At 41.2% G+C, this 72,089-nt stretch overlaps 1 long non-coding RNA gene across 1 annotated transcript; it reads right to left on the reverse strand.

Annotated features, from left to right (window-relative positions):
• Window positions 1-23,121: 23,121 nt before the first annotated feature.
• Window positions 23,122-60,505, reverse strand: LOC149126135 (uncharacterized). The gene is made up of 2 exons (XR_016235437.1): window positions 60,131-60,505; window positions 23,122-23,751 (listed from the first exon to the last, which is right to left on the reverse strand). It is a non-coding gene; the product is annotated as an uncharacterized LOC149126135 (long non-coding RNA).
• Window positions 60,506-72,089: the final 11,584 nt, after the last annotated feature.

Below are 72,089 nucleotides of genomic sequence, written 5' to 3' on the forward strand. Positions count from 1 at the left end.
AGGTTGCATGTGTCCAGGAATCTATCCATTTCTGATAGGTTTCCCTGTTTGCTGGCATACAACTCTTTGTAGTAATTTCTGATGACTCTTTTTATTTCTGTGGTGTCTGTTGTTATGTTTCCGTTTTCATCTATGATTTTATTGATTTGGGTCTTTTCTTTTTTGAGTTAGTTGGGCCAATGGGGTGTCAATTTTGTTTATTTTTTCAAAAAACCAGCTCCTCGTTGGCTGATTTTTTGTAATTTTTTTGGATTCCATCCTGTTGATTTCTTCTCTGATTTTAATTATTTCTCTTCTCCCATTAGATTTGGGTCTGGTTTGCTGCAGATTTTCTAGATCCTTGAGATGCATTGAAAGCTCATCTATTTGGTGCTTTCCCAATTTCTTGATGTATGCACCTATTGATATAGACTTTCCTCTTAACACTGCTTTGCTGTATCCCATAAGTTTTGGTATGTTGTGCTGTTATCCTCATTTACTTCTAGAAAATTTTTGATTTATCTTTTAATTTCTTCTATGACCCATTGTTCATTCAGGAGCATTTTGTTCAATCTCCATGTGTTTGCATATGCTCTAGGGATTCCTGAGTTGCTAATTTCCAACTTCATTCCTTTATGGTCTGAGAAGCTGCATGGTATGATTCTAATTCTTTTGAATTTGCTGAGACTTGCTTTATGGCCTAGTATGTGGTCAATCCTAGAGAAGGTTCCATGTACTGCTGAGAAGTATTGTATTCTTCAAGTGTAGGATGAAAAGTTCTGTAGACATCTGTTAGATCCATTTGGGCTATAGTGTCATTTAAATCTACTGTTTCCTTGTTGATCTTCTGTCCTGTTGATCTGTCTTTTTCTGAGAGTGGAGTATTGAAGTCCCCCAGTACTATTGTATTGGGATCTAAGTCTCCCTTCAAGTCCCTTAACAATCTTTTAATTAAACCGGTGTCCTGTAATTAGGTGCATATTCATTGATAATCGTTATATCTTCCTGTTGAATTGATCCCTTAATTATTATATAGTGCCCCTCTTTGTCTCTCCTAACAGTTTTTGTGGTAAAGTTTATGTTGTCCAATATTAAGATGGCTACGCCTGCTCTTTTTTCATTTCTGTTGGCATGGTATATCTTTTTCCAGCTTTTCACTTTCAGTCTGTATGGATCTTTGTTGGAAAGATGTGTTTCTTGTAAGCAGCAAATAGATGGGTTTTGTTCCTTTATCCAATCAGCCAATCGGTGTCTTTTAACTGGACAGTTCAGGCCATTAACGTTCAATGTGACTACTGATAAGTAGTGACTTTGCTCTGCCATTTGCCAAAGATATTTTCTAATATATGTTTTGAACTTCCTTTGATCTTTTGCTGTGAGGTTTCCTTCCTTTACCTTCTTTCATATTGATGACTGTGTTTCTGTGTTTCACACATCTTTAAGCATCTTTTGCAGGGCTGGAGCAGTGGTGACAATTCTTTCAATTTTTTCTTGCTGTGAAAGGTCTTTATTTCACCTTCAGTCACAAATGAGAGCTTGGTAGGATATAATATTCTGGGCTGGCAGTTTTTCTCTCTTAGTACCTGGGCTATATCTTTCCATTCCCTCCTAGCTTGTAGGGTTTCTGATGAGAAGTCAGCTGTGAGTCTGATTGGAGATCCTCTGAGAGTAATCTGACGTTTCTCTCTTGCACATTTTAGGATCTTTTCTTTATGTTTCACTGTGGAGAGTTTAATTACAACGTGTCATGGTGAGGATCTCTTTTGGTCATGTTTACTAGGGGTTCTATGAGCTTCCTGTACTAGGATGTCTCTGTCCTTCTCCAAACCTGGGAAATTTTCTGCTAATATCTCACTAAAAAAGGCCTTCTAATCCTTTTTCCCTCTCCATGCCTTTAGGAACTCCTAGAACCCGACTGTTGGGTTTTAAGTAGTATCCTGTAGATTCCCCACAATATTTTTTAGATTTCTAATTTCCTCTTCTTTTCTTTGGTTTGACTGTATAATTTCCTGTTCTGTCTTCTAAGTCTGATATTCTCTCTTCTGCTTCACCCATTCTGTTTTTAAGGCTCTCTAATGTGTTTGTCATTTGATCTATTGAATTCTTCATTTCATTATGATTTCTCATCACTATCACAGTTCATGTTCTACTAGTTGTTTCATTTCATTTTGATTCCTTCTTAATATTTCATTTTCGCGAGAGAGATTTTCTATCTTGTCCATTAAGGATTTCTGTAGTTCAAGAATTTGTTTTTGAGAACTTCTTTATGTTCTTATCAATTTTTTGAGATCCGCTTCTTGCATTTCTTCTATCTCATCATCTTCATAATCTTGAATTGGGGTGTCTTTTTCATTTGGGGGCGTCATAGTGTCTTCCTTGTTCTTGTTACCTCGGTTTTTGCGTTTGTTGTTTGGCATATTGGAGATATTCTTTGGTTTCTTCACTGTGGTGCTTTTTCTTGTTATACTATGTCTCTAGATTAAGTGTACTGTCTGCTCTTGATGGATCCTTAGAGGCTGTGATGGGTGTGGCCAGAGAGCTCTGTTTGGTTCTTCAGGGTTAAGGGTGTGTCAAATGTGATTCACCCAGGTTGTCCTCTCTCTCGCCCACTCTCTCTCTCTCTCTTTTTTTTTTTTTTTTTTTGACTCAGAAGGGAAGTAATTCCACACAGCTGAGTGGAATTGAGGGTAGTTGATGTATAAAATGTGGCCCCAGTGGGTATTTGTCTGCTCTCTCTACCCCAGGGACCACACAAAGGGTTTATGCAGCCCTCAGTGTGGTCTCAAATTTCTCTTCAGTCTCTCACCAGGTTGCCCAGGTTACGGAGTTTGTGTAGTCGGTGAGTTCTCTTGCCCACCCTCAGATTTTCACAATCTCAGTTCATTAGCTCCACACTTTCACTAGGTCCTAACCTCCTGTTATTTCTCCCCACAAGAGTCAGGTTTTTCTGCTTGGCTGATGGCAGGTGCCGCTTTACGTATATTCAAAATGGCGCCTGCTCTTTGTCTTGCTCGGCTTTGTAAGGTGAGTGGAGAGGCTAGTGTCCGTGCCGGTTCCCCTTACTTATTCGTTTTTTTCTCTCCTCCAGTCAGCCTAGTGAGCTTTCCCCAGTGGGGCTTTCATTCCCTCTAGGCTCTTTCTGCCTTTCCCTGCCAATGTCTCGGGTTACCGAGGTTTTTGTCTCACCTCCCCTTCCAGTGCTGGCACACAGACTCCGCGGCTGTCCTCCGCGCCATGGGTGTCCTTGCTCTCCCCATAGGTCCTCTGTGTCACATCCACTAGTTCCGGGAGAGTTTCCTCTGCAGTTTTTTCCTGAGCCTTTTCCTGAGACTACAGTTATTCCACTTTTATTAAACTATCTTTTCCCGGACTATCAGTGCACGCCCTCACTATTCTGCCATCTTGGCTCCTCCCTCAATAAACAAATATTTTAAAAAAGAAAAGCCCATATAAGCAGAGTATTTTCAATGATTCATTTATTTAAGAATTACCATCTGATTTAGGCTCAGAGAGGCCCCTATGGAAAGTTTGTTATTTGATGGTGAACCCAATAATGCAACATATACTGATGAGGAAAGCTATCAACTCACAAAGTCCACATGCCTTATTCAAAGAAACTGAGGAGCCATTTGGGCCAGATTGGGAAAGGAGCATGCTGAGTCCTGTTGTTTTCTCTCTTGTCCACTTCTCTCTTGCCCTGATTTTTTTTTTCACACCTTCAAATTTTCTCTCTCCTTTCACCTCTACTCCCCATCTCCACCCTTCTCAACTTCTTCTTTCAAAAGCACCTCTTAGTTTTTGCCTTTATGCTTAGGTCTACATGTTGGGAGTAACTGGAGAAGAAGTTAGTTCTGGTATTGCAAATGTACATACACACTAAAGCTGCTAAATTCAGGTGCTTCTAGGAAGTAGGAAGATCATTTAAGGAAATATGGTAGGTTGGGTTTCCCAGGGTCATGCTGGGAGCCACGGTAAACCAGACAAGGCTTGTGTTCCTATATGGGGGGTATTGCTACCCAGGTCCACTCCACTGTGGCTGTGAGGAAATGTGAACACAGCAAACCAGATCTTTCCAGCTAGAAGTATGGGTTTTTGTGGAAAATTTCCTAAGTTTTTAAACCTTTTGTGGGTGGCCAAATTAGTGTTTGACTGGATTCCATTCACAGGTGGCTGCTTGCTACCCCAGTGTGAATAGTCACAAGCTCAGAGTCTTTATCAGTGGTTGAACCCACTCCATCTCCTGAATACTCACCATCCTTTCTTACCCTTACCTTCCCCTGTTGCCCAGATTCTGCCCCATTTTTGTCTTAAGTTCACTTCCTCTCTCTTTTGCTTTCTCAGTGCCCTGTGGCTCTTCCTCCCTTTGCCTCAGATGTTCACAGAGTTGTGTTCCCTGCAAGGCCTACTTAGACTTCCTCAGGGAGGAACTGGTAGAGAGAAGAAAGACAGGACCAGAGGAGATGGAACTCATTCCCCAGGCTCAAGCTCAGTGGGTAAGGTGCAAGGGGTATGCAGAGAGGGGTGGGGAGTGAAGGAATTCAACTTGGTCTTGACCAGGGCCTCTGATGTGAAGAACAAATGTCAAGACAAGAGGTAAGGTACCTCTGTCAAGCCTGCTCCACACCCCCAATCCTGTGCCCATCTCTCGATTTCCCTCCTGCCTTCTCTAGCCCCCTGATAACCACTTGAGGGATCCAGAGTGCTTTTACACATGATTTGAAAGCAGTAAGTGAGTAACCAAGGGAAATCTCTCTAATGCCATCCAAGGAAGAATTCTGGGCAATGCTTGTGAGCCCAGCAGCCACGAGCCCACATCCTGTCTTGGTGTGGAGCTGCTGGTTAGCTGGGCTGGTTTCTGAGATGGCAAACGTCTGAAGGGATTTGGAGCAGCCTCATTTCTATTTCCACATCCAAAGACCTGTCCGCCAGGAATGAAGAAACAAGCTCCAATACTGCAGAGGGCGTAGTCTCCATGGGATGACTCCGAGAGCTTTAGATGTATCACAGCATTTAATCCTAACAACTCTTACAAAGCGTGAATCATTATGAGTTCCGTTTTGTGGATGGGGAAACCCAGGCAGAGAAAGGTTAAGTAACGTATTCAAGGTTACAAATACATGCTTCCCAAGATTACTGAATGGAATTCTGCATGTGTTACATTAATAATATGCAAAGTACTAAAGAATCATGCATTTTAATTTTAAACTAATTTGCACAAAGCTATTAGCAGCAGATAATATGTTAATATATTGCCCTTCCCAAGGGATTCATTCGCTCAGTAAATATTGATTGAGCATCCACTATTGTACCCTGGATGGAAAGAAGTGTATGGGAGGTTCTGGAATCTCCATGACTTGGTCCAAGGTGGTGTCATGCCAGACAGACAAGGAGGGTCCCTGCTCCTATCACATGCCCCTAGACTATCCATACAGTTTATCATTGGTCTTATATTGGAGTGTGCCTTTTGAAGAACACAGGAGCCTGTCATGCAGAGGTCCTCCACGCTTTCACAGGACTATGCTGAGCCCATGGTCTGCCTCTTGAATGGATAATAAATCTGCAGGCCCTTTTTCACTCAGTTTTACTCTTGCTGCCTTTGTCCACCCTGCATCAAAGCCTCCTTCAGTCTGTACTTCCTGTGTCTCAGCTCCAGAGCCTAGTCTGTGGAAATTTACCTTAGTATGAGTTAAGTGTCAAGTTCCATGAGAGACCCTGGAGGAACCTGCTTTCCTACCTTCTTCACAGGACAAAGTAGTCTCTCCTACTTTGGAGCATTTCAAGGGCATCCCAAGAGACTGAATGATGTGGAGGCAGGACAGTGCATAAAGTCTGGGATTCAGGCCAGCTGCTGCTAGTTAGCTTGGAAAGGAATTTCTTAGAGTCAGCATTGTGGTGTGACACCGGCATCCCATATGGGAGCTCCAGTTTAGGTCCCAGCTCCTCCACTTCTGATTCAGCTCCCTGCTAATGCACCTTGGAACACAGGGTAAAAAGCAAGCACTTGGGACCCTGCCACCTGTGTGGGAGATTGGATAGAGTTCCTGGCTTCTGGCTTCAGCCTGGCCCAGACATGGCTGCTGTGGCCATTTGGAGGGTGGACCACTAGATGGAAGATTGCACCCTCTTGTGCGCGCTCTCTCTCTCTGTCTGTCTCTCATGTGTGTGTGTTCTGGCTCTCAAAAAAACAAGTAAATAAATGACTAAATCTTTTTAAGAAAAAAAAAAAAAGGAGGAGTGGGGGTACTTCATTCTGGATGTAGTCTCATTTTATTCATTATCAGACCAGGGAGGTTGGTCAGGATTTTCCCTAGGTTTCCTTATTGCTCTCTCTTCAACATGTTCAAATAATCTTCTTAGATGCTTAGATGGACCAAAGAAGACGTAGATTGCTCTAGACTAAAAGAGGTTTTTCTCACAGCAGAATGGGCATCCACTCCTATGGTGCAATTCCAGGGGTGCAGAGACTCCCACCTTTTCCCTGGCATTATTCTCTCTCAAATACCAGAAACTCCCACACTACCATCACGCTGAGAAACCAAATTCCTGTGAAGATGTAATGTCATTTCAGAACCTTAGCTCTTAGCTCAGGAGGGAATGCACTTTGGAACTGCATAGGAAAACTTTCAGCAAGGTATACAGCTGGCAGTTGCCAGGGGACATAAAAGGAACTAGCAGGGAGAACACTTTAGATTTAGTCCCCTGGGAGAAAGAAACATCAGTTTTCTTTTTCACTTATATATCCCTATCCATGATTCTCTTCTGTCTTTAAGTCCATCTTGTTGATTTGACAAACAGTAAATGAACAAACCTTGGCTTTGAAAGAGGAAAGTGAAGACAAGTTCTGAGAAGGACCTGGTGCTTTCTGGCAGAGTGAACAACCTACCCATGATAAGCAGCGTGAGTACAAACATGAGCATAGACACACAGGAAGCAGGGTAGAACAGAGGCTCCAGCATGCCTGGAGAGGAAGTCTGCCAGCAGCAGGCAGCAGAGCTATTCATCAGTCGTCAGCTTCTATTCTTTAGGTGTTGTTCACATTGGTGGAGCTCCTGATAACAGAATGGGCTTTGGAATCAGTAATATCTGACCTTGAATCCTGACCTTGTTGCTTACCAGCTGTGTTACAGTGACACATGACATCATTTCTCTGGGTTTTAGTCCTCAGAATGTTAAGGCAGAGTGCTGATGGTAGCCCAGGGCACTAGGAAAGTTAGAAGCATACTTTCTTCCAGATGTCTGGCTTAATGCTGATACCAGGTGGTGTTCAATAAGTCAGAGTGGGGACACTGATGATGAAGAGAATTAAGTGTGAATTCTAAGGAATTCTCCATGTCACTTGACTCGTGGGTGAGAGAATCCATCACACATGTGATCTGATCTAAACAGTTTGGACTCTGGGTAAGGTATTGACCCTCTCTGTGCCTCATTTTCCTTTTCTGCAAAAATCTCTGCCTCATGGGATTTGGGGGATGGATTCATTTACTCATCAAATATTTACTAAACAATATTGTGCTATGAATGGCCTTGTGCACTTGAGATGCATCTGTGAACAAAACAAAGGTGCTACCACTAGAAGTTAATATGTAAATCTTTTGGAGCATTGCTTGGCACTCAGTAAGCCCTCAGGAAATGAAAATCTTGAGAGCTTCAGAAACAGAAAAATACCCCTTGCCACCTAACATGGCTATGTAGACTCAGATTCCAGCTTTGTCATTTCCCAGATCTGCGACTTTGCATGACTTCTTAACCTCTCTGACTCTGTCTTTCCCATCTGTAAAATTAGGGTGATACTTCTTTTAGTTTTTTATGTGATAGAAACAAAGCAACTGGTATGCATTAGGCAATATCCACATGTTGGTTCCCATATTAGGTTCCTAGGGATGATGTATCAAACACAGTGCCTTAAACTAGCTGAAATTTCTCTCACAGGTCAGGAGCATAGGAGTCTGAAATCAAGGATTAGTTTCCTCTGGAGGCTCTGGGGAAGTTTTCCCATTCCTTTTCTCTAGCTTCTGGCACTTCTTGGGTTGTAGACACATCTCTGCAATCTCTGCCTCCATGTTCATATTGGCCTGCTCTGTGTGCCCATGTGTCCCCTCCTCTTCTTATAAGGACACTAGTCATTGAATTTAGGGCCTACTCTAATCTAGCATGACTTCATCTTTACTTAACTTTATCTACAAAGACCCTAGTTCCAAATAAGGACCCATTCTTAAGTTCCAGGTGGACATGGATCTGGGGGACATTTTACAACTCACTGTAATCTCTTCCCAACCTTGCCCTCCACTGCAAAGTTTCTAAGCAAAGACCTCTGAGTTTCAGCTATCTTCATGGTCAAAAACTGGGGAGTTTAGGGTCCCTCCCATCCTCCCCATTCCACCCATCTCAGCTATAGGACCAGAAAGCTCATGTTGTCTCTCCATAAATAGCTGCAGAGTTTTTGTGAGGAATAGAGTAAAAGCTCAGAACCACTTGGGAATCATCTCATTGGTGAAGGCAGTAGGTTTAAGAATTTTCTTACATGTGTCTGCTACCAAGAAAGAAGGTATCATACAACTTGGATAATGAGTCTATTCTCTCTAGACTACTTGGGGATTTGACTCCAGTTGTTGAGATAACCCAAGCTATTGATGAGTCTGTAAATATCCCTCGTGGCTATTATATCTATATTTCAGCTGAGATTTTCTGAAAACAAGGTTTAAAATCAAGGCGTAACTTTAATGGTGGTGATTTTAATTTTGTGGATTGCTGTTAAGAATGCATTTGGGGAAAAGTAAACCTTTGGCCATTCAGTTATTTTTTAAATATTTGTTTATTTTATTTGAAAGCCAGAGTTACAGAGAGTCAAAGACACACACAGAGAGAGAGAGAGAGAGAGAGAGAGAGAGAGAGAGATCTTCCATCTATGGTTCACTCCCCAAATGGCCACAACTGCTGGAGCAGAGCAAATCCGAAGCCAGAAGCTTCTTCCGGATCTCCCATATGGGTGCAGGGGCCCATGGACTTGGACCAGGACCATCTTCCACTGCTTTCCTAGGTGCATTAGCAGGGAGCTGGATTGGAAGTGGAGTAGCCAGAACTTGAACCTGCAGCCATATGGGATGTTAACACTGCACGCAGCGGCTTTACCCACTATGGCACTGCACTGGCCCCTGGCCATTTAGTTTGAGTCTACTAACATCCTTTAGTAACTTCACTGACCTAAATGCTCATGTGGGATCCATGAAGAGTAAAGCCCAATTCCTGCCTGTTAGGGATGGATGATGAAGTAACCACACATCAGTATCAGTAAAGCAAGGCAGACTAGAAGATGATGGAAGAGATAGGAAGAACACATGTGGGAGAGGCAGAGCCTGATTTGGGTGGCAAGGAAGTGAGAAAGTGAATTGGAAATCCTCATGAAAAGGCATATTTTAAAAGGTGGGTAAATAAGTAGAGTTGGCTTTCCATGGAGAGAAGCCAGTATAAGTTAGGGTACAGAGGCAAGGAAAGGCAGAGTACACTGGCAACTGAGAATTATCTGGTCTGGTCCAGGAGCCGTAATGTGTTGTTAGGCACTGTGGGTGGTAAAGACTAGGGAACCAACCAAGACTTGATGGTGGAGGGCCTGGACTGGCAGGCTAAGACTTCAGATTTTATTTTGAAGACAAGAGTATGACAGGCAGGAGGGTGATTGCTTAAGAGCCCTGGTCTCTCTGGTCAAGACATTGTCAAGACATTGCTGTAACTTCAGACATCCCATAATTTATTTGACTTCTCTAAGCTCCATTCTCTTCATTTGTAAACAGAAATGACCTGGTCATTCCCATTCCACAGCCTTCTTGTGGAGTTGCAGTACAGTCATGCATGCAACTGCTTACATGATGCTGGGCACACACTAAGCATTTAATAAATGCTCATGATGAACTTTAAAGGTTTTGGCAAGGAATGTGATTAAGGTTGTATCTTTTCTCCAGATGCCAGCTGGGTGACTGATGAGGCAAGCCTGCTGGCTGAGTAGAGGAGACTAAGGGAGTGGCACAGAATTGTTTTGGACTATGTTAGAGACTGGTCTAGCATTTGGGGCTGGCCAAGGAGAGCATAGGGCCAACTTTGCAGCTGCAGTTAGGCCCAGTGTGGCCTCCAGTGAGGAGTTCTGGGCGTGGGCAACCAAGGAAGGAGTTGCTTACTTGGTTCATCCTGGGGGAAGCAGCTTCTCTTCTTAACAGAGGATAGAAAGGACATCAGACTACCCAAGAATATCAGGAGCTACTTGTTCAAAGGGGATAAGGGTAAGGCAACAGCATGGATAAGGCCTTGGAGGTGAGATGGAATGCATGTGGATGCTCAGCAGTTGCACTTATCTTGCAAAGTCCCAGTGTCAATATCAAAGTTGCCCAGTGGGTAAGATTGGGACCTGACATTCTGCACTTGTCCTGTTTACATGAGAGCCTGCCATGCCCACCTCATCTTCTTTGCTTGTGCAGATTCCACTTACTTTCATGGCCCTGCTTAAGTCTCATGGCCTCCTTGGAATTCATTCCAACTACCCCAGCCTATGCTGATCTCTCCCTTCTCTGAACTCCACAAGTACTTAAGAAAGACTCGCCCCTTTTAGTAGTTAGTTGTGCTCTAATCTGCAAGATGGGAGGATGACTACATAGAGACGTCTGGTATAAGTTAAAGAAAACAATTCTTGTAATGCACTCAGTACAGGACCTATGCCTAATCAGTGCATGATAAACATTGACAGTTTTCCTATTATTTCCCTCCTGCTGCTTCACTCAGATCTTATCACATCTTAGACACAGAGAGGTATGGTGAATCGCATTCTTGAGAATAACACACTTCTGGAGATAGGTGCATGGACATTAGCTGTTATGCCAACCCTTTTTATCTCACTCAGGAAAACTTTCTGGAGAACCAAATGAATGAATGTGACATTATTATTTTGATAGCCTTGAATCCACTCTAATTCATGTTTATTTTTTAAATCATCTGCCAACAGTGGTACTTTAGTTTCATGAGTCACAAATTCTTTGTGGCATGCTGCATAATATATTGTGGCTCACTAGTATGCTGTCTAGTTCTGTCCAATTCTTATGAAAATTTCTGTGAAAGGAGAAAAATTTAGGGGGATACGAGGGACAGAAACCTAACTCAAACTTCCTTTAGGAAAAATGGGCGTGTGAACAATTGTCTTACATATTTGGAAAATTAAAAGGTATAGTTAAGCTCAGATAGGCTGGATACACACACTCAGAAATATGTCAACATAAATTTGCCTCTTTCAGTCCCTCAACTCAGGTTTTCCTCTAACATGTCTATTTTCTAGCACATTAATGCTGTGTATGGCAAAGATAGTCACCAACAGCTTGAGGCTCATATTCCATCAACTTGAAAACAACCGGCAGAAGCCTGTCTCTTTCCTCATCATTTTAGCAGAATCCCAGAGTTGATATTCATGGATTCAGAATGAATCACATGTTTATACCTAAATAAATTATTGACTTGATTTGACCATACTCGGCCTGGAGGTAGGGTATAACAAATAGTATTCAAAATAACAAGCAAGGTAGGTCAGAAAGGATAATGTCCCAAAAGATAATCCTGATAACATTCCTAGAGGTAGAAAAAAATGTATATTGGGCAAATATTTTCAATAATTGAGTAGACTGGATGAAGCACAATGGTTATGTACAGAAGCAGGAATAACCATTTCCACATGTACAGTTATCACCGTGGGGAGAAAGGCATTGATCCTTTGAACCACCTGTGGACAGAAGGGGAGTCATTTGCCAAGAACTTTGGACCCTGACTTTGATGCCAGCATTGTAGAGCTGTAGTTTTAAGGTCCCCATAGACAGAATCTGTCCCCATTAGAATGAAGAGTTATTGACAGCATCTGTTGAGTTGCGTGGAGAGGGGCTTTGCGTGTGCATGTCCATGGCTTACATAACCAGCAATGAGGACATCTGGAAACAGCTGCTAGCCAGTTGTGAGAAGGTAAACACTTTTTGTCCTGCTGTGATTTCTTTGTCTCAAGAATTGCATTCTCATGTTGCCCCATAGAAGACAATAACATCCAATCCCACCTCCATGTCTGACCTTCCCTTATCTTTTAGTTTCCATTTGCTGAACAAGAGCCCACCCAGATCAGAATTGCCACTGTCTATGACCATGGAGAAATGTGCTGGCTTGGCCAGGAGTTCTTCACTAGGATGAAGTTCTGCTTAACAAGTGTGCTCTTGTAGACAAAGTATTACAATATTTTAAAGACAAATCATATCTACTATGTGATACCTTTCCTCTTATTGGGTTTTCCTGCTGTAGAACTAGACTGAGTGGTCTCAACTGACATTGTGGTGGCATTACATGTTAATCAAAAAAATTTTAAAATAAAATATAAAAATATGCTTAATTTACATCATTTGTCATTAATAAAATAAAAATTAAAACAATGCTGTGATTCAATTATACATCTATTAGAATAGTTAAAATTAAAAAGACTGGCCCTATCAGTTGCTGGTACGATATGAAACAATGGGAACTCTTGTTCCTTTCTAATGGGAATGCAAAATATTATGGTCACTTCAGAGATAGCTTGTCTTCCAGTTTCAAAAACTATAACAAAATAAATTTCTGTTGTTTAAACAAGCAAATAAAATCTGACATTGTGACTATTTTACAATAGTCCATTAAAAGTGAGAGTGCAGGGGAAAAAAAAACAAGACTATAAAAATTTAGGCCAGCAAAATAAGAAATTATCTTAGTGATCTGTAAGATTTGTGAGTTCATCCACTGAATTTGTCTTGCTTGTTCCCATATTCCCAATTCCCAGCATTTTGTCTATCATACCTCCTTACCATGTTCATTGCAGACATCATTTGTCAATCCCTGTGCTCTTTCAATGAGAAGGTGTGGCCTGAGAATCATTCTCAACACAGAACCCCAAGAATCTAATACTAGATTCTAATAAATTGATATTGATATAAATTCCTGATTAATGGCTCGTCAAAAATTTGCAGGTGTGGGACAGATATGTAGCCTAGTGACTGAGAAACCTGCATCCCACGTTAACGTACCAGGGTGTGATTCTAGGCGGGGAATCCTAACTCCAGCTTCCTGTGAATGCAGGCATTGGTACGTGGCAGGGACAGCTCAAGTGATCTGCTTTCTGCCACCTATGTAAGACACCTTGGCTGTGTTCATGATTCCCAACTTTAGCCCATGGGGAGTCCCAGTAATTGTGGACATTGAGGAGTGAACCAACGAAGAGGAACAATCTCAGTCTCTCTCTCTCTCGTTCTCTCTTTCTCTCTCTTCTCAATTAAATAATTTGAAAAAACTATTTAGAGTCTTAGGAAAGATGTTTTTTCTTTCAACCTTGTTTTCCTTTGAAGTGAAACCAGAGAGATTTAAGCAATTTTCTGTTAGCTTGAGTGTTGGCTTCTATAGTTTTTTGTTTTTGTTTTTTGTTTTGTTTTGTTTTGACAGGCAGAGTGGACAGTGAGAGAGAGACAGAGAGAAAGGTCTTCCTTTTGCCGTTGGTTCACCCTCCAATGGCCGCCACGGCCGGAGCGCTGCGGCTGGCACACCGCGCTGATCCGATGGCAGGAGCCAGGTACTTCTCCTGGTCTCCTATGGGGTGCAGGGCCCAAGTACTTGGGCCATCCTCCACTGCACTCCCTGGCCACAGCAGAGAGCTGGCCTGGAAGAGAGGCAACTGGGATAGAACTGGTGCCCTGACCGTGACTAGAACCCGGTGTGCCGGCGCCCCAAGGCGGAGGATTAGCCTAGTGAGCCGTGGCGCTGGCACTTCTATAGGTTTTGAAGTCAGTACTTAATTACTCTATTCCATACCCTTTGAATCATTTCTCATAACAGATTTTAAAATATATGCTGTAACTGTAGATTAATTTCTGAAGACTGCTCATTCTTTTAAAAAATTTATGTATTTATTTATTTATTTGAAAGCAGAGTTACAGAGAGGCAGAGGCAGTGAAAAAAGTCTTCCTTTGCTGGTTCACTCCCAAAATGGTTGTAACAGCTGGAGCTGGGCCCATTTGAAACCAGGAGCCAGCAGCTTCTTCTGGGTCTCTCACGCAGGTGCAGAGCCCCAAGGACTTGGACCATCTTCTACTGCTTTCCCAAGCCATAGCAGAGAGCTGGATCAGAAGTGGGGCAGCTGGGACTCGAACTGGAGCCCATATAAGATGCCAGCACTGTAGGCAGCAGCTTTACCCACTAGGCCACAGCTGTGGCCCCAAGACTGCTCATTGTTAACAGTGAATTCTAACTCTTTACTAATCTTCAGGGATAAAATTAGCATCCAGGAACAAGTCCATTTCAGTAACAGGTGAGAGGTTTATGTTCAGAAAGGGCATTCCTATATCTTCTTTCCTTCCTTTCTTGCTGGCCACTTAGCACTTCAAATAGTGAAGTAACAGTGCTTGGAATGAACCGTTCACCCAGGCAGACACTCCCTTGCTCACAGATTTCAGTCCAAGTGTCATTAGGAAGTAGTCAATCATAGACAATTTGGGATTCTGAAAACAACTGTAGAAGTTAAATTGACTTTGTTTGTAAAGGGAACATGCCCCTGGAAGACCTCTATTTGAATGAACCTATTGTGCAGTCCCTTCCATGCAGTCTAAAAGATCATTAACAGGCTGGTCAAATTATTGAAGTATTAGGAGTAAGAAAGGGGTCGGATCACTTGGATAATTGGAACTACAAATGATCAGAACCTCTTTTGCTGAATTAGGCAAACAGTCTATCAGATTGCCATCAGTCTCAGGGAATAAAGACAATAGCTACATTTATTAACAGTAAGCTCATGTTTTTGTATCCCCCACAGTTAGTTTCAAGAAAGGAGAAAGGAGATGGCCATTTCAAGCCAGGTTGACTTGGGGGCCATAATGCAAATTCAGCGGACATGTACTAGAGCCTCCTTGTCTCAAGGCTCCCTCGGCATCGCTGGGCCCTGAGGGGCAGTCAGTCATTCCCTGCTACATGTTAGGAGAAGACAAAAGCACTCAATGCCAGTCTTTGTTCTTGTGTGCGATTAGAATGATCTAGTAAGCAGTCAGCAGTAGGGCTCAGCAGCAAGTTTATGACTCAGATTACCAATTGAAGGTTTGTGCATCCTCAACCATCATACAGTATCCAGCCTATCTCTCCATTAACAACAGAAGCAATTGAAAATGAATCTTGATATGAATGGAATGGGAGAGGGAGCGGGAGATGGGAGGGGTGCGAGTGGGAGGGAAATTATTGGGGGGGAAAGCCATTGTAATCCATAAACTGTACTTTGGAAATTTATATTTACTAAATAAAAAAAGAAAAATGAAAAAAAAATAAAATTACAGACTGATATTAACTAAAATGTAAATCAAATCCAAAAATGTTTAAAAAGATTAATGTCATAACCAAGCATATGGCATTGTTCTGGAACTTATCTAAGAAAAAAGTGTGTCATTATCAATGCAGATACAGAAAAGTAATTAGACAAAATACAATATTCATTACTGAAAGGAAAAAGGGAATCACTTAGCAAGTTAGAAATAGAGGGAACTTTCTCAACTCAGTAAAAGACATCTACAAAATGTGTACATTATACTTAATGATAAAATTAAGTGAAAGACTACATTCCCTCTAAGATTAGGAGCAAGAAAGTGATATCCATGCTTATCACTTTCTATTTAATATTGCCCTGATTTTCTAGTGAATGCAGTAAGAAGAAATAAATGATAACTAGATTAGAAAGGATGATATGCTCATCTGTGTAGAACATCCTCCAAAATCTACAAAAATATTACTGAAAGTTATAATAAGATTAGCAAGTTTTCAGGATACAAAATCAATATAAAACATTATGTTTTTCTATAATAGCAATGAAAAGTGATAAGCTAAAATTAAGAAACAATACCATTCACATTTGAAGTAGTTAGGGATTCAACAAAATATTTAAGAGCTGTACACTGAAAACTGCAAAACACTGCTGAATGAAATTAAAGAAGGACTATAAATGAAGATACATAAAATACTCATGAGCCAGAATATGGTCAATTATCCCCAAAGTTTCTCTGTACTTTCAAAGTGAGAGTCTAATCAAAATCCTAGCAGAGTTTACTACACAAATTGACAACCTAATTACAAAATAGATATGGAAAAGCAAAGGATCTAGGAAAGCCAAAGCAACTTTTAAAAGAGCAGAGTTGGAGTGTTAGAATTATCTCATTTCAAGACTGTAGAGTAATCAAGTCAATGTGATTTTGGTGTTAAGACAGATTGATAAATGGAACAGAATAGTCTGGAAACAGACTCAACATATATATGGACAATCAATTTTCAGTAAAAATGCAAAGGGAATTCAGTGGAGGAAGGATGGTCTTAATACATAGAACAGCTATGTATCTAGGTGGAAGAGAAAACAAAAGAGTTTCATCCATCAATTGCACCATATGCAAACATTAACTCAAAATGATTCGTAGACACAAATGTAAAATCTTGATTTATAAAATTCCTAGAATAAAACACAGGAAGGAACTTTTATGATCCTGAGTTAGCTCAAGATTTCTTAAGCTACAATACGAAAGCACAATTCATGAAAGAAGAAAAAAGATAAATTGTATTACTTCAAAATTAAGGACTTTTGAATTTGAATGGTAATAGAATAAAAAAACAAGTCACAGAATGAGAGAAAATATTTGCAAATCACATATCTAACAAAGGAATAGTGTTAAGAATTTATGAGATCTCTCAAATCCAATAATAAGAAATCAGATGACCATGTGTATATGGGATATGAACTAGCATTTCAACCAAAGATGATAGATGGGTGACAAATAATCCCATTAAAATGATGTCCAATCATTATCACTAAGTGAATGTAAATAAGACAAAGACATGTTACTACTCACCTCTTCGAATGGCTAAATTAAAAATACTGACCATATGAAGTATTGTCAAAAACATGAAACAACTGAAACTCTCATACACTGCTTATAAAATCGCACAACCACATTGGAAAAGAGTCTGGCAGTTTCTTTTTTTTTTATAATTTTTTATTTTTTTGACAGGCAGAGTGGACAGTGAGAGAGAGAGAGAGAAAGGTCTTCCTCTGCCATTGGTTCACCCTCCAATGGCAGCCACGGCCAGCGTGCTGCGGCCGGCACACCACGCTGGTTCGATGGCAGGAGCCAGGTACTTATCCTGGTCTCCCATGGGGCGCAGGGCCCAAGGACTTGGGCCATTCTCCACTGCACTCCCTGGCCACAGCAGAGGGCTGGCCTGGAAGAGGGGCAACCGGGACAGAATCCGGCGCCCCAACCGGGACTAGAACCCAGTGTGCCGGCACCGTAAGGCGGAGGATTAGCCTAGTGAGCCGCGGTGCCGGCCCTGGCAGTTTCTTAGAAAGTTAAACATATACCTGCCACAGAGCATCCCTAGGTATTTGTGTAAGAGAAAATAATACATATTCCCATACAAAGACTTGTACATGAATGCATATGCCAGTTCTGCTTGTAATACATCAAAACTGGAAACAATTCAAACTTACATCTTAAGGTTAAAAAATAAGCAAAATTGTGGGTTACAATGAAATGCTACTCAACAATAAAAGCAGTGAATTACTAAGACATAAAATGTGGGTGAATCTTAAAATCATTACAATGGCAGAAAAAAATAAGAAAAAGACACTTATTTGTGATTTCATTTTATAAAATTATAGAAAATGCAAACTAATGCAGATAATAGTAGATTGGTGGTCATCTGGGAATTGGATGAAGGAGAGTACAGGCTGGGGTGGGAAGGAATGAGGATTACAAAGGGTACAGGCAGATTTTCAATCAAAGTGGATATGCTTTGTGGTTATAGTTTGTGGTTATAGTATTGTTTATGGTTATAGTTTCATAGGTGTATGAATATGTAAAAACAAATCAAATTGTATATTTTTGAACATATGCAGTTCTATGTCAATTACATCTCAGTAATGCTGCTTTGTTTTGATTTGTGTGTTTAGCACATGAGAAGTGCTCCCTTTTACTTCAAACTGTCCTCTTACTGGTTTTGTTTTTTTTGCCTCTTTCTTGCTGAATCTCCAAAGCAAGGCTTGTTTTACCTCACAGGCCAGATAGATTTAATCTCATAAATCAACTCTGGTCCACTGGCAGTGCCTTCCTGGACCACTGCATTGAAAAGGTAGGTAGAACAATGATCCCCCCCCCTCCTCCAAAGAGGCTCACATCCTAATCCCAAAGCCTTTGCCTCTTTTCTGTTTGTGTCTCAAAAGACCCGGGACCAGGTAATCTATAGATAAGAAACACTAGAAAGTCAAAGAACATAGTACTAGTACCATCAGTTGAGAGTCTTCTTGCTACATACTACACAGGAGAGGACATCACCTGGTGAGACAGCAAACCTGCTAGCTCAGATCTCTCTTCCTCTTCTTACAAAGTTTCTGATGCCATCATGGGCCCCATACCTTCATGCCTCCAAAAGGCCTCACCTCTGAATACTAATAACATTAATTTCGGGAATGAGTTTGCAAGACTTGAACTTTTGGGGCACACATTCAAGCCAAAGTACCCTCGGATCATATGAATATGCCACCTTACATGGCAAAAAAGGACTTTGCAGTTATGGTTAAGCTTATGGATCCAGAGATGCAGAGGTATTCCAGGTTTACCTGGTGGCCACAATCTAACCACACGAATCCTTCAAAGCAGAGAAAATTTCTAGCTGTGCTTAGAGGGAGGTGGCAGTGTGGAAATCATGTGACACTTGTTTCCTAGCTCTGAGACATAGGGAGCTATGTATGTGACTGGACACTGTGAAAGGCAAGGAAATGGAACCCCCTCCTTAAGGTCCCCCAAACAAAGCAGCCCTACCAACATTTTGGCTTTAGCTTGCTGAGGCCTGTGTTGGACTTCAGACCTCCAGATCTGTAAGATGCAAAAAAACAAACAAAAAAGCCTGCCCCTGTGTTCTTACAAGCCAGGAAATTTGTGGAAATTTGTTATTATGGTAGCAACAGTCAACTAATCCAAATGGGAAAAAGAACTGTGATAATTGAGGATGTCTGCCATGGATACCATAGGGAAAGGAAGCTTGTGCACTACACATGCACCATTTGGGTCCTTGTTTCGAAGCTGTGATGGCAGTGGAGGTTAAGGAATCACCTTCATTCATTTATGATGTCTACTGTGTGTCACCTTCCACATGAGGCTCCTTACCTATGTTTCCTCAGTCAGCTTCACATCAGTCCTTTCATAAGCTAAATATGATTTCCTGGAACTGGCATTGTGGCACAATGGGTTAAACCATCACCTATAACACCAATATCCCACATGGGCATTGGTTTGAGTCCCAGCTGCTCTACTTCTGATCCAACTCCCTGCTAATGTGCCTGGGAAAAGCAGAGAAAAATGGCCAATGTGCCCACTTGGAAGACCCAGATGAAGCACCTGGCTCTTGGCTTTTGCCAGGCTCAGTTCTGGCCATTGTGGCCATTTGGGGAGTGAACCAGCAGATGGAAGATCTCTCCCTTTCTCTCTCTCTCTATTCTCTAACTCTGCCTTTCAAATAAATAAAATAAATCTGTTAAAAAAATTAACACAGTTTAAAAATATATATATATGACTCCTTCTTTTGAGGTATTAGAGATCAGAGAATTAGAATTCTTTCTAAGATCTTAACTCCAATGCTGCTTTTTACTCTTTCCTGCTTCCAAGCAAACCAATAAAATCTAGGTGAACTAGGTTTCAAGTGTTGGTGGAAAACAAGAACAAACACAGATGGGGAGCCTTTGTCTTTGGAACAATACTTCTGGCGCTAAAAGTGGTAAATGTGGCATTATTAGCACAGCTGGAGATCGTAGAAGTGTCTTGGGAGTGGAGAAGGAACAATGTGTTTCTAATATTTGGTAATTATCATGAACATTACTTGCTCCTTGTTTACACTTAAACTTTAGTACAGAGGAATGCCACTTATTTTGTCTCTCAGCATGATGAATGTGACACAACCAGCCAGCTCAGGGGGCTCTTGGCCCCTTTGGGAGAGGGGACTTGTTTATGCCTCCAGTGAAGGGGCTGCATGGCCATGCATCCTTCCTGCCTAGGCGCCCTCTTCCAAGAATGCTTCAGGCAGCATGCTTTGCATAACACTGCTGGATTCCCTCTGTCCTATCAAAATTGCAACATCATGTGTTGGGGCCAGGAAGGGAGCAAGATCCCAGACATCCTTCAAAACAGAGCTCTGGAACCAAGCCCAGTCGCTATCATTTGCCGTTTTGCCATCTTTCTTTAGAAGAAAGCTAATGAGTTGAAGAAGCAGAAGGGAAAAGCTGAGAGCCTGGTTTCAGCACTGAATATAATTTTACAACTTCATTTTTCTTGACCTTAATTTTTTTTATCCATAATTTGAGAGTAACAATGGCACTTCATGGGAATGTAACAGTGGCTACCATTTATCGAGAACACACGATGAACCAGGCCCTGTGCTATGAGTTTTTCATGTGAAGTTCATCCCAACTGTCTTATGAGTGACTTATTACTATCCCCATTTTACAGATTAGGATACAGAGGCTCAAAATGAAATTGTTACTTGCTCAAATTCACACTGCAAGTAAAGGAAACTAGCCAGGACACTTGACTCTAAACTCAAAATACCTAATCACTGTGGGAAGGCACTTAGCACAGAATCTTGCATATAATACATGTTTATTAGATATGAGCTAGAATTATATTGGTTTCACTCTTAGTATTCAGTATTAATTGGGACCTGAGATCCCTTCTACTCTTTCTTTATTACATATTTATGGTAAAATTAAACACAGATACAGAAAACTTTCCAAAACTTCTGTGTGGTTCAACGAGTTATTATGAGACAAATAATCAGGCCAAGAAAACAAATTTTCCAGGCAATCTTGAACTCCACAATAGACCCCATCAAGTCACCAGGAAATAACTGTTGGATTTCCTTTTCAGTATTCATTCAATGTGCATCCCTGGCCAGTATATTTTATTCTTTAGCATGTGTCTTATATGTCTTGTCCCTACCTTATGCCCCCAAACCCAACCCACAACTGTGTGTTATTCTTAGAATTTGTCTGGCTTGTTTCTAATATTTCCTCACTCTTCCCTTCATCTCTCCAACTTTTAACTGGACTTTTTAAAACTTCATCCTATTGCCCATATCTTATTCGATTTTTATTCTAATCCCCATATGAGCCCAGGTGATAAATTTCAGGAATTCTTAGAAGCTAGATTGCGCCAGCCCCTTTCCCCTCTCCCCAAATCCTTTATGCCCCCTAGCTGCCTACTTGAGCAAAATGCCTCTGAGTTTCAGCTGCTACTCTCAAGGTGGTTCCCATGTGCTTCAGTAAGCACCTGCTGCCTGTTGGGAGTTTCTGCTGTTATGTCTTCTATCAGATACGCTATTGATTTCTGTTTAATCTTCATACACAGACTTTGACAACATGTGAGTCTTGGCGCAGCATAATCACTATGTTCTGGCAAACAGTTCTACATGCCTTCATGACAGACTTCACCTCAATGTAAGCAATCATTTTAGAACATTCAGCGATGAAAAGAGCTGCCAGACAAGATTCAAGATGCCGTAGTGGGAGAAAGATGGACAGGAGATTTAAGATCCCTTCCATGTCTGACATCGTGGAGGCTTTAATAAAAAGCAGGATGAATCCTGTAAACATTTACAGTTTCCTTTGATTAGTCTTATCTTCAGAGAACAGTAGAATCCATGGGGATCAGAACTCCAAGTCTTCATATTTGAGATTTCCAGAGATTACAAGGACAAAATTAGATCCTTTTACTCCCATTTTCGTCATTGTAGACATGCAGATGATTTTGTAAAATAAATTGACATTTTTGCTTAACTGCCTTAGACACTCCCAGGTGGCAAGTATTGTCCCTGCCTTCCATGAACTCATGGTGCAGCATGAACTGCAATGACTTTATATTTATTTAATCTCATATTTGTAATGAACTGGCAAGATAATATTTAACTAGAGGAAAATTTTCATTTTGGGAAATCTGCACTAATAGTTTGTTAATAACTGTACCTTTACAACAAAATAAAGGGAAAGGAAGGGGAAAGGCTTGTACAATGAAGATGTTTGGGATTTTGTTGCTTTTTTATGAAATCTTTCACCACCTATATTTTGCAAAAGTAGAGTCAATCCTATTTAGAACACTGTGATGGAAAGGAAGTGTTAGTCTCTCTGATAGCCCTTCCCTGACTGTCCTTTTCCAATAGAGAAGAATAATCTGATGGATCCCATTTGAGGATGCTGATTGCATCTAGGTAGTGGACAAGGTATGTGTGTGATGTTTTCTTCTGCTGGTAAAAAGACAACTGTCAATTCCCAAGAATATTCTCCTAGATCCTTTCCTGCTTTGTCCTATCAATAGTTTTTCAACCACATCATGAAAAGTGAAAGGATCTAAAGGACATCTCAGGAGCTCTAAAAAAATATTCTTCAAATGTTATTTTTAACTGGTTATGTGTTTAATTTTTATTTTTGAGATGATGTATTTTCATTTCACATTGTAGTCAAAGGCTTAATGCTCCAGTAAATAAAGAGTTCAACAAACAAAAAGCAAAAAAAAATCATTCAGCAGGAACACAAGCAAAGGCCATCAACAACAATCAAATTAAAACATATCAACTTACAATCTAAAACCTCAGAAGGGAAGGAGAATGTTTCATGAACCATTGGTTTGTTGCGGGGGGGGGGGGGGGGGGCGGGGAGGAGGTCATTAGACTTTGAAATCAATGCTTCTTAATGAAAACAACTTAAAATCTGCCTCAGAATTTCAGGTCACATTAAAACAAAGTTTAATGAGCAACCTGTCTTCTTTGGGCCAATACTGAGCCTATTGTAGAAATGCAAAGAATCCAAACCTAGATTTTACTGGTGTTTAGAATCTGCTGAATGTAGGAACTTTGAGTTAACTTTTCTGGATACAGAGTTTTTCCAGGTTTCTTGTTTTAAGCACCCAATGAAATTATATGAGAACTCTCAATTTGCAGCCCTATTGGCTAGAATAGAAAAGCGAACGAACTGTGTTCACACATAATTTAGTTTAGAAAGCCAAATTCAGTAATACCAAAGGACATGTGTTGCATACAAAATTGTGTAGCTATTAGTGAATTTATTGGAATCTGGAAAAAAAAACAAATTTTATTTTAAATTTACATAAACCACTGCAATAACATCATCAAATATGCATCCCAATTTTAATCCTTTGATTCTAACCATATATATTTATTTATCCCACACTTTCGTATGCGAATAGACACAAATTTTATGATAAATTTCTTGCTACCATTTTTAAAGAATACCCTGATGTTATAAGATGAACTGCTTTTAAAACATTATTACTTGCAAGTGCTTATCTATTTTCAAAATACTGTATCTATTAGATATGTTTTGGTTGCAAAAGACAGGAATCCATATCAAATGGGTCTGAAAGATAAAAAAGATATTACCAGGTTGCATAACAGAAAAGTCCAGGGATAGGGCTGGGTTATGTTCCAGCTAGATACAGACATTTCATTAGTGGCATGTAGTCTCAAGACTTCTCATCTTGGCAATACTTTCTCCTGTGTTGGCTTCTGTGTCTCTGTGGCAGTGCCAACAACTCCTGGCTGACATTGTCCCAGCTTCAAGGCAGCAGGATGATCTTCCATTGCCTGGTGCTCTGTGGTCCTGTCTCCAGATCCACCTCTAGCTGAGAGTGGGAACCACTACTCAGGGAACTACATGACCTGAAGTGGGAATAGAAAGTGGAAGTTAGAGGCTAGGTAGAACAAAATGAGTCCACTATTCAAGGAAGGATAAGTACAATATGGGGGCACACTGGACCCCAAGACTGTACCACCCTCATTTAGTATCCATCTCTGATTTCAAACTCCTGAATTCCCCAGAATGGCCTCATTGGTCATACATGTCCATTTGATAAGTAAATAATATGCATTTGAACCTAAAAAATGCTATTAAATATTATGGTTCTAGATAAGATTTGTTTAAAAAAGTGGGGTTTTCTCATAAAAAATTGAAATCATCACTGTCCATATATCTACATGTGAGATGAGCTCCATCTCTACAAACTCTTCTTGGTCACACAGACATAAAGTGGACAGGACAGACACCTGTCCAGTTTATGTGTGTTTCTACTCATTGGACTCTTGTTCTAGGAGGCTCTAAGGCAACAAAGAAGCTGTTGTCAGAAGTTCAAGTCCAGACTTTACTCCTTTCTGTCTGTGTGACTTTCTTTATGTGTAAAAAGGAGACAGTGATGTCCATTTCCTAGTCATGGAGGAGGGTAAGCGAGGGGATTTGAAAGAAAGTTTTTTAAAAATATCTTTGTAATTCAAAAGTGTTATCTTTCATCTTATGTTATTGATGTATGCTTGTTCAAAGTATTTATATAAAATTTAATCATCTCTTCACCTAGTCTCCCAAAGTAGATCAATTGCATTAATAGCTAGTTTCCTTACTTCTTCCTTTATCCAAATCCTGTTTTTCTCAGAAACCTCTTATTTAAGGACTACAAACTTCATGCATTTCATAATTACAACTTTAGGAACATAGTGATTCTTCCCACTCATACTCCCACCCCTCTTTCCCCTCCTTCTCCTATTCCAGTTCTTATTTTTTTACAAGGGTCTATTTTCAATTAACTTTATACACATACAATTAACTCTGTACTAAGTAAAGAGTTCAACAAATACTATGAAAAAAAACTGTTCCTCAACAGTCAGGACAAGGGTTGTTCAAAGTCATTGCATCTCAAAGTGTCAATTTCATCTCTATCAATTACATTTTAGGTGCTCTATTAGTTATCATAGATCAGGGAAAACATATGGTATTTGTTCATTTTTTACCCAGAAATTTTTTATTTAATGAATACAAGCTTCATATATTTCATAATTACAACTTTAGGAACATGATGATTCTTCTTGCCGTACCTACCCTCCCACTCACACTCCCACCCCTCTTCCTCTTCCCTCTCCTATTTCCATTCTTCTTTTTTACTAAAATATATTTTCAGTTAACTTTACACATACGATTAATTCTATGTTGAGTAAGGAGTTGAACAATTAGAATGGGGAAAAAGCTGTTCCTCAACAGTTGAAACAAGGGCTGTTCAAAGTCATTGCTTCTCAAAGTGTCAATTTCACCTCTACAGATTACCTTTTAGATACCTCTATTAGATATCACAGGTCAGGGAGAACATGTGGTATTTGTCCTTTTGGGACTGGCTTATTTCACTAAATATGATATTTTCCAGCTTTATCCATTTTGTAAAAATGACCAGATTTTGTTTTTTGGTTTTTTACTGCTGCGTAGTAGTCCATGGTGTACATATCCCATAATTTCTTTATCTAGTCTTCAGTTTATGGACATTTGGCTTCATTCTATGTCTTAGTTATTGTGAATTGAGCTGCAATAAACATGGTGGTACAGATAACTCTTTCGTATACTGGTTTCTTTTCCCTTGGAGTCATATGGTACATATGACTGGGTCATATGGTACATCCATATTCAGATTTCTGAAGTATTGCCATACTGTCTCCCATAGTGGCTATATCAGTTTACAATCCCACCAACAATGAATTAAGGTATCTTTTCTCCCACATCCTCACCAGCATTTGTTGTTTGTTGATTTCTGTATGAAAGCCATTCTAACTGGAGTGAGGTGAAACCTCATTGTGGTTTTGATTTTCATTTTCCTTATGGCTAGTAATCTCGAACATTTTTTCATGTGTCTCTTGCCCATTTGGATTTCCTTTTTTGAAAAATACTGATTAAGGTCATCAAAGAAGGAGGTACCTTTCTCTGAAGGGAGGAGAGAACTTCCACTTGGACTACAACCTTGTCTAAATATGATCAGAGTCAGTGAACTCAAAAGGCTTCCATAGCTGTGGCAACCCATGACAAGAGCCTAGGGTGATTACTGATGCCATAAACAAGAGTGTCAATTTGTTAAGTCAACAACAGGAGTCACTGTGCACTTACTCCTCATGTAGGATCTCTGTCCTTAATGTGCTGCACATTGAGATTTAATGCTATAAATAGTACTCAAACAGTATTTTTCACTTTGTGTTTCTATGTGGGTGCAAACTGATGAAATCTTTACTTAATATTTGCTAAACTGATCTTCTGTATATAAAGAGAATTGAAAATGAATCTTGATGTGAATGGAAGGGGAGAGGGAGTGGGAAAGGGGAGGGTTGCGGGTGGGAGGGAAGTTATGGCGGGGGGAGCTTTGTACTCCATAAGCTGTACTTTGGAAATTTATGTTCATTAAATAAAGTTAAAAAAAAAGAAAAATATCTGTTAAGTCCTTTACCCATTTCTAACTGATTTGTTTGTTTTGTTATTGTGGAGTTTCTGGCTGTATTCTGGTTATTAATCCTTTATCATTTACACAGCTTGCAAATAATTTCTCCCATTCTGTTGGTTGTCTCTGCACTTTCATGAGTGTTTCTTTTGCAGTACAGAAACTTTTCACTTTGAGTCTGCATACATCTTTGTTGGTGAGATGTGTTTGTTGCAGGCACAAGTAGATGGGTTTAGTTTTATAATCCATTCAGCTGGTCTGTGTCTTTAACTGAAGAGTTGAGGCCATTTGCATTCAAGGTTACTATTGGTAAGTAATGACTTTGCCATGCCATTTTTCTAAAAATATTCCTATTTTTTTACTATGAATTTTTTTGAACTTATACTGGGAGATTTTCTTCCTTTACTTTCTTTCACAGGGATGGCCATGTTTCTGTGTTTCTGTGTGCAGCACATCCTTAAGCATGTTCTGCAGGGGTGGTTGGGTGGTGACAAATTCTTTCAATTTCTGTCTGTTATGGAGAGCATTTATTTCACCTTCATTCATAAATAGAGCTTTGCAGGGTACAGTATTCTGGGTTGACAGCTTTTTTCATTAAGACTTGGAATATATCTCGCCATTCTCTGCTAGCCTGTAGGGTTTCTGATGAGAAGTTTCCTGTGAGTCTAATTGGAGATCCTCTGAAAGTAATCTGGCATTTTTCTTGTGCACATTTATAATCTTTTCTTTATGTTTTACTGTGGAGAATTTGACTACAATGTGTCATGGTGAAGATCCTTTCTGGTCATGTCTATTAGGAGTTCTATGTGATTCCTGTACTTGGATGTCCCTTTCTTCCTCCAAATTAGGGAAGTTTTCTGTAATTATTTCACTAAAAAGGCCTTTTAATCCATTCTTTCTTTCCAAGCCTTCAGGAACTCCTATGACCTGTATGTTAGGTCATTTGATACATGTTTTTTTTTTTTACTTATATATTTGATTTTGACACATGGTTTTTTACTTTTATATTTGCTTCCTTTTTTTTTTTTTTTTTTTTTTTGGTCTGACTGTAAAATGTCCAGAGATTTGTCTTCTGGCTTGGATATTCTTTCTTCTGCCTCACCAAGTCTATTATTAAGTCTTTACACAGTATTTTTAATTTGTTTTATTGAATTCTTCATTATCAATATTTCATTTTGATTTCTCTTTAAAATCTCAGTTTCCTAGGAAAAATTTTCATTAATGTCAAGTATGAGTTTCTTTATTTCATAGATTTGATTCTCATTAATTCTAAGCAATCTTACAATCAATTTTTTGAATTCCATTTCTGGCATTTCCTCAATTTCTTCATCTTCACAGTCTAGTATTGAAGTTGTGTTATTTTGGGGGCATCATGTTGTCTTTCTTATTCTTGTTTCTTGAATTGCTGCATTTGTTATTAGGCATTTGTAGAGATACCTGTTGTTGGTTTTTTCCCTCTGTGATGGCTTTTATCTTTGGACTATTCCTCTGTGGCTTAGTGGAGTGTCCACTCTTTCACTAAATACCCAGGGGTGTGGTGGGTGTGGTCAGAGAGTTCTGTTCAGTGCTCCAGGATAAGGGGAATGTCCAGGGTGACACCCAATTTGGGTGTGGTAAATCTCTCCCCTTTTTTTTCATTAGGGGGGAGGTTTGTTCAGCTCTGTTGGCATTTTCTCAGGCTCACCTCCTCTCCTCCAAGGACACCAGTGCCTGGGTGCCAGCCCCAGTGGGTACAACATTTATCCACACTGCCACAAAAAACACACAAAGGATCCATGCAGCCCTTGGTGTGAGCACAGATCCCACAACATGAACCTCACCAGGGAATCAGGGAGTCCAGGCATGTGGAGCCACCCACAGGAACTGCCTGAAGTACCAGCCACACCCTGCACCCTTCCATGCCGCCACAGTGTTTTCACAGTCCCAGCACTCAAAGCTCCCACGGTCATGAGTACCCAGCCCCCTGTCAATTCCTCCAGCCAGATTCAGATGTCTCCTCTTGGCTGGTTGTTGGGCATGTGGACACCAGCTAGAGCAGCTATTACATATGCCCAAAATGGTACCCACCCCTTCTAGTTACAGGATATCAGTGTCAGGTGCTTGGGGAGAGAGAAATGTGCCCCCTTTTTTTCCCGTCTAGGTTGGCAAGTACACTGTCCCCAACAAGGCTCAAAGCAGGACTCATGCCAACATCTTCCCACAGCTTTTTTTTTTTTTTATTTGACAGGTAGAGCTATAGACAGTGAGAGAGAGAGACAGAGAGAAAGGTCTTCCTTCCATTGGTTCACCCCCTAAATAGCTGCCACGGCCAGAGCTATGCCGATCTGAAGCCAGGAGCCAGGTGCTTTTTCCTGGTATCCCATGCGGGTGCAGGGGCCCAAGCACTTGGGCCATCCTCCACTGCTATCCCAGGCCACAGCAGAGAGCTGGACTGGAAGAGAAGCAACTGGGACTAGAACTGGCGCCCACATGGGATGCCGGCACCACAGGCAGAGGATTAAGTAAGTGAGCCATGGTGCCAGCCCCCCCACAGCTTTACTACTAGTGACTTGGGTTGATGCAGTCTGGTCTCACCTCACTCCGAAGTTGATATTGAGACTCTCAGCTGATGGAGTTCTGAGTTGTGCACATCCACACCCTCTTTGTAAGTCCACAATATGCCTCTAATTTGCTTGAAATTTCCTTTGGAGTTTTCTCCCTTACTCTTCCCTGAGACTGCACTCTGTCCACTTTTTTAAAACTATCTTCTAGGCTAGAGCAGTCAGCTCCCTCCTTATTCCACTATCTTTGAAACTTCTATCCAAATCCTTTAGCATGAAAATTTATAGACCCAACTATGATTGTGTTTGATCAGGTTACCAGCACTGGGCAATAGAATGTCAGTAAGTGTGACACCAAGAAAGGCTTGAAGAGCGCTTGCATGATTGGACTAGTTCACTATGCCTCTCTCTACCTTCAACTTGCTGGAGAATGAAACAGAACAGAAAGTAGTCAAGCTAACTGATTTTTCACTCCAGTTGATATCACCTTAGAACAGCCAAGAGTCAATCAAATTCAAAGCCTCCAAGCCTAATCCAGAAGAACTGCCCAATGGAGCCCAGCCCAAAAAACAAAACTGCACATTTGAGAGTTAACTAAGTGCTCACTGTTTTAATCCAGTAAGTTTCTACACATCATCATTATGGCAGTCAGTAACTATTATACTATGTAACTTGGAGAGCAAGAATCTTGTCTTGTATCTCATCCATCACTGTCTTACAAAAAAAATAGCTAATAAATATTTGCTAATGGAAACACATTGAAAACGCTCACCTTCATAGAGATGTAAAATTCTGAAGTTCTATTTCTGCCAACTCAGTTAAGGGAAATAGGATTCCAAGATTCATTTAAGGTTTATTAAATTAAATGCTCTAATGAGATAGTTTTATGAGGTACCTCATTTAATATTCGTAGTATCCTTGAGAGGTAGGTATAAATTTTCCCATCCTATAAATGAAGAAAATCAGGATTATAGAAATGAAACATGTTGTAAATCACAAAGCAAGAGTGGCAGAGGAGGATTCTCCCCCTCAGATGAGTCTTCTCCTCATGCCAATTCTCAATTTCCATTTGATCATACAAGGATTTGATCATACTCCACTTAACCTTTCTCTAAATACCATCTTTTGGGGCCAGCATTGTGGCGTAACAGGTAAAACTGCCACATGCATCACCAGCATCCCATATGGGTGTTGACTCATGTCCCATCTGTTCCACTTCTGATCCAGCTCCCTGCTAATGGCCTGGGGAAAGCGGCAGAAGATGACCCAACTGCTTCGGCCCCTGCCACCCACTGGGAGACCCAGAAGAAGCTCTGTGACCTGCCAGGGGCAAAGAGTGACAGCACAGTGCTGTCAGTTAAGGAGAATCACTACAAAGATGATGTCTCCCTATCACCACTCATACCCCTGACTTCAGCACAGTACTCCCCAGTCCAAAGCCTTTTCTTTCTTCTGAGCTTAATGCATTTCCCTACCTCACTATGAAGTGTTAGGCTGTCCCCTGACTAATGGACTCATAATAATATTCTTGCTTTCTGAAGATCAGAGAACCTGAAACACTTGGTTGTGAAATTCTTATTTATCACAAACGTACTAAGTGTATGAATATGGTAGCCTCTACCCTCAGAGAGTGTACAGTCTACCATGGATGATGAAACCAGAGATAAGTAATGCATATTCAGGTGGTGATAATAACAGTTTTTAAAAATGGATATTAGAATAGAACGAAAAGGGAGACATGGAGGGTATCTCAGACTATTCCAAGACAGAGTGTATCAGGGAGATTATCTCTGAGGTGATGTTTGTGTTAAAAGAATTCATTCAGTTTCTGCACTGGGGGAGGATTGACCCTGGTGAAGACTGTCACAAGCTCAAAGACACTGAGGCAGAAACTAACATGGTGTGAGCAGATAAAAGGCAAGTTAGGCCAGAATAGAGTTGAGAGGACAGTGGTGCACGACACAATAGAAGGGTGTGGCTGCCAAGAATACCTAAGAAAGGAGTTTGGATTTTATTCTAAATGCAGTTAAAGTACTGGAGACTTTTAAGCCTAGGACTAATATCTGATTAATATTTATTCAAAATATATTTGACTGCTGTGTGGCTACTAGATTGACTGGACAGATGGAGGAGAGTGATGGCTATTACAGTAGAAATAATAGATACTTGGACAAAGATGGAAAAAAGATTGTCATTATTTTTTCAAATCTCTTTACTTTTAAACTTGGAACAAGTTTGTATTTTGTGCTCCTATCTATAAACCCAAACCAAAATAGAACCTGTGGTATGTACTTAGATCTTTGGTCAATTAACTCCATTGAGTTTTAAAGCTAGGCATTTATATAGGGCATCTGAGTGGCTCCCTCTTCCTTAAATTTTAAGTTACATGTGGAATGCATCTTTGAAGTCATTGGATCTAAGTTTACATTTCAATCTACCGCCCAGAAAATGTTTCCATACCAATCTTCTCCTACACTAATCCATATCATAAATGTCCATGGCATTGATACTATTGTGAACCAGTGGACTACCTACTTGCAGAAGTGCAGTTGTCTGAGAAAATAAACCTTTGTCTTGTGTAAGCCATTCTGGTCTGATCACTGTACATGCAGCAACTCACGGCCCTAAATGATATAATTGCTCACTTGAACATTCTTCAGGCATGCTTCTACCTTCTTCCATTCTGTGAAACAGTCGGTTACACACTGTGGATAGTTTCTGGGGATCTGCCAGAGACACCATTCTGAGGCTTTCACACATTTACAGGGCACCAAGTGACACTTGGGAAGACCACAGGCATTTCCAGTGCCTGCTCTTCAACTCTGTCCCCACTCACTGTCAGATCTCCCGTCTCACCAGAAGGGCTTATTATTCAGTGTGGCCACACTCCTCCAGGTGAAGTGAGAATAGCTTGACCTTTCTCTGTGAAACACCACCTTTCTCTTAAGTTTAAACTCTTCCGCTAATGGATGATGAGGTGATCTGTGCACTTCAGTTCCTATAGATTTCTTTGGTTTATTTGAACAAGTCATCCTCTGCCCTTGGCGGTTGGCAGGGCCAAGGAAATGCAAGCCAAATGAAATCATTGATGAACTTGCTGTTTCCTCTTGAGCTGAGGGTCCTTTTGGGGTAAAGGACTATTTGATGCTTTAGTATGTGATTTTTTAGAACCAGGAAGTGTTCTGTAATTCATCCAGTCATTTAGCAGAAAGAAAATGTGGAGTAGAAAGTTTAAAATATTCATTATCTTGGAGCTTTGTATTTTAAGCACAAAGGCACAGTAACCTTATCTAGCAATCTCCCCTTATCCACATGGGTTGTGAGCCAAGACCCAACCACCACCAGTGAATGCCTGAACCACAAATAGTACTATATCATATACACACTCTTTTCCTTAACATACCTATAATAAAGTTTAATTTATAAATATGGCAGAGTGAGAGATCAATGACAATAAAAATAAAAGAGGACAATTATAATAGTATGCTGTAATAAAAGCTATATGAATGTGGTCTCATTATTTTTCTTTTTCTCCCTAAATATCTTATTGTGCTGTATTAAACTTTCTTCTTTGTGATAATTTGAGATGATACTTTAAGAAGTACTTTATGGCTTCTCAGCATATCCACATTGCCAACATCCCCACTGTTGTGCTCTGAGATCATTAGTAAGTAAAATACAGGTTACTTGAACACAAGCACTGAGATACTGTGACAGTTGATCTGACAGTTGAGATGGTCCTGATGAATGGGGGGGGGGGGCAGTGTATCTGGTGTGGACATACTGGACAAAGAGATATTATGTCCCAGGCAGTTGAAGTGTGACAGCGTGAATTTCATCATGCTAATCAGAATGTTTTCAGTTTAAAACCTGGGAATTCTTTATTTCTGGAATTTCCCATTTAACATTTTCAGACTGCAGGGAAAATCTCAAAAAAGAGAAACTGAAGATAAGGAGGGAGGATTTTTTTTATATAAGATGCCATTATATAATGGATGTTGTTGCAGATTTTGTATAGATATTGATCATAATTCTTCCTCCCAAAAGTTTCAATGAATAGACACCAAAACACACGAGGAAACTAGAGCCCAGAAAACTGAAGTAACTTGCCCAGAGTTTTAAAATCTTTAGATGATGTGGTAGATTGTATTATTCTTTGTAAATATCCACTTTCTTCTCACCATATTGGAGTATACCTTTCTGCCCTATAGATGTTGGGCTTGGCCGTTTGTCTTGCTTTGGCCAAGGGAACATAAGGGAATACAGCTTAGGCCACATCGAAGCCAATGCATGAAATGTGATTGTATGGTTCTGCCTGGTTTCTTACTCCCATTATCTCTGCCATTAGAAGTCACACCCCAATAACTGCTGCTCTGTTAACTTCTGCTCTGCAGTGAGAAATGGATTTGAAACTGACAATAGCCCAAAGAAGAGCTGCACATGACCTGAAGCCAATATCATGTAATATGAGAAAGAAAAAAAGAAGTACATTTTTTTGTGAATCATTGACACTTTGGAGCTGTTTATATTACAGCATAACCTAGTGAAAGGCAATGAATACAAATAGACAGATCCAGGATCTATACTCAAGCCTGTTATTCCTTTTTTTTCTATTATACATTTCATTCCAGTGCCCTTGGTCCTCAGGCAGCAGATATTGTTTTTTCAACCCATGTCTTTAAACTCTCCCCCTCTTCAGCACCCAAGACATTTTCTTTTACCATTTTCCTGAGGATCACCTCTCAGATGCCCTCCCACCAGCTCTCCTCAAATGATGCACCTCTCTGACTCAGAACAAAAAATAAAGGCCATCATGCAAGGACTGCTTCAGTCCTCCTACAATTCTAGATTTATTTATTTCACTACCTATTCTTCCTCTTTGTCATTCAGCTCCATGGAAATACTGTCTTGTCTCCTGTCCAAGATTGACCTCACAACTCTTAATACTCCAGAATTCCACTTCTGCAATTTTCTCTCTTGTTTCTTTAATCATCCTCTTCACTTTCTTTTTCCCTCTCAGGCTACAAACATATGCTTCCTTCTTTTCTGAAAGAAAACAAAAAGCATCTTCTCTTATCGCTCTTCTTCTCAGGCATCTTTTTAATTTCTCACCTCCTTTTGACACCAAAATCCTCCACTGATCTCGCTTCTTCTTCAAATCCTCATCACCTAACAATTTCCAGATTCTGCTCATGTTTCTGTGGTGGAACTGCCCTTGCACAAAATAGCAGCAGCTTTCTAATTGTCACAGCCCATGATTTCTGGTTAGTTTTTGACCATCTTGTAGGATTGACAGGTAAAACACAAGGTCCCTTGTCATCTGTATGTAACTGCATATATATATAGATATGCATATATGTATGTACATCTGTATATATATACACATATATGCTAAAAAGGTGATTTATTTGTCTGAAATGCACCTGCAATATTTGGGATATATATCTATGGATGCATATATATATATATATATATATATATATAATGCATTTGCTATTTGTTCTAAATTCAAATTTAACTGTAATGCCCTATATTTTTGCTGACTAAATCTGGTAACTCTGGTGACTTATCCCTCTTCCAATTTGGTCTCTATAACAGTTTCTTTTTCCTTTTAGTCTTCTGTGATCTGAGGACACAATTATATTTTTTTCTTACCTTTGTGACTATTCATTTCTAGCTCTATGAGAGCTCATCTGCTTTTATCTGGGCCATAAATGTTGGTGTTCACAGGATTATGTTTTCAGCACTCTTACTACTCTTTGAGAACAAATCTTTTCTCTCATGGTTTTCTCTTATTTACTCTGACTCCTCAACATCTTCTATCTCTAACTAACTCTATCTTGCCATTTGAAGATTAGATTGACATATCTAACAATTAACTAGACATCTTCATTTGACAAAGCATATTGCTCATAAGTCTTAAACTCAACGTGCTTTAAACCACCCTAGCTTATTCCTGAAAATACATTTCCACCTACTAGATTCTCTTTATCAATTTAAAACAGCATCAAACCAAGAAGTCTCAAAGATTTCATTGAATCCTACCTCATCCTTCATGAACTTAGTGTTTATCTGTAATCTATTCTATCCTTTCTCTACCATGGCCACTGTCCTAATCCAGGTTCTCATCTCTGATTATCTGAGCAGGTGTAGTGGCTTCTCCCCACTCACCTTTCTGTCCTCTTGTCTTTCAGCTCCTCTTGGTCATACTCTGCACTCTAGCAAGGTGACCTAAATTCCAATCCTCCCTGTCTCCTACTTAGTAATATTTGCAACTTCCTATTATTCAAAGGACCAATCCAAACGCCTTTTTGTGATATTCGAAGCTCTTCAAAATGTGCTATTACTGTATTCTTTTAAATTTACCTCTTGGCACATCTGTTCATGAACCTTCTATTACAGCCACAATGGATGACTCGTGTATACATAATCACAATCTATGTGTCACTTAATTTACTCATGTAAATTGCAAATATGACAAATGTTGCAGAAAAAGTTATGATACCCTCTGCCCCAATAATCATACCCCAGTTCCCCATGAACATGCATTTTTCCCTAGAAAAGTTTCAGCAAACCTACAAAAAACAGTTAAAATGTCATCTCTTCATAGAAGTATCCCTGATTCTTTACATTATGAGTTTCCTTGAATTATTTGGCAGGTAGTGGTTTCTTTTTCATATTTCTCAATGAATGAGTAAGCTTTCTAAGACTTGATTACATAAATGAATGTACCTTATCCAACTATCATACACAAAAAAAGTTTGATGCAACTAGATGGTAAAGTCAGAGGTACATATTTGCAATTAGGAAGAATTAGTAAATACAGAAATCATATAATAGCATGAAAACTATAGTTAATAATATTGTATACTTAAAATTCACTAAGCGGTTATATTTTTCCTGATGAACAGGAAATAGAATGCCAGAATTTCTTTCTCTTACCTATAACCTAGTACTCATTTATCAATTTTTTTCTCATTCGTCATTCCTTCTATTCTACCCAAGCGGTAAACACTATTCTACTCTTAATTTTCATGAGTTAATTTTTTTTTAGATTCAACAAATGAGTAAGAACATGTGCTATTTGTCTATCATTGCCTGGATTATTTTGCTTAATGCAATGACTTCCAATCCCTCCATGCTGTCAAAAATGACAAGATTTCACTCTTCCTGCAGCTAAATAGTATTCCATTATGCATATGTACTATACTTTCTCTATCCATTCATCAACTTATAAATGCTTAGATTGTTTCCATCTTTTGTCTGTTGTGAGTAGTGCTGCAGTAAACATGGGAGTACAGATGTGTTAGGTTTTACAAACTTACTTTATTTCCTTTGCACATATACCCAGTGGTTAAACATAGGAGTGGGAATAAGAGAGGGAGGAGATATATAGGTTGGCACATGCTCACTCAGACTTACCTCCAATGGTGGAACTAGAAATGTGCCAGGGGATTTCAACTCAATCTTACCAAGGAGGCAGGTACCAATGCCAGCGCTCCTGGTAAAGTGATAAGTATAAATACACAACCGATCAAAAAGATAGGGTATGTGTCGATGAGATTTCACAGATAAGACCAGTTAAGCAAATAATGAAGGATAGAATTAAAAGGGAGAGAATGATCCTGCAGGGGAAACAGGACACACAGCAGACTCACAGAATGGCAGCACTCCTGCCTCAGAATCAACCCTTGGGACATTCGGATCTGGCTAAAAGGTCCATGAGAGTCTCACAGGCATGGAAAGCCATGACACGGTGGCAAAAAACAATCTAATGAAAGATCCTGGTGAACAAGACCCCAGCAGAAGGAACAGGCCATCAAGGAGAGAGGTGCCTTTCTCTGAAGGGAGGAAGGAACCTCCACTGTGATACAGCCTTGACTAAGCAAGTTCAGAGCCGGTGAACTCAAGGGGTTTCCATAGCCTAGACAGCTCATAGCAAGAGTCTCGGGTGATTGCTGACGTCATAAATAAGAGTGCCAATTGTTAAATCAACAACAGGAGCCACTAGGTACATGCTCCCCATGTAGGATCTCTGTCCTTAATGTGTTCTACTATGAAACTTAAAAACAACACTACTAGTCCAACAATACCCTATACCTTGTGCGGTTGTGTGAGTACAGCCTGTTGAAATCCTTGCTTAGTATATACTAAGTTGATCTTCAGTAAATGAAGGTAATTGAAAATGAAACTCGATGAAGGGCGGGATGAGAGAGGGAGTGGGAGAGGGGAGGGCCACAGGAAGGCGGGGGGAGCCACAACAATACAAAGTTGCACTTTGTAAATTCACATTTATTAAATAAAAAAAAACTATATAACAAACAAACAAACAAAAAGAACTTAATACTTTACCCTTTTAGTATTTTTTATGTTCTACTTAAAACTATTGGTTGAACTCTGTAATTAATACACAATTACTCTAAGGTGTTTAATTAATCCTATAACTAGTACTCAAATAGTATTTTATATTTTGTGTTTCTGTGTGGGTGCAAACTTTGAAATCTTTACTTAATATATGCTAAACTGATCTTCTGTATACAAAGATAATTGAAAATTAATCTTGATGTGAATGGAAGGGGAGAGGGAGTGGGAGAGGGGAGTGTTGTGGGTGGGAGGGAAGTTATGGGGGGGGGGGAGCTATTGTAATCCATAAGCTGTACTTTGGAAATTTATGTTCATTAAATAAAATAAAATAAAATAAAATACAAAACAAAAAAAGGATTACAGGATCATATAATATTTGCATTTTAATATTATTAAGCCCCACTATTTTTCACAATGATTATAGTGATTTACATTCTCACCAACCATGTGCAATGGTTCTCTTTTCTCAACATCCTTGCCAGAACTTAGTTCTCTTTTTTATAATAGTCATTGTAGTTCAAGTGAAGTGATGTCTCATTGTGGTTTGATTTGCATTTTCTTGATGACTAGCAATGTTGAGCATTTTTATGTACTTACTAACCATTTGCTTTTCTTCCTTTGAAAAATATCTAGATATAATGCCAATTTTTAAAACTGCATTACTATTTTTTCTTGCTTTAAGTTGAATTCTCATCATATTCTAGTTATTAACCACTTTTCAGATGTATAGTTTACAAATATTTTCCCCATTGTTCAGACTGTCTCTTCACTCTGTCAGTTTTTCCTTTGCTTTGCGGAAGTATTTTAGTTTAATGTAAACTAAGAGTAGATTTTAAGTGCTCTTACCACATACAAACACAAAGGAATAGAGGTGGTAGGTTTGTTAATCTGTTTGACTGTGGTAATCATTTCACTGCATATGTTTATCAAAACATCATGTTGTAGCTTTAAGTAGATACAGTCAAAAAGAGAATATAATTTAATGTCAACTATCAGGATGAGTTGTCTCTGTCCTCTGTCTTTCCAAATTGCTGACCTGAACTGACTACTCAAATGAAGAAAATGCCCTTCTCATTCATTCTAGCTCCACATGTATGCCCCTGGAAGCTTTTAACTTTCTCAAATAGGGCAACCACCCCTGCATAAAACAAGACAGTACGATGATAAATGGGCTTCATTCTTGGACCAACACCTCAATCAATTAGTAATGTTCTCCTCGAGTCCTAAATTGAGACAAATTCCAAAGCCACATCCAAATTTATAGGGAGAGAATGATATGACTAATTAATTGTGCCTGCCATGGCCTGGAAAAATTAGTAGCACTCATGGCATAATCTTGCTATCTTATCAAGGGTAGTTGAATAGCTACAATACCATTCTGTAATTACCAAATAAGTTCCCACATTTATGTTTTTAGCATGAAAATGAATTTGCTTGCTTAAACTCCTAGTTGTATTTAAATTTCCTTTAAATGGTATTTTTCCTTAGAGTTTGTATCTTTGTTGAAAAATATTTAGAATATTTAATTTAAAGAAAAATGAACAAATGTTTTCTAGTTCTAGACAAAGAACTATTAAATACAGATGATTCCTTTAAGGAAAGCACTATCTGGATGGTAGACATATCACACACTCATTAAAAGGCTTTTTCTTTATTATAAGGTTTTAAGCATCAATACAGGTAAAAATAAGTATAAACAGTATCACAGTCACTCCATGGTTAATTGCCAAATGAGCACTTGGATTTTGAATGATGAAGAAATCATGAAGGTATTTGTTACAGCCTTCATTATGACTGTCACTAGAAGAAAATGATTGGTGAGTTTGCCAGAAAATGTATAATATCAAATGCACATGCGTCTGTGAGAAGTGAGCATATTATTTCTGAGGAAAAGTAAAACACTAAGGAGATTTTACCTAAACAGATTACTGCTTGCTGGTAGGATTGACTGATTCAGATTTCTTTCTCTGAAGAGTTCCTCCCTGATTAGTCTTTCTGGTAGCTATTTTAAGTTCACTTCTCTTAATTTTCACATGGTAATCTTTATAGAGATCCATTTTCTTACTTAGGGATTCCCATTTCTTACTCCAGAGAGAAAACTGGTGTCCCTACACCCAGGCCAAAGCCAGTTCTATTTCTTGGCCATAGTGTTTGGTTCAGGATAGACATGTAACATATACCAAACAATTCAGGCTCAATTCAAGTTAATTTTGAGAACTCACTTAAAAACCAGGAAAAAAACACTTTTCCACTAGGCTTAAACTTGAGAGATTTTACTTGCTCCAGCTACTTTGTCCCCACATGGACCCTCTAAACGAAGGCTCCACAGAAATGAGAGAATTGCTCTTGCCAGATACAGAGTCCTAGTACCACATGTTATACTGAATCCACTTGTGTGTGAAGCAAGAGCCAAACCTGGACTTCTCACTTATATGTACCAATAAACTCCTTTTTCCTGCTTAATCCAGTGTGGACCGTATTTCTGTTGTTTATAACCAAGAGTCCTTAGTGTTAAAGTTCTTAGCCTCATCTCAATATAACATATTGAATATAACATCTAATACATTTCACATATAACATCTCATTCTGCACTCTTTTGTTAACTCTCCCAAAGCTTGCTTGTCCATTAGTTGCTCAGTTTCCCCCATGATTTTCTGATGCAGAATAGGCCATTCATTATTGGTATCAGTTGATAGAGTCATTGACTTGAACCCAAAGAGATTGAACTACAGATGCTCCCAATGGGAGTCCCCAAATTAAAGCAAAAGTCCCCAAACTAGAACCCAGGTCTTCTACTTCTTAGCCTAGATTCTTCTACTAAATCTTCTCCTAGTTTTCTCCCAGATTTTTTTTCTGGTCCTGCCCATTTTGAAGCATCATTCTGAGAATTTAGATTCCCAGTTTGATTTTGGTAGAACAGAAACATCTTCTCTGTTGAAAATCTTTATAGAGGTAGCTATAGGACCAAGAATAGTGTTTTGCTTAGGGCTTTTGCACCCAGAAATTTGCTTTTATTAAGGGATAACTGCAAACCTATCTAAAGGGACTTAATCTGTAATGGTGCTTATGATGATAATGATGATGACAATGACAATAATAATGATTGCAATGACACAACATCAAGAGGAAGAACACCCCAAATATATAGCAGGATCTGAGAAGCCATGACCCTGAGGTTGACTAAATTTGCAACTAATGGTGACCACCGCTGACAACTCATTGCCCTTAGCAGCTTTCACCCTTGGCAGTCATACCTTGTGCTAAATTAAGATGTTCTAAGGCTGAGTGATGGTGTGAAGCGTCATTGGAAATCAGACCCCCAGGTGCTGGAAGCCACTGGAGCCTGGCACATAGGTAGAGCTACTTGGCAGTACAATATCCCCCTCAGGGAGCACACTGGAGGTAAAATAAATGAGTTTGACAGTGTGTGCTGTTGCCAAGCATAAAACTGTTTGCTGTGAGTAATCATTTATAAGACAATAAGACAATTCTGACCTCTAATGTAGGGGTCCCTAGGGAGAAGGTCAGAATCCCCTAATCAAACCCAGATCTTACATGCCTGGATGTAGTATACCTCACCCTACTAACACCAAGAGCTGGTCCACCTCTAAGCCAGTAGTAACCACCATGCACCTCACCCTCACCTTCTTCCACGCTTCAATGAGTTTGCCACAAAGAGATTTATTGGGACTTGGGGTATCTTAATTCAGCATCTCCCTATTTTATTCAGATACTCAGAAGCACCATTGGCATGTCTGCCTATCACAAATCTTCAGAAAATAGTATTTACTATTCCAAGAAACATTGATATGCTGTAATTTATAAAAGTTACTTATTATTTTTAAGTCAGTTTACCACAATCAACTTCAAATTGGAGATGAAGGTCTATGCGTTCATTCCCTCGACATAGATGTATTCACCAGCAATTGTTATAGACATCAAAATGTCAACATTTAAGAGTCCAAACTGTGTCAGGTTCACCACCATATCATATTACCTAGTCCATAACTTGGCATATGACAACATTCAATAAATATTTTCTGAATAAACTAATAGAAAAATGAAAGAAACTGCATATAAAGACCTATGCTTCAAGGGAATTGTAAAGTTAATTCTAAAATTCTTTGTGTCTATGGCTCTAAGTTTTGACTAAAAGACATTTCTATCAAGGGGCTGGCATTGTTGCATAGTAGGTAAAGCCACCACCTGCAATGCAGGCATCCCTTATGTCCCGGCTGCTCCATTTCCCATTCAGCTCTCTGCTAATGGCCTGGGAAAAGCAGTGGAAGATGGCCCAAGACTTGGGCCACTGCCAACCACATGGGTGACCTGTATGAAACTCCCAGCTCCTAGTTTTCGCCTGGCTCATCCCTGGCCATTGCTTGGTCACTTGGGGAATGAATCGGTGGATGGAAGGTTTTTCTGTCAGAAGGTTTTCAGAAGGTTTTTCTTTCTGTCTCTCCCTCTCTCTCTGTAACTCAGATAACTTTCAAATAAATAAACAATTAAAAAAAGAAGAAGATGTACTCTATCAAAAGGTTGAAAGACAGTGCAAGCATTCAGCCCAGTTGTTAAGATGTCTCTTGAGATGCCCACATCCCATATTGGAGCGCTGTGTTTGGCTCCCAGCTCCAATTTCTATTTCAGTTTTCCTGCTAATGTGCGACCTGGGAAGCAGCACATGATGATTCAAGTACTTGGGTCCCTATCTTACACATGGTAGAGGCAGAGATATTCAGGCTCCCAGCTTTGTCATGGCCAGCCCCCAACTGTTGTAGGTATTTGGGGAATAAACCAGTGGATAGAAGATGTCTGTCTGTCTCTCTCTCTCTCTCTCTCTCTCTCTCACTCACTTTCTATCTCTTCCTTTGTCTGTCTTTCAAAAAAGTAAGTAAATGAATAAATTTTTAAAAGGTGAAAAGGGCAGGATTTTCACAAAGCATTCAATAATAAGGACCATGTAACAGGTAAGGATTGAAAGTGTTAAAGTGATCAGCAGAGGGAGAGATTTTTAGATCTATGGAAGGAAGCAGGGAAGGATTCATGGGATTCATGGAGATAATGGGACTTGGATGCAACCTTAAAGAAAAGGCATGTTGGGGTGGGCACAGAGTTGACAAAACTGAGAGTTATTCAAATAGAACAGAGGAACTCAATTTTCAGAGGCTCAAATAGGACAGAGCTTTCTGAGTAGGGAGAAAAAACAGCTGAAAATGATGCAGCACCTACCGTGTATAAAGCATTGCTCCACTTACATTCTCAAATGTTTTTGGCAAACTTAACTAACAGATGCCAGGCATTCTCCTTAGGTGGTTGAGACACTGAAGTGAACTAAAGGGGCAAAACTCTATGGCCTCATGGAATGCCCATCCCAGAGGAATAAAGAAAACGCACAAAATAAATAAGAAATCATATGTGCTAAGTGAATAGTGCTAAGTGCAATGATGAAAAATCAGCAGGAGCAGGATGGAGGCTTGGTATAGAATGGAAGTGATGGCCATAGATAGAGCAGTTAGGGAAGGCCTCCCTGAGAACACAGTATCTAAGTGAAGGCCTGAAAACAGTGAGGGAAACTTGCAGGTCAACTAAGAGCACTGACTGCAGAGGAGCTGTGGTTTAGATGTGGTTTGTCCAAGGGCTTGTTTGTCAGAAGCATGGTCCTCTGTGTGGCCATGTGGGAAGTAGTGGAACCTTACAGAAGCAGAGCACAGTGCAAGGTAATTAGTCATCTGGGAGCGAATGATCTGTGGTTCTCATAGGACCACAACTAGTTCCCATGAAAGTGAGGTGTTATAAAAGATTAAGGTTGGTCCCTCTCCAAGCTCTGGCCTACCGTCTTGCCCTGTGATTCCTCTCTTTGGCCTACACTGCCACTGATGCCATCTGTCAGGATGTGAGATAGCCAAGGGGATTCCTAGCCAGAAGCTGAATCAATGGAGCTTGTCAACTTTGGACTTTCAGACCTGCATAAACCTCTTCTCTTTGTAAAGTACCCAACCTCAACTATTCATTTACCTACAGAAAATGCACTAATGCAATAGGGAACAATGAGTACAAAGGCCCTGAAGTAGAATATGCCCAGTATGCTTGAAAACCCACAGTGAGACCAGTTGGCTACAACTAAGAAAGAGACTAATAAAAATTGTCAAAGAAATAACATGGGCTAGAGTAGTGAGGATTCACAGTCTAGCATGGTAAACTAAGCCTCAGATTGATTCATGAGCTATCTGTCATTCATTCCCCTTTACAAAGGGACTGGAGCTTGGAGAGGAGATGGGGCTTGCTCCAAATTATACAGATAACACAAAGCAGAGTCAGAGTTCAAACCCAGGACTACCTGGCCCTTATGCTTCTCCTGACCTCACTCTACCCTCTCTTTGCATGCTCCATTCTGCACTTGTACACACATATTCAAATGCCACCCCAGTGCTTTCTATTATCCAACACACCAAGCTCATTCCTGATCAGTGCTTTCACACATGCTCTTCCCTCTGCTTAGAATGCTCTTGTCCCTATCTGTAATCTCACGGGTGCATCTATTCAGTCTTGATTCAAATGTAACAATCTCAAAGAGGCCTTTCCTCACCCTCTAATGTAACTCAGCTCTATCCCATACATTCCTTTCTCTCACAGGGCAGCTGATTTTGCATCCCTCAGTAGTTGCAGATTTATTTGGGTTGGTTTAACTTTCCTCTCCCTCCAGCCTAGACTCTACCCAGCACCAGCCCAGTGCCTGGCACATGGAAGATGTTCAGTGAACATTTGCTGAATAATTGAAAAGACAGAGGTAAAGAAAGAGTAGGAAGAACTCAGAGGAGTTTCCAGGCATCTAAAGGAAAGGGAAATCAATGGCCACGATAGGCGAGATTTGGGGTTATCTGTGGACCAGGCCATTTCCTGCTCAGTTTTGGAATGAGAGCTTGTAGCCTGAGTCTGTCTGCTCCACAATCTAATACATTCATCACGTGACTCACCCTCCCCCCCCCACCCTCAGAAGCCTCTGGAATGAGTGCTATTTGGAGTAATTGGCCAGGCACTTAGAAAATGTTAAGGTTTATTTTTAAATATGATTAGGATGTGTCTCTTGCTTTCCGGAAAAATCACATGCACTCCTCCAAGATACAAAATACAACCAACTTTTAATCTTGTCTTCTAAACAAACTTGTTAAGTTGATTTAGGGAGAAGCATAATCATCCCCTATTTGATTGATAGAAAAACTGAGATTATAGGGTAATGAAATATACCTTCTAAGACCAAACAGCTAGTTGAAGGCAGGGTCAGGAGCAACTGTCTTGAAACTAGAGGCAGCAGTGTCTGCCCTTCTACCCTGTCTCCCCCGCCATTCAAATAACACATATGAGCCTGCAAAGATAAATAATGTAGAAAAAGGAAGTCACGTACTTCTTGGTTTGGTTTTTTATGTAGCAGCAAGGCAACCAATTGTTCTAACTAGGCCACAGGAAGACTGTTCTCTTTAAGAACCCATTAGCAAGCTGGCAAAATCTCATTCCATTACCATGTAAGTAAATAAAGATGCATTTTCCCACCTCAGCCTCCCAGGGCTGAACCCAAACTCCCCCCTTTACACATTTTTGATAACCTGCTCATCCTGAAACACTTCACAATTAAAGATAGCGTGCTCTGAAAGTCAATAATTCATTGTGCAGGGGGAAAAAAGGACGAGATAATTAACATTCCCTGGCTGGCTTTGGCTAGGAAATAGCTTAGTAAGCACAAGAACATTTTTTGGGCTATTTCCATCATGGGAGTAGAATAAATAAGATGAATCTTTTTGTGCACTAGACCTGAAGGATCCGTGTCAGATTTGTTGGGCTCAGGGCTTGCTGAATTGGGTTCAGACCTTCACCATGGTTGGGGGGGGGGGGATATATAAAAAAAGACCAGCAAAAGCAACCCTGGGACAAGGTAGGAAGGTAGATTGGTTAAAGGAGGGGCAGGATATCTCAAAAAACTCCTTCTTAGGTTTCTAGCCCACACTTCAGGTTTTAGTTTGTCAAAGAACTGCACTCTGACTTCCAGTTATGTCTTCTCTGATCTCCCTTATCAAGGGAATGAGCCTCCTTAGTTTGATCTTCTGTGAAATGGGGAAGATGACACAGCAAACAGGGTTAGTAGGGTTTGAAATGTCATCCTCATCTTTATCATGATCCTCATTATCATCACCAGTTTTTATGAATCACGTATGATGTGTCTGGTGTTCTGATGTGCCAGATTTTCTTCATCTGCAGTATTTGGTTTGATGCCTAGTGGGAAAAATGGCCCCTCTTTGATGCTCAAAGTAAGTTCAAAACAGAGTTTTTAAAATAATTTTGGGTCACACGGTGGGAAATAAACTAGTGCAACACATAACCCCAGGGGGATGGCGCAGACAGTTGGAGAGGATTTGGGTATATTTATGCATAACTGAGCCATAAATGGGTGCTGGGATATACCTAACCTTTGTGGTTGACGTCATTGGGGAAATGGGTTCTCTGTCTATTAACTCACATGAAGGGAGGGTACAGCATGTCTGTGCCCTCTGGGTGCTCATCCCATGGGACCTCTGTTGGCAGCTGAACATCAGCCTGTGTGGACTGTGGGTCTGTCCCAGTATGGCAATGCCTACACTTTGTGCTGCTATGATGCCTAAGAGAAAAAATTCCTTTAAGTCATGTTTTCTTCTGCTGCTGAGCCATTGCCCATTATCTTTGTTCTCTCCAAATACTATGTTCTTGATATTTGGAGGGCAACTTTCTACAGTGAGTGGAAAGGAATTGTCCTAAAATGTCTGAGCATTCAAACCAGCCCATGGAAAGTAGTCCCCTATCCCCACTTCTGCTTCTTCAACGTTAATACTCCCCACAATACCCACCAGGCCTGGGGGAAGTTTTATCCTCCACCCACATAATACAAATCCTGACACCAGCACTTCACTTTGGATCTCGCCCGCCCAGCATACCCCTCAGGAAGCTGACCTCAGCCATCAACACTTCCCCTGTTTTTCACCTTCAGACACCCCTAAATTCTCTCTTCCTTCCCAGAAACAATCAGATTTCACCATGTTCTCTCTTTCATCTCCCTCACCCATTTCTAGCTATTGTCCTGCGCCTTCTTCCTCACCAAAGTCACTAAGCTAAGACAGTGGGCTTCCCTTATGCTTCCACTTCCTCACCTCTCACTTCTTCCTCCCTGAAATACAGGCCGATTATACCCCTGCTTCGCCTTTGAAACTGCTCTCAGCAATATTACGTCCTTGGCAATCAAATCCCACACTTTGAGTCATCTTATTGGATATCAGGGAGGCTATCTAGCTTGACCCTCTACTCTTGGATTTCCCAGCATGGGATTTCTTTTTACTCTCCAGGTCTTCCTTGTTTTCCTTCATAAGTTACCTCTGATTTGAGCTCTCGTAGATGTCGTCTTCTGTCACTCTACACTATCTTCCTGGAAGAGCCAGTGCCATTGTCTAGTCGATATGCCAATGACATTGCTGTCCCTGGCTCATCCTGAATGTTTTCTGCTTAGCTACTGTAGATCCTGCTTAGATTTCCCATAGGATTTTGTTATTGGTTTCCTATTGTCACTGCAACAAATTTCTACAACTTAATAGCTTAAAACAAATTTGTTATCTTTTTAGAGGAAAGAGGCCTGAAAGCAGTCTCAGTGGACTAAAATAACAACTTTAGCAGAGCTGCGTGCCTTTGAGGACTTCAAGGGAGAATCAACTTCCTTACTGTCTTTTTAAAGATTTATTTATATATCTGAAAATCAGAGTTACAGAGAGAGACAGAGACAGAGAGACAAAGACAGGGATCTTCTATCCACTGGTTCACTCTCCAAATTGTCGCAACAGCTAGGGCTGGGCCAGGCCAAAGCTAAGAGCCAGGAGCTTCATCCAGGTCACCCACATGGGTGATGGGGCCATCTTCCACTGCTTTCCCAGGCCATTAGCAGGGATCTAGATCAGAAGTGGAGCAGCTGGGACACAAATCAGTGCCAATACAGGATCCTGGCATAGCAGGCTATGACTTCACCAGCTATGCCACAACACTGGCCCTGACTTTCCTACGTTTTTCCAGATTCTGGAGCTGCCTTCCCTCCTTAGCTCATGGCCCTACATGACGCCATCCTTGAGTCTATCATCGCATCTCCTTCCCTAACTCTGTCTCCTGCCTCCCTTTTAAAAAGATTGCGGAGAGTCCACCCAAATAATTCATGACTGTCTCCCCACTGACGATACAGAATCACATCTGCAAAGCCCTGTTTTGTCTTGTAAAGTAACCTACTGCAGGTTCTGGGAATTGGTATGTGGACAAATTTGGAGACCAATATTCAGCCTATCATGCTCCTCAAACTCAGATCACATCTAGACTCAAAATCATCTTTCTTTTTTTAAAGAATTATTTTATTTATCTGGAAGAAAGTTACAAAGAGAGGTACAGACAGAGAGAGGTCTTCAATCTGCTGTTTCACTCTCCAGATGGCTGCAATGGCCAGAGCTGTACTGATCCGAAGCCAGGAGCCAGGAGCCAGGAGCTTCTTCCAGGTCTCCCACGTGGGTGCAGGGGCCCAAGGACCCAAGGACTTGGGCCATCTTCGACTGCTTTCCCAGGCCATAGCAGAGAGCTGGATCAGAAAAGGAGCAGCCGGGACTAGAACCAGTGCCCATATGGGATGCCAGCACTTCAGGCCAGGGCTTTAGCCCGCTGCGCCACAGCGCCGGCCCTTCAAAATCATCTTTCTCACAGACACTATCTCTGTGGTCATGATAAATCGCCACCCATAATGCCCTCCAGAAACGAGGCCTCATTCCTGATTCCTTTTCTCCCATCCCTACAGTCAGTGAGCAAATCCTATCAACTGCTAATATCTGGCAAATAAATTCACATCTCCTTCCCCCTGCTGCTGGCACATTGAGCCACCATGATTTCTAATCTGGATTACTACCACATGCCCTGCCATGCTCACCTCTGAGCTGGACTCCTCCCATCATTCTCACTGCTGTCCATAGAGTGGTCTAGTGAGAACACAGACATTAGTCTTCCTAAAACTCATGAAATTCCCTCACTACCACCACTGCCATTGCCAGGATAAAATCCAGGTTCCTATTATATTGTGATCTAATAAAATACATCTTTAGTCTTCATATCTGGTTTCTGACACAGAGCTCCTAAAATCCTTGGAATTTCCTGAGTGTTAGGGATGAAAGGAGCATCTTTTGATATTCACAATAAACCCCTTCCAGCCATACCTGAGCTTATGCTAATGAGGTGACTCTTGGAGGATGAGGGCTGACCAACCCTGTGATTAGAAGTTTAGAGCTTTCCTCATGAGAGTATTTCAGGCATGGAAAGCCAAGACACTCTGGCAAAAGATCTCTGCGAGTGAGATCCCAGTGGAAAGAACAGGCCATCAAAGAAGGAGGTACCTTTCTCTGAAGGGAGGAGAGAACCTCCACTTTGACTATGACCTTGTCTAAACAAGATAAGAGTTGGAGAACTCAGAGGGCTTCCATAGCCTTGGAAACTCATGACTGGAGCATAGGGAGATTACTGATGCCATAGACAGGAGTGTCAATTGGTAAAGTCAACAACAGGAGTCACTGTGCACTTACTCCTCATGTAGGATCTCTGTCCTTAATGTGCTGTACATTGAGATTTAATGCTATAACGAGTACTCAAACAATATATTTCACTTTGTGTTTCTATGGGGGTGCAAACTGTTGAAATCCTTACTTAATGCATACTAAACTGATCCTCTGTAAAAAAAAAAAAAAAAAAAAAAAAAAAAAAAAAAAAAGAAAGAAATTATCAATTCCCAACTTGACTCTCACTGGGATTAAACATGACAATAGGTCTGCTCTGATTTCATCATCATTTAAAAAAATCATCTATTATTTTTCACTTTATGTTTCTGTGTGGGAGCAAACTGTTGAAATCCATACTTAATGTATACTAAGCTGATCTTCTGTATATTAAGATAATCGAAAATGAATCTTGATGTGAATGGAAGGGGAGAGGGAGTGGGAAAGGGGAGGGTTGTGGGTGGGAGGGACGGTATGGGGGGAAAGCCATTGTAATCCATAAGTCGTACTTTGGAAATTTATATGCATTAAATAAAAGTTTAAAAAAAAAAAAAAAGAAGTTTAGAGCTTTCAAATTTGACCTGGGAGACTGAGATCAATCTCCAATGAGCAAAGAGTTAATCAGTCATGCCTACATAACAAAAGCCTCCTTACTGAGGTACCAGTAGGGTGGTGCACTTAGTGATGGCATGGAAGCCCCTTGCACCCCCATCCCAACCCCCATCCATTTCCCTATAGCTCTCTTCCATTCAGCTGTTCCTGAGTTTCATCCTTTTTGATAACCAGTAATAGTAAGTCAATGTGAGCCATTCTAGTAAATTATCAAAACTGAGGAGGGAATTGTGGAAAATGCAGGCTGCTAGCCAGTGGGTCAGCAGTACAGGTCATGACCTGGGACTTGTGACTGGTGTCTGGAGCAGAGAGAAGACTTCTAAGACTGAACTCTTATTTTTTTTTATTTTTATTTTATTTATTTATTTATTTTTGACAGGCAGAGTGGACAGTGAGAGAGAGACACACACACACACAGAGAAAGGTCTTCCTTTTGCCGTTGGTTCACCCTCCAATGGCCGCCGCGCCGGCGCACTGTGGCCGGCGCACTGCGCTGAGCCGAAGGCAGGAGCCAGGTACTTATCCTGGTCTCCAATGCGGTGCAGGGCCCAAGCACTTGGGCCATCCTCCACAGGGGCAACCGGGAAAGAATCTGGTGTCCTGACCGGGACTAGAACCCGGTGTGCCGGCGCCGCTAGGTGGAGGATTAGCCTAGTGAGCCACAGCGCCAGCCAAGACTGAACTCTTGAACTCTGGGGTCTGAGCAACTCCAGGTAGTTAATGTCACAGCCCATTTTGTCTCCAGACAGCTGGAGAATGCTCCGTGTAAGGGAAAACCCCCTGTTTATTAATATTCCTGACAAAAAGAGTTCTGAGAGAAAAAAGAAAAGCAATCTGTCCCCTTTATTGATGAAACTACACAGCCCTTCATGATCTGGTTCCCTGCTTCCTTCCAGCCTCATCCTCTGCTTCTCTCCTCTTGCACTCTTATCCTTTCAAGGGTGGGACACATCTAAAATCCCTGTCAAGGCAGCCACAGGCAGGGAATGAAGTTCAGCAAGTCTATAGCAGGTAATTTTTAAGTCAATAATGTTTTATAGCCTGTAAATGATGTTACAAATTTCCAAATGTCCCTTGAAAGAAAAGAGGTTTCCGGGGGCGGAGCCAAGATGGCGGAATAGTGAGGGCGCACACCGATAGTCCGGGAAAATTTAGTTTAATAAAAGGGGAGTTACGGTAGCCTCAGAAAAAAGAACCAGGAAAATATTGCAGACAAAACTCTTCTGGATCCAGTGGGCGTGAATCGGAGGACCTACTGGGAGAACAAGGTCGCCCACCGCGCGCGAAAGCCGAACCGCAGGACCGAGCCGCGGGACTGAGCCGCGGAAGCCGAGCCGCGGGACTGAGCTGCGCAAGCTGCAGAGTCTGCGCGCAAGTGCTCGAAGGGGAGTGCAACAGCGGGGAGACTTGGGAAGTCCAGGGCTCCGAGTCCACACATCGGCGCTGGAAGGGGAGCAGACCTGCGTGGAGAGCGTGGGAGCCCACAGTTCGGGACATCAGCGGCAGACTCAACACACCAGCGCTGGAACGCGAGGTGAGCCGAACCTCAATAACCCGAGACACCGGCAGGCAAGCGGAGAGAGGAGACTAGAGGGAACGACCCCCGGGGCGGGGGGGACTTCACCAAGCTAACTGGAAGAGAGAGAGAGGGAAAAAAAAAAAAGGTGACTGGTACGGACACGGGTTTCTCTCTCTCCGCTCACCTCTCAAGGGCGAGCAAGACAAAGAGCAGGCGCCATCTTGGACATACGTCATAAGCAGAGCGACCTCAGGTCTGCACCGGCCCTGAGCCTAGCAGTAAAACCTGACTCTGGGTGGGGCGAATTAACAGGAGATTAGGACTTAGTAAATTTATGGTGCTACTGAACTGAGACTGTGAAAAAAGAGACGGTGGGGGAGAGAACTCACGGAATTCACGTGAGCACTCTCCAGAGACGCTACAATTCCGTAACTTTGGCAACCCAGTGGGAGACTGAAGGAGAATTTGAGCCCACTCTAAGGGCCGAACAGATTCCCTGTGTGGTCCTTGGGAAAGAGCTTCTGATCTCTGGCTCCTGTGGGTATATCATTTGCCTGCTAACTACCTCCAACTTTGTTCAGCTGTGCAGAATAACTTCCCTGTTGAATCAAAAAAAAAAAAGAGAGAGAGAGAGAGAGAGAGAGAGGTTTACCACGCCTAACCTGGGAGTGTCACCTTTGGCACACCAAACAGAGCTCTCAGGCCACACCCATCTCAAGCCCTAAGGCTCCATCAAAAACAGATAGTCCACTTAATCTAGAGTCATAGTATAACAAGAAAAAGCACCACAGTGAAGAAACCAAATATCTCCAATATGACAAATAACAAACGCAAAAACCAAGGTAATAAAAACAAGGAAGTCACCATGAAGCCCTCAAATGAAAAAGACACCCCAATTCAAGATTATGAGGATGATGACATAGAAGAAATGCAAGAAGCAGATCTCAAAAAATTGATAAGAACATTAAGAAGTTCTCAAAAACAAATTCTTGAACTACAGAAATCCTTAATGGACAAGATAGAAAATCTCTCTCGTGAAAATGAAATATTAAGGAGGAATCAAAATGAAACGAAACAACTAGTACAACAGGAAACTGGGATAGTGATTGAAGTGAAGAATTCAATAGATCAAATGAAAAACACAATAGAGAGCCTTACAAACAGAATGGGAGAAGCAGAAGAGAGAATATCGGACTTAGAAGACAGAGAACAGGAAAGGATACAGTCAGACCAAAGAAAAGAAGAGGAAATTAGGAATCTAAAACATATTGTCGGGAATCTTCAGGATACTATTAAAAAACCCAACATTCGGGTTCTAGGAGTTCCTGAAGGCATGGAGAGGGAGAAAGGATTAGAAGGCCTTTTTAGTGAGATATTAGCAGAAAATTTCCCAGGTTTGGAGAAGGACAGAGAAATCCTAGTACAGGAAGCTCACAGAACCCCTAATAAACACGACCAAAAGAGACCCTCACCACGGCACGTTGTAATTAAACTCTCCACAGTGAAACATAAAGAAAAGATCCTAAAATGTGCAAGAGAGAAACGTCAGATTACTCTCAGAGGATCTCCAATCAGACTCACAGCTGACTTCTCATCAGAAACTCTACAAGCTAGGAGGGAATGGCAAGATATAGCCCAGGTACTAAGAGAGAACAACTGCCAGCCCAGAATATTATATCCTGCAAAGCTATCATTTGTGAATGAAGGTGAAATAAAGACTTTTCATAACAAACAGAAATTGAAAGAATTTGTTGCCACTCGTCCAGCCCTGCAAAAGATGCTTAAAGATGTGTTACACACAGAAACAAAGAAACACGGTCATCAATATGAAAGAAGGTAAAGGAAGGAAACCAAGGAAGGAAAGCTCACAGCAAAAGATCACAGGGAATTCAAAGCATATATTAGAACTTATCTTTGGCAAATGGCAGGGCAAAGTTACCACTTATCATTAGTCACATTGAACGTGAATGGCCTGAACTGTCCAGTTAAAAGACACCGTTTGGCTGACTGGGTTAAAAAACAAAACCCATCTATTTGCTGCTTACAAGAAACACATCTTTCCAACAAAGATCCATACAGACTGAAAGTGAAAGGCTGGAAAAAGATATACCATGCCAACAGAAATGAAAAAAGAGCAGGCGTAGCCATCTTAATATCAGACACCATAAACTTTACCACAAAAACCATTAAGAGAGACAAAGAGGGACACTACATAATGATTAAGGGATCAATTCAACAGGAAGATATAACAATTATCAATGTATATGCACCTAACTACAGGGCACCGGTTTATCTAAAAGATTTGTTAACGGACTTAAAGGGAGACTTAGACCCCAATACAATAGTACTGGGGGACTTCAATACTCCACTCTCAGAAATAGACAGATCAATAGGACAGAAGATCAACAAGGATACAGTAGATTTAAACGACACTATAGCCCAAATGGATCTAACAGATATATACAGAACTTTCAATCCTACAGCTAAAGATTATACATTCTTCTCAGCAGTACATGGAACCTTCTCTAGGATTGACCACATACTAGGCCATAAAGCAAGTCTCAGCAAATTCAAAAGAATTAGAATCATACCATGCAGCTTCTCAGACCATAAAGGAATGAAGTTGGAAATGAACAACTCAGGAATCCCTAGAGCATACGCAAACACATGGAGATTGAACAACATGCTCCTGAATGAACAATGGGTCATAGAAGAAATCAAAAGAGAAATCAAAAACTTTCTGGAAGTAAATGAGGATAACAGCACAACATACCAAAACTTATGGGACGCAGCAAAAGCAGTGTTAAGAGGAAAGTTTATATCAATAGGTGCCTACATCAAGAAATTGGAAAGGCACCAAATAGATGAGCTTTCTATTCACCTCAAGGATCTAGAAAACCTACAGCAAACCAGACCCAAATCTAGTAGGAGAAGAGAAATAATTAAAATCAGAGAAGAAATCAACAGGATTGAATCAAGAAAAACATTCCAAAAAATCAGCCAAACGAGGAGCTGGTTTTTTGAAAAAATAAACAAAATTGACACCCCATTGGCCCAACTAACTAAAAAAAGAAGAGAAAAGACCCAAATCAATAAAATCAGAGATGAAAAAGGAAATGTAACAACAGACACCACAGAAATCAAAAGAATCATCAGAAATTACTACAAGGACTTGTATGCCAGCAAACAGGGAGACCTATCAGAAATGGATAGATTCCTGGACACATGCAACCTACCTAAATTGAACCAGGAAGACATCGAAAACCTAAACAGACCCATAACTGAGACAGAAATTGAAACAGTAATAAAGGCCCTCCCAACAAAGAAAAGCCCAGGACCAGATGGATTCACTGCTGAATTCTACCAGACATTTAAAGAAGAACTAACTCCAATTCTTCTCAAACTATTCAGAACAATTGAAGAAGAGGGAATCCTCCCAAATTCTTTCTATGAAGCCAGCATCACCTTAATTCCTAAGCCGGGAAAAGATGCAGCACTGAAAGAGAATTACAGACCAATATCCCTGATGAACATAGATGCAAAAATCCTCAATAAAATTCTCACCAATAGAATGCAACAACACATCAGAAAGATCATCCACCCAGACCAAGTGGGATTTATCCCTGGTATGCAGGGATGGTTTAATGTGCGCAAGACAATCAATGTGATACACCACATTAACAGACTGCAGAAGAAAAACCATATGATTCTCTCAATAGATGCTGAGAAAGCATTTGATAAAATACAACACCCGTTCATGATGAAAACTCTAAGCAAACTGGGTTTGGAAGGAACATTCCTCAATACAATCAAAGCAATCTATGAAAAACCCACAGCCAACATCCTATTGAATGGGGAAAAGTTGGAAGCATTTCCACTGAGATCTGGCACCAAACAGGGATGCCCACTCTCTCCACTGCTATTCAATATAGTTCTGGAGGTTCTAGCCAGAGCTATTAGGCAAGAAAAAGAAATTAAAGGGATACAAATTGGGAAGGAAGAACTCAAACTATCCCTCTTTGCAGATGACATGATTCTTTATTTAGGGGACCCAAAGAACTCTACCAAGAGACTATTGGAACTCATAGAAGAGTTTGGCAAAGTAGCAGGGTATAAAATCAATGCACAAAAATCAACAGCCTTTGTATACACAGACAATGCCATGGCTGAGGAAGAACTTCTAAGATCAATCCCATTCACAATAGCTACAAAAACAATCAAATACCTTGGAATAAACTTAACCAAGGACGTTAAAGATCTCTACGATGAAAATTACAAAACCTTAAAGAAAGAAATAGAAGAGGATACCAAGAAATGGAAAAATCTTCCATGCTCATGGATTGGAAGAATCAATATCATCAAAATGTCCATTCTCCCAAAAGCAATTTATAGATTCAATGCAATACCAATCAAGATACCGAAGACCTTCTTCTCAGATCTGGAAAAATTGGTGCTGAAATTTATATGGAGGCACAAGAGACCTCGAATAGCTAAAGCAATCTTGTACAACAAAAACAAAGCCGGAGGCATCACAATACCAGATTTCAGGACATACTACAGGGCAGTTGTAATCAAAACAGCATGGTACTGGTACAGAAACAGAAGGATAGACCAATGGAACAGAATTGAAATACCAGAAATCAACCCAAACATCTACAGCCAACTTATATTTGATCAAGGATCTAAAACTAATTCCTTGAGCAAGGACAGTCTATTCAATAAATGGTGCTGGGAAAATTGGATTTCCACGTGCAGAATCATGAAGCAAGACCCCTACCTTACACCTTACACAAAAATCCACTCAACATGGATTAAAGACCTAAATCTACAACCTGACACCATCAAGTTACTAGAGAACATTGGAGAAACCCTTCAAGATATTGGCACAGGCAAAGAGTTTCTGGAAAAGACCCGGGAGGCACAGGCAGTCAAAGACAAAATCAACTATTGGGATTGCATCAAATTGAGAAGTTTCTGTACTGCAAAAGAAACAGTCAGGAGAGTGAAGAGACAACCGTCAGAATGGGAAAAAATATTTGCAAACTATGCAACAGATAAAGGGTTAATAACCAGAATCTACAAAGAGATCAAGAAACTCCACAAAAACAAAACCAACAACCCAATTAAGAGATGGGCCAAGGACCTCAATAGACATTTTTCAAAAGAGGAAATCCAAATGGCCAACAGGCACATGAAAAAATGTTCAAGGTCATTAGCAATCAGAGAAATGCAAATCAAAACCACAATGAGGTTCCACCTCACCCCGGTTAGAATGGCTCACATTCAGAAATCTACCAACAACAGATGCTGGCGAGGATGTGGGGAAAAAGGGACACTAACCCACTGTTGGTGGGAATGCAAACTGGTCAAGCCACTATGGAAATCAGTCTGGAGATTCCTCAGAAACCTGAAGATAACCCTACCGTTCGACCCAGCCATCCCACTCCTTGGAATTTACCCAAAGGAATTTAAATTGGCAAACAAAAAAGCGGTCTGCAGCCTAATGTTTATTGCAGCACAATTCACAATAGCTAAGACCTGGAACCAACCTAAATGCCCATCAACAGTAGACTGGATAAAGAAATTATGGGATATGTACTCTTTAGAATACTATACTGCAGTAAGAAACAACGAAATCCAGTCATTTGCAACAAAATGGAGGAATCTGGAACACATCATGCTGAGCGAAATAAGCCAGTCCCAAAGGGACAAATACCATATGTTCTCCCTGATCGGTGACAACTGACTGAACACCAAAAAGGAAACTTGTTGAAGTGAAAGGGACACTATGGGAAACGGTGACTTGATCAGCATAGCCCTGACTGTTAATGAACAACTTAATACATTATCCCTCTTAGTAGTTTTTTTGTCTGTTCTACTTAATATGACTGATTTAATTCTGTAATTAATACACAGTTATTCTTAAGTGTTGAAATTTAACTGAAATGTGATCCCTGTTAAACATAAGAGTAGGAATAAGAGAGGGAAGAGATATATAATTTGGGACATGCTCAAGCTGACTTGCCCCAAATGGTAGAGTTAGAAACATACCAGGGGACTCCAATTTAATCCCATCAAGGTGGCATGTACCAATGCCATCTCACTAGTCCAAGTGATCAATTTCAGTTCGCAATTGATCATAATGAAAGGACTAAGAGTCAAAGGGAGCACATAAGCAAGTCTAGTACCTGCTAACACTAACCGATAGAATAAATAAAGGGGAGAGTGATCCAACATGGGAAGTGAGATACTCAGCAGACTCATAGAATGGCAGATGCCCTAAATAGCACTCTGGCCTCAGAATCAGCCCTAAAGGCATTCAGATCTGGCTGAAAAGCCCATGAGAGTATTTCAGGCATGGAAAGCCAAGACACTCTGGCAAAAGATCTCTGTGAGTGAGATCTCAGTGGAAAGAACAGGTCTTCAAAGAAGGAGGTACCTTTCTCTGAAGGGAGGAGAGAACCTCCACTTTGACTATGACCTTGTCTAAACAAGATAAGAGTCGGAGAACTCAAGGGGCTTCCATAGCCTTGGAAACTCATGACTGGAGCATAGGGAGATTACTGATGCCATAGACAGGAGTGTCAATTGGTAAAGTCAACAACAGGAGTCACTGTGCACTTACTCCTCATGTAGGATCTCTGTCCTTAATGTGCTGTGCATTGAGATTTAATGCTATAACGAGTACTCAAATAATATATTTCACTTTGTGTTTCTATGGGGGTGCAAACTGTTGAAATCTTTACTTAATGTATACTAAACTGATCCTCTGTAAAAAAAAAAAAAAAAAAAAAAAAAAAAAAAAAAAAAAAAGAAAAGAAAAGAAACTATCAACTCCCAACTTGACTCTCACTGGGATTAAACTTGACAATAGGTCTGATCTGATTTCATCATCATTAAAAAAAATCATCTATTATTTTTCACTTTATGTTTCTGTGTGGGAGCAAACTGTTGAAATCCTTACTTAATGTATACTAAGCTGATCTTCTGTATATTAAGATAATCGAAAATGAATCTTGATGTGAATGGAAGGGGAGAGGGAGTGGGAAAGGGGAGGGTTGTGGGTGGGAGGGACGGTATGGGGGGGAAGCCATTGTAATCCATAAGTCGTACTTTGGAAATTTATATGCATTAAATAAAAGTTAAAAAAAAAAAAAAAAGAGGTTTCCCACCGCTGCAAACTGAATGGAACCATGAGTAATTCTCAGACAGGGCTTTGGGTGTTTGGGGGCTGGTAAAAGGATCCTGCATGTCCTTTCCCACCATACACTTGCTGCACTTTCACCTAACCTGCCTCAATGCTTCCCTTCAAGGCTAGCTCCATTATCACTTCCTCCAAGGAGCCTTCTATGATGATGTTGAAAGCAAAATTGGCCTGGATTCCACTCCTTTCTCTAAATCTGTACCCCTTACAAGGTGACTTTATAGATCCTCCCATTAACAGGTAGAATCTATTCCCCGTATTCCTTGATTCTGAGCTTTTCCATTGTGGTTTGCTTTGGCCAGTGATCTTCTACTCTTTGATATTTGGGATTTTATGTGTGTTTGGTTTTCTGGACTTTTGTTTTAGGTTGTTTGTTTTTGCCAAGAGGACAGCTTTCTCATTCTGCAGCTCCCTTGGGAGCCCAGGTGGGTCCTAAAGTAGCTTGATTGGATTCTGTGGTCCCCAACTCTAACCAATTTGGAGAAGGAGAAAGAGAAGAGAGGGAGGGAAGAGGAAGAAAAGAAGTGAAAGGGTGTCACCAAGGGAACAGCTTATTTTTTTATGGAGGCCTTGAAATGATATTAAATCCATGGAAAGGTATCCATGGAATACTACATTTTTAAAAGATTTATAAAATATGATACAATGTTTGTAATGAAGAAACACACATATGTGAGTAGTAAACATTTTAAAGAATGTGAACCAATATGTTAACAGCTGTTATTTCTAGATAATGAACACAGGAGATTTCTTTTTTATTATTTTTAAGTGTTATTTAATGAGCAATAATAATAAAATAATAATAGGTATGGCTCATTTCTTCTGGATCCTAGTCTTATTCCCTAACCTGGGTTGGTAATAAGTTTCTCAGACACATCAGTCCTTGCCAATGGCTGCAAGGCTCAATATTCACATTATCTAGGAAAAGTGTCCACATTTTTACAGAAAATAAAAATCAGTTGGTTGGAGAGATTGATCCAACTCAATGCCTTTTACTGTCTATTACCTCTCCTAGGTCACATATGCCAGCTGAGAAGAACAGAGAGACACTGGTTTTGGGGTCAGTCTGGTTTCTAACTCTGTTTGGTCATTTACCAGCTGTGTAAGAACTGAAGTTTCTGAAATTCTGTGAGGCTGTTTCTTTCATCTGAAAACTGAGAATAATAATAATCGTCCAAAATCTGAACCTCAAGCACTCAAAAAGTTTGGGGTTTTGGAGTAGTTCAGATTTGGGATGATTATATTAGGGATGCTACTGACAAAATCTTCACAAATATTTCAAAATTTTAAAAACTCTAAAACCAGAAATACTTCTGGTCCCAAATATTTCAATTAAAGGACACTCAACATATATCTACACCCCAGGGCTGTGAATCTCCTGTGAGATACTGCCTGTGAATAGCTTAGAACTCTGCTTGGCAAATCATGCTCAATTACTGCTACCATCACTACCCTGTAGTAATAGGATTACGATTACTAGTATTATCCTATTAATTATTACAATTATTAATATTTTATCATACTGTAATTACTTTTATTACCTTTATCATCCTAGTGCAATGAGTCTATTGCACATGTTTATTTATCTTTGTGTTTTCAGCATCCAGCATAGCAGATGCTAATTTAACTGAATGAATGAAGGTTAATGGAAGGATGAACAGACAAGAGGTAAACTAAGCATAGCTTGTTGATGGGTGGATAGAAGGAAGGGAGGCCATTAAGTGACTCGGTATTTCAAATGCTTGGATGAGAAGGCAGGCGGCTGGGTGGAGAAGTGGGCAGGCTGATGAACGGGAAAGGATGGGGAGGTGAATGGATGGATGGGCAGAGAATGGATGAGCAGGAGCACAGATGGGTGCTTCCTGGTTTTTGTTCCCCCTGCGTCCCTGCAGCCTGCCTTTCCTCAGTTCCAAGGCTCGCTGAGGATGTGAGCTTAATGGGAGAGCTCCCTGGCTTTGCAGCGCTGAGGACCATACCGTGATCAGTCGCGCCAGGGCTCCAGGAGCGCTGGCCAGAGTCGCCGCCCACGCACCGAGCCCAGTGCCCGTCTTGTCTGCATTGACGTCGGTGACGGCGGCAGCGGCCGGGCTCTTGGGAGCCACGGTGAATTATGATGCACATCCAGCGCCGCTGCTAAAAAAAGTGGCAGTGACTCACCGCCCGCCGCGGAAACCGCCACGAGCGCTGGGCGCACAGGGGCGGGGGCGCGGGCCAGCTAAGGCAGCGGCTCCCGGGACTCAGGGCTGCCTCCAGGTGTGTCTCGAAAGCAACAAGGCCAGGACCGCGGCGGGCACAGACTGGGCGGGAGCTCTGCGTCCTCTGGGTCTGCGTCTCCGCCGCTCCTCCTGGGTTCCAGCGCTTGGAGCTCAGAGCCAGCCTTTGGCCATCTGGAGAGGAGGGAACCTCAAATGTGACAGCTAGCACAGGAAAAACCAGTAGCTCACACTCCTCGCTCTGCCACCATGTGTACTAGGTGCTCTAAGGGTCAGAACTTACTTAACCCTCAAAACAGCAGTGAAGGTGTTTTGACTGCTTCCCCCAGAGAGCAAGGGCTTGCCGGAGGCAACACAGCTGGCACCCCATCAAGTAACTCGATATGCTCAATAAAACGGCAGTTTGACAGACATTATCCACCCCTTGCCACATATCCCTGCAGGCACTGAAGAGCTCATGGGAGAGTGCTGTTTCCTATGATACCTCAACAAGTATTTAACTGAGGGGGCTCCATTCCATCCCACTCTGTCCACCCCAGAAACAGTGTTGAGCTCCACTCTGTGCAGGGCACAATGGCAGAGAGGACGGATGGAAAGTTGCCAAGTGACTAAGACAACCTTCATTAATTTACTTGTCCCTTAAATATCACTAGACACCTACTATAGGCCACATGGACAAGATAATCCTGACGTAGACCTGCACTCATGGGGGACACGGTCTCCCAGGGATGCTGGGTAAACCAGGTGTGAGAAGTGCAGCACTAGAGTTCTGGAGGAGTATGTAACAGCCAGGGAGCATCCAACCTGACCCAGGCAGTTAAGGAAGGACTCTCCCAAAAGGATGCCCACAGCCAAGGCCTGGATGATCATTGGCAAGGCATAGGAATGGAAGAAGGAAGAGTTTTAGTAAGAGAACAACGTGTGCCCAAGTCCAGGGTTGTGGGCAATAGTGGTAGGTTTGAAGAACTGAACAATATTCACTATCCTCAGAGGGGTGATGAGAAGCAGTGCAGAAGAGCCAGATCATGAAAGAACCTTACCAGTGGGTTGGGACTAGCCAGTTGGCAGCCAGGCAAGAACCTAGCACAGGGCCAGCTGCATTTACAAGAAGAGAAGGCAGCCAGCTCCACCTGTTCCACAGAGGTCAGAATGAATGCCATGCTGATGGGAAACAGAGTCCAGGGAAGGTTTCCTGGGATAGGAGGCATTTGGGTTACACCTGATTGATAGACCTTCTGTAGAAAGGGAACAAGGGGTAGCCTGGGAAGTGGCATGGCTGGTATGGAACTCATCCAGGCTGTTTTTGAGCCTTCTTAAAAGGTCAGTGAACCATATATATGACTAAGGTTAGGGCAGTGTCATTCTTTCAAGCCCTGGGTCATGGAGGAAGTGGCCATGATGGGTACCATGGAAAGAGAAAACACAGCCCAGATCCTTACAAGGCATCCACCCATTGGTGCTGACTACTAGACAACAGACTCCATTTAATAACTCAATGATAGGTGTTGAGCACCTAATCAGTGCCAGGGGCTGTGAGCATCACAGGAAATTCATTGGTGACCAAAAGAGGTATGGTGCTCATTCTTGTGGTAATTAATTCCAGGAGGGAAAACACTAATGTGAAAAGATGAAATTCCCGATTGAGCATGTGCTGAACTGTATCTCCTGCCTCTCTTATTCCCACTCTTATATTTAACAGGGATCACTTTTCAGTTAAATTTAAATACCTAAGAATAATTGTGTGTTAGTTAAAGAGTTCAACCAATGGTATTAAGTAGAACAAAAAAAAATACTAAAAGGAATAAAATAGTAAGTTGTTCCTCAACAGTCAGGACAAGAGTTGATCAATTGGAATTACCCCTAATGGTAGAGTTAGAAATGTGCCAGGGGATTCCAATTCAATCCCATCAAGGTGGCATGTACCAATGCCATCTCACTAGTCCAAGTGATCAATTTCAATTCATAATTGATCATAATGATAGGATTAAGAGTCAAAGGGATCACATAAACAAGACTAGTGTCTGCTAATACTAACTGATAGAGTTAAGGAGGAGAGAACCATCCAACATGGGAAGTGGGATACATAGCAGACTCATAGAATGTCAGATGTCCTAAACAGCACTCTGGCCTCAGAATCAGCCCTTAAGGCATTCGGATCCAGCTAAAAAGCCCATGAGAGTATTTCAGGCATGGAAAGCCAAGACACTCTGGCAAAAAAAAAAAAAAAAAAAAAAAATGACCTAAATGAAAGATCTCTGTAAGTGAGATCCTAGCGGAAAGAATGGGCCATCAATGAAGGAGGTACCTTTCTCTGAAAGGAGGAGAAAACTTCCACTTTGACTATGACCTTGTCTGAATAAGATCGGAGTTGGCAAACTCAAAAGGCTTCCATAGCCTTGGCAACTCATGACAAGAGCCTTGGGTGATTACTGACGCCATAAATAAGAGTGTCAATTGTTAAATCAACAACAGGAGTCACTGTGCACTTACTCCCCATGTAGGATCTCTGTCCTTAATGTGTTGTACTGTGTGAATTAACGGTATAACTAGTATTCAAATAGTACTTTATACTTTGTGTTTCTGTGTGGGTGCAAACTGTTGAAATCTTTACTTAGTATATACTAAATTGATCTTCTGTATATAAAGAGAATTGAAAATGAATCATGGCCAGCGCCATGGCTCAATAGGCTAATCCTCCGCCTGCGGCGCCGGCACCCCAGGTTCTAGTCCCGGTCGGGGCGCCGGATTCTGTCCTGGTTGCTCCTCTTCCAGTCCAGCTCACTGCTGTGGCCCAGGAGTGCAGTGGAGGATGGCCCAGGTCCTTGGGCCCTGCACCCACATGGGAGACTGGAAGAAGCACCTGGCTCCTGCCTTCGGATCAGCGTGGTGCGCCGGCTGCAGTGGCCACTGGGGGGGTGAACCAATGGCAAAGGAAGACCTTTCTCTCTGTCTCTCTCTCTCTCACTGTCCACTCTGCCTGTGGAAAAAAAAAATGAATCTTGATGAAGAATGGAGTGGGAGAGGGAGTGGGAGATGGATGGTTGTGGGTGGGAGGGTGGTTATGGGAGGAAAAAGCCGCTATAATCCAAAAGTTGTACTTTGGAAATTTATATTTATTAAATGAAAGTTAAAAAAAAAAAAGAAATTCCCACCATGAGGGGCCCCCAGGCCAGGTGTGTGAATCTGTGAGAAAACAAGAGAGAATTGCTCTGTTCTGGAGTGTCCATACAAGACTCTTTAATGATGTGGCCATTGGATCAAGCTCTAAAGGATGAAAAGAAGGTAACAAGGCTGGAGTGGAAAAGTATTCCAGATAGGAAGACCAGTGTGTAACTAGAGAGATCTTTTATAAGGAGATGGAAGTCCATGGGGCTAGGATGGAGAATGAGGGGGAGCTTGGTACAAAATCAGATTAATCAGCAATGGCCAAATCATTCAGAGTCTTATGAATCACCAGAATGATTAGAGATTGCATCCTGGGAACAATGAAACGTGGTTGATGTGTGTTTAACCTGGGCAATCTAAGCAACATGCTCCAAGTCGTATGAGTATGCAGAGACCCAAGTAGGAACCAAGAGCCACCATTTAGTGACTCATTATTCATCTCATTTCATTTAAATGTGACAATGACTCCATGAGAGCCTGATCTCCATCTTAGGAGAAATCTGAGCCTTGGAGAAGTTAAGTGATGTGCCATGTCCATAGCTAGTTAAGTAGAAGAAACCATGATCTGAACCACAATCTCTATAATCTCACAATCTTTGTAACAGAGACAAGATTGTTCTCCCCAAAGAAGGTAGGTCCAGCGGTTAGCAGAAAGTAGGATTTGGGTGATCAGAAGGGAGATGAACACATTTTTCCCCACAAAGGCAAGAACTCATTAGCAATGTAGAGATGAGACTAAGACCAGTCTGAAGGAGAAGCAATACAGAAGCTGATTACACAGAACATTAATGATGAAGAAAAAAGACTGAAAGGAAACACACAGAATGTATTATCTGAGGCTTATCTCTAAAAGTTATGGAAGATTTTTTTCATTTTGTTTGTCTATGTCTTCTAAATTTTCCCTTTTTTTCCCACCCACAGGGTTCTTCAGTGTTAAAATTCATCTATGTGCTCATTCCAGGTAAGAGATTAGATGTTTCTTGTGAAAGCAGGGGATACAGTAGCCATTCTGTTTTAAATTCTTGCAGGCAGAATTTAAATCTTATTTATTTTTTCATCTTCCCCTGAGGCCCAACACGACACCTGACACATAGTAGTTAGTAGAAGTCAGCTGAAGGATGAAGTAGTTGGAGACAAGTGTTAAGTTAAGGTGAGACAAGATAATGGAAAGCCAAATCCATTTTGTTCTGACACAGCATTCAGTCCCATGTGTCAGAAATCAATTAGTCTTGAAACAAACCACTGTAACTGTGAATTCACCTGCTGTGGTCTTCATGGCATGTAGAGACCACACTCTGACCATATTTCACACTAACAGCCAACAAATTCTCAGGAAAATTTTAACTGAGCTCTTTCAATGGAGCCCAGAATTGACTCAATAGTAGAAATAGGTATCAGAGAAGAATAAACCAGGGCTGCTTGCCAGAGCAAATATTTTGGTGCAGATTGATTTGGCAAGGCCTGGGAACACTCACTCAAAAGGCTGCTTCTCTTAGGCAAATGGCACAACATACTATGGCGTTACAATATTACGTTCTTAATCATGGAAACATTGGCATCTGTTTCAGTGGAAGCTCCCTCCCAGATGGTGCATCCCACTGCTTTTGTCATCTGGAACAGTGTGAGGTTTCTTAAATGGCTTTAAGCTTCCAAATCATCCTCTGTACAATGGCAGCCTGTTAATTAAGTGGTCCCTTTGTGATTGCATTTGATAAATATGAGATGAGAAGCGTTTATTGAGATGTGAAGAAAAGCAACAGGAAGGAGCTCTTCTGGGCACAAGGACCTGTGTGGGGGTATCATCCAGTGGGCTTCACAGGAATCTAGGAGAGCCGGCGCCGCGGCTCACTAGGCTAATCCTCCACCTTGCGGCGCCGGCACACCGGGTTCTAGTCCTGGTCGGGGCGCCGGATTCTGTCCCGGTTGCCCCTCTTCCAGTCCAGCTCTCTGCTGTGGCCCGGGAGTGCAATGGAGGATGGCCCAAGTGCTTGGGCCCTGCACCCCATTGGAGACCAGGAGAAGTACCTGGCTCCTGCATTCGGATCAGCGCGGTGCGCCGGCCGCAGCGCTGGCCATGGCGGCCATTGGAGGGTGAACCAACAGCAAAGGAAGACCTTTCTCTCTGTCTCTCTCTCTCACTGTCCACTCTGTCTGTCAAAAAAACAAACAAACAAACAAACAAACAAAAAAAAACACAGGAATCTAGGAGAGCTTGGGATGCATAGAAAGGGAGCTGGGGTTCACATGAACAGAGCTGCCTCCCCTACCTAGGGGACTCACAGCCTCATGCAGGTGGCAGATGAGGAGCTCTGTGGCCACAGTGCCTCATGCATCTCTTTCCACTGAGGCAGGCAGAGAAATGGAAATCTTTCAGTTCTTTCTCAGAGCTGAATGACTCGTGCAGCTGGCGATGTGCAGTTATCAGTCACACTGCCAGGCGCCGTTTTGACTCTGGTCGACAAGATTTGGGAAGTAGAGTTCCAAAAAAGGTATCTGCTTTGGAAGCAGCATTCTGTGTTCTTGGAACAGTGGATGACTGGTGACACCATACAATTAAATATAAACGTTCAATCCTGAGAACTTGACTTGGAGGACTGGTGAAGTTTCAGGTCTGACTTGTGAAAATTGGCTTTCTCGAGAGACTAGGAAACTTTCTCCAAAAACAGAACACCAAGGACTCAAGCTGGAAGCTAAGTGGAATCTTCCACAGCACAGAGAGCTCCAGCAGCCACCATTCTGCCTCCAGGCAGAAATAAATCAGCCCCAGGCTGGATACCAGAGTCTGTGGTTACCAGATGACTTCTTTGCCTTCCACACTGGCTCAATCCTAATTCAATCATTCACGCAACACATGTCCTTTAGCATCTACTAGGAGGAGGGCCTATCTGGGAATGTAATGACCTGGCTGATGTGCTCCTGCCCTTTAGGAGCTTACACACGTAGCAATTTCATGAGTATATGAGTCACTTGGGGGTCAGAGGCTTTGGCTTTTATCTTTGTATTCTCAATGCCTAGCATAGTGCCTGCTGCATACTAGATACTCAGTATGTATTGGCTGAATGACTGCATAAATGAATGCTGGTATAGGTAATATTGTTCTATATCTCTTTGAACTCCATCCTGTTGATGTTAGTGCTTATTTCCCTGGTTCTGGTAGCTATTAGGGAGAACTGTTTCTCAATATTTTCATGCCAATGCTTCATGTAATTGGTAATTGATAATTATTCACCATTTGGCCTTGACCCTTCCAGCTCCTTCTTGACTTTCTGTGGTATCAGCATTTGCTCTTGGTCACACATAAAAAAATTTGTTTTGTCATCTAATGATCCTTTACTGGTTGCAAAAGTTTTTTCACTCCTATGCTTTTAAGGACTGTAGAATAATCCTCAATGTCACCCAGCCTGCCCCCACCCAAATACCACACCTAACTTCACCCCTCGCCCCTAACTTGAAGTCCAACATCAGCAGCCTTAAACCTTCATGGTCCCTGAGACTCAGAGAACACATCCCCTAAAACAGGCATCACATTGACATTTGGATTTCTCACACTACAGTGTAAATCACACCAGATCCTATGCTAAGATGAGAAAAGAAAGCTGAAAAGCCACAGGAGAATCCTGAAAATTTGCTGCAGACCAGACCTGCCCAGCATCAAATCTTTTACCTTAACCAAGTTCAGCAGTTACTGACATCTTTTTGTTATTATTATTAGTAGTAATAGTAGTAGTAGTATGACTACTACCATTACCATTAGTGTTGTTGCTTCTCTATAAACACTTGTCCAACAAATTTCTGCTTCTTTCATGAAATGCAAGCTTTACTGTCAGTTATATTTTCACGGCTATCCACAAACTAAGCTGATCCTTTTGTTTGTATTCATTTTAAGTGTCAACAGATGTTCTCTTAAAATATTCACAGTCTGTACCAAAGGGAAAAGTTTTGATGACTAGTAAACTTAAGAAGAACCGGGACTAAGAGCAAAGAGTTTCTTTGGGGTAATAAGCACAAGGCAGTGCCATGGCCTAATGGAGCCACTTATTTCCCTGCCTGTCTTTTATGCAATTGTTTTGCCTTCTCAGGAATGAGTGGTCCTCATTTCAGTAGCTGATTTCCTGGAGGTCTGGATAGAAACTGGCTCAACTCTCTTTTGTGTGTTCAGGTGTGAAGCAAGAGCATTTGTCCTTCTCAGTGCTTCCTGTCTGCCACAGTCAGCTCCCACCACTTGTGTCTTCCCACCCCAGATCCTACTACAGATGTCTCTGTTCCACATTGGCTTCCCCTGTAGAAGTGGATAAGAGGCTTTTCTACTGGCCATGTGTTCCTGTCTCCTATCCATCACTCAAGTTATCTGTTTGACTTCTGATATGCCATATTCTGAATTTCATATATTTCCTGACTCCCTGACCCCAGATGCTTCTGAGCTACATGCTGTGCCTTTTGTCTGATTTCCTCAAGCCTACCTTTCTTCCTGACCTCCACAAACCCTCATGACTGTGGACTCCAAAGGACAAATCCATAGAATGCAAAGCCCTAACTTCCCTGATGTCCTCTTGGGATGACAGAGTGTCTGAGTGACAGTCTGGCTACAAATTTCTGGACAAGAAATGGGTCACTATATTCTGCAAACAGGGCCTTGACCATCCTTGTTTTTCCAGATCATAGCCTTAGAACATCCTCATCTGGCAACTATGCTGTGCCCTAACCTTTCTTTTGTTTCAGTTGGTCCTCCGGGTAAGATAGAAAACACTGAATGGCAAATGACAAATCCACAGAGTAACTAGAGTGTTCAACTTCTGCTGTCCTAGTGAGCAAAGAGACATAATTTTCTCCAGAAGCATGGAGGGGAATGTTGCTTTGCTTTTTCCTCAATGGACTTTACTTTTTAGATCTAGGATCTAAATTTAGGATCACAGCAAAATTAAGCAGGAAGTACAGATTCTTCCCATACATCACCTGCCTTCCCACACAAAGCCCCCACCACTGTCAATATTCCTGACCAGAGTGGTAAAGTTTTACTTTTGAGGAACCCAGATTGACACATCATAATCACCCAAAGGCCTCAGACAACAATAGGTTCACTCTTGGTGTTGTAAAGTCTGTGGGTTTTGACAAAGGTACAGTGACAGCCTTGTATATTGTTCATTATAGTACCATACAGAATGATTTCACTGCCCTAAAATTCCATGTGCTCCGTCTATTTACTCCTCTCTCCCCACCTCTGCCAACTATTGATCCTTTTACAGTCCCCATAATTTTTCCTTTTCTGGAATGTCATGTCATTGAAATCATGCAGTTTGTAGCCTCTTTAGATTGCCTTGTCTTACTTAGTAATATGCATTTAAGGTTATTCATGTCTTTGCATGGCTTAGTGGCTTATTCCATTTTAGTGCTGAATAATATTCCATAACCTAGAAGTGCCATGGGTTATTTATCCACTCGCCTCGTGAAGGACATCTTAGTTTCTTCCAAGTTTTAGCCATTACAAATAAAATTGCCATAAAAAAACATGAGGAGTCTAGTTTTTCATTATACTTCATAATAGTGATGATTGATTTTTTGATGAGCAGAAACTAATCAACACAATACAGAATGCAGAACCAACCCAAGACTTCCCAAACATTTGTCTTCAAATTGTCTGTAGGTAGGTTACTCAAAGAAACTGTAAAAGACATGGATTTTTGAATCCTACTGCCAAAGGCTTACTCAGGAAATCACCAAGTTTAAGGAACATGGCTTAACCTACAAAAGGGAAGAAGCAATGGCAAGATAAAAATCTCCTTGTTCATGTCGAGAGGATCACGTACAATAAGGAGATTGGAGACTGACATCCAAAACTCATTTCATGAAGACATTTTGTTCTTTGAGCCTCTTGGGGAAATGACATGGTGGTTGAAAGAATTGTTGATATGTGTTATCCTCTCCCATTAAAAGGAGCTAAAAAAGCCCTGGGCACCAAGATGTGAACTATTTCCTTCAGGGTAGAATGAATCCACTAAAAATAGCCTTGAAAAATAAGGAGTTGTAGAGGTTCAAGAAGGAAAACAAATCAGAAATAAATTTGGCACTGAGAAAAAAAGGAGAAAGAGGCGGACTCTCACAGGCAGAGGGGAGAAAGAGGCTATTAGCTTGGGCACATAAAAGCAGGTACATTTTTCCCACCCACAGAGCTGCTGGCTGCCATTCCTGGAGCATCAATCAGTCCCTCCAGAATAAAGGAGGATGAGTCAGAAAATAAGCCAGGATAGGCTAGGTTATGCCAGAGTAACAGACAATTCCGAAAAGCCCACACAGGCTTATTTTTGCCTCAAGCTACTTGTCCAGGGTGAGTAGGGCACTTTGCTCCTTGAAATCACTCAGGGACCTGGACCGACAGAGGTATTACCAACCACATGTGCTTTCAGGATCCCTGTGCTGGGTCAGGGAATGCTTCGCTGTGTGGCACTGACGATTAAATGCATCTGCCCAGAAATAATGTGCATCCCTTTTCCTCACATTTCACTGGCCAAGACAAGTCACATGGCTTTGCTAGGGTTCAAGTAGGATGAGGAAGTGAAATCATGACTGCTTGCTCAGAAGAAGGAGAATGGCAATAGGTGTCAACAGTTGTCTGACTTCTAGAGCGAAGTGAAGGAGCTGAGAGAGGACAAAAGGGGATCAGTGGAGGGAGGACTACATCGCAACTTGGATTCCATCTCTCCTTACCGATCAAGAGGAGTAAGTACAGCTAAAGCTTCTAGGGGTATTCCTGGCTCCATTTCCTGCCTGCATGGAAAGGACAGTGTAGAGATGGACAGATTGGGCCCTGGAGTCAGGCTGACTTCCACTCTGTCAGGAGCCTACCAGTTGCCAGTCGTATGCCTTTGCTTTGGACAAGTCATTTTATCTCTGAACAGCATTACAGCTGTCTAACATAGATGACAATAGTGCCTTTCTCCCGGGGTTCTTGTGAGAATTAGACAAGCACATTCAGTGCAAGGACTGTAGGCCAAAGTTGTTTAAACTGGGCTGTGCCAGTGAACTCCTGGAGAAGCTTGTCAACATGCATTTCTAACTCAAAGGGCCTTAGGAGGGCCTGAGAGCCTGCATTTCTAACAAGCTCTCAGGTGATGCCAATGTTGCTGGTCCATCAACCATACTCTAGTATCAAGAATTTAGAGCAGACCATGCCCAGACATAGCCAATTTTATGTATTTTGGAAACTGGATCAAGAAATTCCAGTGATACCACTGCCATCACCTTCTGTGAATGGAAATTGCAGCTGCTTGTTGATGCAAACGTCCACGTCTGATGCTTTCAGGAACAAATGTTCCCTGGGGGCCTCATGGTTAATAGAGCAGGTACTTTGGTCAGGCCAGAGTTGTATCTGGGCCCAGTCATTTACCAACCATGCGGCTTAGATGACAAAATATCTGAACTTCCTTATCTATATCTATAAAATAAGAGTAAGAATACAGATCTACTAATCTACCATCTGCAATTCCACAAAGAGCTCTGAAAACCGTAAGTTTCTTCATAAGTGTGGCATACATTGACTTGGATGCTAGGGCTGACCTGTATGCACACAGGGCTGTTTCCATCCACAGAAACATGAATGTGCTTGATAACAGGGGACTCCCCAGACTCTCTTAAGGGTGTTAGATAATGTACAATAAGTGCTCCATGTGACCTTTCTATAAACTAAAAAACATTCTGAATTCTGACCTCGGGGGTTTGGGAAAACAAATTAAGGACCTGAACTGCCTCTTTTTCTACTTGTTGAAAAACGCCTAGCATCACATCTAACAAATAGTAAGTGCTCAACAAATAGGTATTAAGGGGTAGCACTTAAACTGATATTTAAGGTGCCCACATCCCACATCCCATTTCAGGTTCTGGCTCAGCTCTCCATTCTAGCTTCCTACTAACATCCATGCTGTGAGGCAGCAGGTGATGACTCAAGTTCTTGTGTCCCTGCCCACCCACATGGGAAACCCAGATTGAGTTCCAGGCTCCTGTGTTCAGTTTGGCCCAGCCCTGGCTGTTGTGGGCATTTGGATCTTGAATCAGCAGGTAGAAAATTTCTCTCTCTCTCCCTCTCTCTCTGCCTCTTCCTCCTTCCTTCCCTCCCTCCCTCTGCCTTTCAACTAAATGAAATAAATATATTTAAATATATATGTTATTACTGAAACTACCATTTCTCTCATTGTGGCTCAAAAATAGAATCAAAGAGAAGAGAAGGTGGGAGATATTACTTTCAAGTCCTCTAGAAACAGAAAAAACAAGATCAAGATTGCCCTTGTCAGAGACTGGCATTTCACCTTTGGGTTAAGACACTTGTATCCCATATCAGAACACCTTGGTTTGGTGCCCAGCTCTGCTCCTGATTCTAGCTTCTGCTACTAAGCACCCTGGGAGACAACAGCAATGACTCAGATAATTGGGTTCCTGCCACCCACATGGGCGTCTTGGATTTACTACACAATCCCAGGCTTTCGCCCCAACCCAGGGCCACTGTTAGTGAACTAGCAAATAGGAGCTCTCCCTTTCTATTTCCTCTCTCCATCTCCCTGCCTCTCAA

The sequence above is a fragment of the Oryctolagus cuniculus genome, chromosome 6, assembly GCF_051225735.1.
Source record: "Oryctolagus cuniculus isolate XC-2025 breed Fujian yellow rabbit chromosome 6, ASM5122573v1, whole genome shotgun sequence".
Taxonomy (NCBI): Eukaryota; Metazoa; Chordata; class Mammalia; order Lagomorpha; family Leporidae; genus Oryctolagus; species Oryctolagus cuniculus.